Source organism: Pongo abelii, chromosome 10, assembly GCF_028885655.2.
Source record: "Pongo abelii isolate AG06213 chromosome 10, NHGRI_mPonAbe1-v2.0_pri, whole genome shotgun sequence".
Lineage (NCBI taxonomy): Eukaryota > Metazoa > Chordata > Mammalia > Primates > Hominidae > Pongo > Pongo abelii.
This window is the reverse complement of record NC_071995.2, coordinates 7,286,787-7,358,875: the sequence shown is the minus strand read 5'-3', so window position 1 is coordinate 7,358,875 and position 72,089 is coordinate 7,286,787. Positions and strand designations below refer to the sequence as shown.

Genomic DNA, 72,089 nt, shown 5'->3' with positions numbered 1-72,089 from the left:
TAAAGCATCTAGTCAAATGTTTACTCATTTAAAATTTGTTTGCCTTTTTATTATATGTGAGTTATAGAAGTTCTTTGTAGATCTTGGATACCAGTCCTTTTTCAGATAAATGTTTTTCAAATATTTTATCCCAGTGTGCGTCTTGCATATTCATTTTCCTAATGACATGAGGAGCAGATGTTTTTTTTTTTTTTTTTTTTTTTTTATTTTTTTTTTTTTATTTTTTTTTTTGATTTCAATACAGGAAGTCTTTATTCAGTTAATTCAAGCACATAAAATACATGTTAAGGTATTAAATGCCCACAATGGAATTTCTCTTCTCTTCACAAGAGGAGAGTTTTTTGTCTCTTATTTACTGATGTATCCTAAGCACACCAGGAATGTACCTAACATTTAACAGGTGCTAAATAATTAAACAAACGTGTTTGTGTGTATAAGCTGGATTGAGGAGCAGATGTTTTAATTTAGATAAGTTAAATAAATAAACTTTAATTAATTACTTTTTAAATTTTAACTTAGATAAAGTTAATTGACATAAGTTATTTTTTATTTTATAGCTATTGCTTTCTGTGTTCTGTCTAAGAAACACAGGAAGTTTTAAATGCCCAAAGGACATGAAGATACTCTCCTATATTTTAGCTTTAACATTTAGGTATATGATCCATCCTGAATTAGTGGATTTCCAGTTATTCCTGCACCATTTGTCAATAAGACTTTCCTTTCTCCATTGGATCTATTGGGTGCCTTTACAAATATTAAATTATCACATGAGTATGGGTCTTTTTCTGGGCTATTTTTTCCAATGATCAATTTGTCAATCCTCATACCAGTACCACATTGTCTTGATTACTTTAGCTTTATTATAAGTCATTAAGTCAGGCAGTATAGCTCCTCAGACTTTGTCTTTTTAAATATTATTTTTGATATTGTAAGTTCTTTGCAATTTCAAATGTCTTAGAATTAGCTGTTGAATTTATTATGGAAAACACCTTAGTGGAACAATGATTGACACTGCATTTGCTATATACATCAATTTGGACATGCTAACAGCATTGAACATCCATGAACATGGAATATATTCCAATTCATGAACATAGAGAATATCTCCATTTGTTTGAATTTTCTTTTATTTCTGTCAGCAATATTTTATAGGCATTTATGTCTTTTGTTATATTTATTTCTAAATAGTTTGTGATTTTGATGTTATTGTAAATAGAACTGCTTTTGAATTTCATTTTATAATTATTTGATGCTAGTGTATAAAAATACAATTAATTTCTGTGTACTAATCTTGTGCAACCTTGCTAAATTCACTCATTGGTGTTAATACTCATTTTGTGGATCCTTTATGAATTGGCATATAAATAATTATGTCTCCCACAAGTAGATCCAGTTTTATTTCTTTTTGAATTGATACATAACATTTGTATACATGTATGGGGTACAGCTTTACTTCTATTCAGCCCTTTAGGGCTCTTATTTATTTTTCTTCACTTTTATTGTAATAGCTAGGACCTCCAGTTCAATGTTAAATAGAAGCAGTGAATAGGAACATTCTTGCCTTTTTCTTGACCTTATGGAGAAGGCATTATTCGAAATTTGTCTATTATGATGTTAACTGTAAGATTTTATAGATGTTCTTTATCAGATTGAGGAAGTTCCCTCCTAACTCTAGTTTGCTCAGAGATTTTAACATGAGTGAATGTTGAATTTTGTCAAAATCTTTTTCTGCATCTATGAAAATGATCATATGGCTTTTTCTTTTTTTTCTGTAAATAGGGTAAATTATATTACTTTTCTTTTTTTTTTTTTTGAGATGGCATCTCACTCTGTCACCAGGCTGGAGTACTATCTTGGCTCACTGCAACCTCCGCCTACCGGGTTCAAGTGATTCTCCTCCCTCAGCTTCCCAGGTAGCTGGGACTACAGGCATAGACCCACCATGCCCAGCTAATTTTTGTATTTTTAGTAGAGACAGGGTTTCACCATGTTGGCCAGGATGGTCTCGATCTCCTGACCTCATGATCTGCCCACCTCGGCCTCCCAAAGTGCTGGGATTACAGGCATGAGCCACCACACCCGGCCTATGTTACTTTTCAAATGTTAAATCAACCTTCCATTCCTAGGATAAATCTCACTTGGTCATTAGATATAATCCTGTTTATGTATTGATGGATTTGATTTGCTAAAATTTTATTATGGATTTTTACATATGTGTTTATGAGGAATATTAGTTTGTAATTTTTTAGTTTTGATAATCATGTTATACTGACCTTATAAAACAAGCTGGAAAGTGTTGCCTCCTCCCCTCTTTTCTGAAAGAATTTTTGTTGATTTGGTGTTCCTTCTTAAATATATGGTGAGGTTAACCACTGAAACTGCTTGGGCCAGAAGCTTTCTTTGTGGTAAGGTTGTTAAATTATTTCAATTTCTGAAGTATATATTGAATTATTCAGACTTTTTGTTGTATTTTGTGACAGCTTGGGAAAGTTATATTTTTTTATTTTATTTTATTTTGTTTTATTATTATTATACTTTAAGTTTTAGGGTACATGTGTACAATGTGCAGGTTAGTTACATATGTATACATTTGCCATGCTGGTGTACTGCACCCATTAACTCGTCATTTAGCATTAGGTATATCTCCTAATGTGATCCCTCGCCCCTCCCCCCACCCCGCAACAGTCCCCAGAGTGTGATGTTCTCCTTCCTGTGTCCATGTGTTCTCATTGTTCAATTCCCACATATGAGGGAGAACATGTGGTGTTTGGTTTTTTGTCCTTGCGATAGTTTACTGAGAATGATGATTTCCAGTTTCATTCATGTCCCTACAAAGGACATGAACTCATCACTTTTTATGGCTGCATGGTATTCCATGGTGTATATGTGCCACATTTTCTTAATCCAGTCTATCATTGTTGGACATTTGGGTTGGTTCCAAGTCTTTGCTATTGTGAATAGTGCTGCAATAAACATATGTGTGCATGTGTCTTTATAGCAGCATGATTTATAGTTCTTTGGGTATATACCCAGTAATGGGATGGCTGAGTCAAATGGTATTTCTAGTTCTAGATCCCTGAGGAATCTCCACACTGACTTCCACAATGGTTGAACTAGTTTACAGTCCCACCAACAGTGTAAAAGTGTTCCTATTTCTCCACGTCCTGTCCAGCACCTGTTGTTTCCTGACTTTTTAATGATTGCTATTCTAACTGGTGTGAGATGGTATCTCATTGTGGTTTTGATTTGCATTTCTCTGATGGCCAGTGATGGTGAGCATTATCTCATGTGTTTTTTGGCTGCATAAATGTCTTCTTTTGAGAAGTGTCTATTCATGTCCTTCGCCCACTTTTTGATGGGGTTGTTTGTTTTTTTCTTGTAAATTTGTTTGAGTTCATTGTAGATCCAGGATATTAGCCCTTTGTCAGATGAGTAGGTTACGAAACTTTTCTCCCATTTTGTAGGCTGCCTGTTCACTCTGATGGTAGTTTCTTTCACTGTGCAGAAGCTCTTTAGTTTAATTAGATCCCATTTGTCAATTTTGGCTTTTGTTGCCATTGCTTTTGGTGTTTTAGACATGAAGTCCTTGGCCATGCCTATGTCCTGAATGGTAATGCCTAGGTTTTCTTCTAGGGTTTTTATGGTTTTAGGTCTAACGTTTAAGTCTTTAATCCATCTTGAATTAATTTTTGTGTGAGGTGTAAGGAAGGGATCCAGTTTCAGCTTTCTACATATGGCTAGCCAGTTTTCCCAGCACCATTTATTAAATAGGGAATCCTTTCCCCATTGCTTGTTTTTGTCAGGTTTGTCAAAGATCAGATAGTTGTAGATACGTGGAGTTATTTCTGAGGGCTCTGTTCTGTTCCACTGATCTATACCTCTGTTTTGGTAGCAGTACCATGCTGTTTTGGTTACTATAGCCTTGTAGTATAGTTCAAAGTCAGGTAGCTTGATGCTTCCAGCTTTGTTCTTTTGGCTCAGGATTGACTTGGTGATGTGGGCTGTTTTTTGGTTCCATATGAACTTTAAAGTAGTTTTTCCCAAGAAAGTCATTGGTAGCTTGATGGGGATGGCATTGAATCTATAAATTACCTTGGGCAGTATGGCCATTTTCACGATACTGATTCTTCCTACCCATGAGCACGGAATGTTCTTCCATTTGTTTGTATCCTCTTTTATTTCATTGAGCAGTGGTTTGTAGTTCCCCTTGAAGAGGTCCTTCACATCCCTTCTAAGTTGAATTCCTAGGTATTTTATTCTCTTTGAAGCAACTGTGAATGGGAATTCACTCATGATTTGGCTCTCTGCTTGTCTGTTACTGGTGTATAAGAATGCTTGTGATTTTTGTACATTGATTTTGTATCCTGAGATTTTGCTGAAGTCGCTTATCAGCTTAAGGAGATTTTGGGCTGAGACAATGGGGTTTTCTAGATATACAGTCATGTCATCTGCAAACAGGGACAATTTGATTTCCTCTTTTCCTAATTGAATACCCTTTATTTCCTTCTCCTGCCTAATTACCCTGGCCAGAACTTCTAACACTATGTTGAATAGGAGTGGTGAGAGAGGGCATCCCTGTCTTGTGCCAGTTTTCAAAGGGAATGCTTCCAGTTTTTGCCCATTCAGTATGATATTGGCTATGGGTTTGTCATAGATAGCTCTTATTATTTTGAGATACGTCCCATCAATACCTAATTTATTGAGAGTTTTTAGCATGAAGCGTTGTTGAATTTTGTCAAAGGCCTTTTCTGCATCTATTGAGATAATCATGTGGTTTTTGTCTTTGGTTCTGTTTATATGCTGGATTACATTTATTCATTTGCAGATATTGAACCAGCCTTGCATCCCAGGGATGAAGCCCACCTTATCATGGTGGATAAGCTTTTTGATGTGCTGCTGGATTCAGTTTGCTAGTATTTTATTGAGGATTTTTGCATCAATGTTCATCAAGGATATTGGTCTAAAATTCTCTTTTTTTGTTGTGTCTCTGCCAGGCTTTGGTATCATTTTATGATGCTGGCCTCATAACATGAGTTAGGGAGGATTCCCTCTTTTTCTATTGATTGGAATAGAAGGAATGGTACCAGTTCCTCCTTGTACCTCTGGCAGAATTCGGCTGTGAATCCATCTGGTCCTGGACCCTTTTTGGTTGGTAAGCTATTGATTATTGCCACAATTTCAGATCCTGTTATTGGTCTATTCAGAGATTCAACTTCTTCCTGGTTTAGTCTTGGGAGGGTGTATGTGTCGAGGAATTTATCCATTTCTTCTAGATTTTCTAGTTTATTTGCATAGAGGTGTTTGTAATATTCTCTGATGGTAGTTTGTATTTCTGTGGGATCGGTGGTGATATCCCCTTTATCATTTTTTACTGCGTCTATTTGATTCTTCTCTCTTCTTCTTTATTAGTCTTGCTAGCAGTCTATCAATTTTGTTGATCCTTTCAAAAAACCAGCTCCTGGATTCATTAATTTTTTAAAGGGTTTTTGGTGTCTCTATTTCCTTCAGTTCTGCTCTGATTTTAGTTATTTCTTGCCTTCTGCTAGCTTTTGAATGTGTTTGCTCTTGCTTTTCTAGTTCTTTCAATTGTGATGTTAGGGTGTCAATTTTGGATCTTTCCTGCTTTCTCTTGTGGGCATTTAGTGTTATAAATTTCCCTCTACACACTGCTTTGAATGTGTCCCAGAGATTCTGGTATGTCGTGTCTTTGTTTTCATTGGTTTCAAAGAACATCTTTATTTCTGCCTTCATTTCGTTATGTACCCAGTAGTCATTCAGGAGCAGGTTGTTCAGTTTCCATGTAGTTGAGCGGTTTTGAGTGAGTTTCTTAATCCTGAGTTCTAGTTTGATTGCACTGTGGTCTGAGAGACAGTTTGTTATAATGTCTGATCTTTTACATTTGCTGAGGAGAACTTTACTTCCAACTATGTGGTCAATTTTGGAACAGGTGTGGTGTGGTGCTGAAAAAAATGTATATTCTGTTGATTTGGGGTGGAGAGTTCTGTAGATGTCTGTTAGGTCTGCTTGGTGAAGAGCTGAGTTCAATTCCTGGGTATCCTTGTTAACTTTCTGTCTCATTGATCTGTCTAATGTTGACAGTGGGGTGTTAAAGTCTCCCATTATTATTGTGTGGGAGTCTAAGTCTCTTTGTAGGTCACTCAGGACTTGCTTTATGAATCTGGGTGCTCCTGTATTGGGTGCATATATATTTAGGATGTTAGCTCTTCTTGTTGAATTGATCCCTTTACCATTATGTAGTGGCCTTATTTGTCTCTTTTGATCTTTGTTGGTTTAAAGTCTGTTTTATCAGAGACTAGGATTGCAACCCCTGCCTTTTTTTGTTTTCCATTTGCTTGGTAGATCTTCCTCCATCCTTTTATTTTGAGCCTATGTGTGTCTCTGCATGTGAGATGGGTTTCCTGAATACAGCACACTGATGGGTCTTGACTCTTTATCCAATTTGCCAGTCTGTGTCTTTTAATTGGAGCATTTAGTCCATTTACATTTAAAGTTAATATTGTTATGTGTTAATTTGATCCTGTCATTATGATGTTAGCTGGTTATTTTGCTCATTAGTTGATGCAGTTTCTTCCTAGCCTCTATGGTCTTCACATTTTGGCATGATTTTGCAGTGGCTGGTACCAGTTGTTCCTTTCCATGTTTAGTGCTTCCTTCAGGAGCTCTTTTAGGGCAGGCCTGGTGGTGACAAAATCTCTCAGCATTTGCTTGTCTGTAAAGGATTTTATTTCTCCTTCACTTATGAAGCTTAGTTTGGCTGGATATGAAATTCTGGGTTGAAACTTCTTTTCTTTAAGAATGTTGAATATTGGCCCCCACTCTCTTCTGGCTTGTGGAGTTTCTGCCAAGAGATCTGCTGTTAGTCTGATGGGCTTCCCTTTGTGGGTAACCCGACCTTTCTCTCTGGCTGCCCTTAACATTTTTTCCTTCATTTCAACTTTGGTGAATCTGACAATTATGTGTCTTGGAGTTGCTCTTCTCGAGGAATATCTTTGTGGTGTTCTCTGTATTTCCTGAATCTGAATGTTGGCCTGCCTTGCTAGATTGGGGAAGTTCTGGATAATATCCTGCAGAGTGTTTTCCAACTTGGTTCCATTCTCCCCATCACTTTCAGATACACCAATCAGACGTAGATTTGGTCTTTTCACGTAGTCCCATATTTCTTGGAGGCTTTGTTCATTTCTTTTTATTCTTTTTTCTCTAAACTTCCCTTCTCGCTTCATTTCATTCATTTCGTCTTCCATCACTGATACCCTTTCTTCCAGTTGATCTCATCAGCTCCTGAGGCTTCTGCATTCTTCACATAGTTCTTGAGCCTTGGCTTTCAGCTCCATCAGCTCCTTTAAGCCCTTCTCTGTATTGGTTATTCTAGTTATACATTTGTCTAAATTTTTTCAGAGTTTTTAACTTCTTTGCCTTTGGTTTGAATTTCCTCCTGTAGCTCAGAGTAGTTTGATCATCTGAAGCCTTCTTCTCTCAACTCGTCAAAGTCATTCTCCGTCCAGCTTTCTTCCGTTGCTGGTGAGGAACTGTATTACTTTGGAGGAGAGGAGGTGCTCTGCTTTTTAGAGTTTCCAGTTTTTCTGCTCTGTTTTTTCTCCATCTTTGTGGTTTTATCTACTTTTGGTCTTTGATGATGGTGATGTACAGATGGGTTTTTGGTGTGGATGTCCTTTCTGTTTGTTAGTTTTCCTTCTAACAGACAGGACCCTCAGCTGCAGGTCTGTTGGAGTTTGCTAGAGGTCCACTCCAGACCCTGTTTGCCTGGGTATCAGCAGTGGTAGATGCAGAACAGTGGATTTTCGTGAACCACGAATGCTGCTGTCTGATCGTTCCTCTGGAAGTTTTGTCTCAGAGGAGTACCCGGCCATGTGAGGTGTCAGTCTGCCCCTACTGGGGGGTGCCTCCCAGTTAGGCTGCTCGGGGGTCAGGGGTCAGAGACCCACTTGAGGAGGCAGTCTGCCCAGTCTCAGATCTCCAGCTGCGTGCTGGGAGAACCACTGCTCTCTTCAAAGCTGTCAGACAGGGACTTTTAAGTCTGCAGAGGTTACTGCTGTCTTTTTGTTTGTCTGTGCCCTGCCCCCAGAGGTGGAGCCTACAGAGGCAGGCAGGCCTCCTTGAGCTGTGGTGGGCTCCACCCAGTTTGAGCTTCCCAGCTGCTTTGTTTACCTAAGCAAGCTTGGGCAAAGGCAGGCGCCCCTCCCCCAGCCTCGCTGCCGCCTTGCACTTTGATCTCAGACTGCTGTGCTAGCAATCGGCGAGACTCCGTGGGCGTAGGATCCACCGAGCCAGGTGTGGGATGTAATCTCCTGGTGTGCCGTTTTTTAAGCCCATCGGAAAAGCGCAGTATTAGGGTGGGAGTGACCCGATTTTCCAGGTGCCGTCTGTCACCCCTTTCTTTGACTAGGAAAGGGAACTCCCTGACCCCTTGCACTTCCCGAGTGAGGCAATGCCTTGCCCTGCTTTGGCTCGCGCATGGTGCACTGCACCCACTGTCCTGTCCTGCGCCCACTGTCTGGCACTCCCTAGTGAGATGAACCCAGTATCTCAGATGGAAATGCAGAAATCACCCGTCTTCTGTGTCGCTCACGCTGGGAGCTGTAGATCAGAGCTGTTCCTATTCGGCTATCTTGGCTGCCAGACCGGAAAGTTATATTTTTCATCAAATTTTTCTATTTAATCTACTTTGTTGAGTTTATTGATATAAAATTGTTCATAACATTTTTTCTTATCTTTTTAATCTGTGTGAGATCTATAGTGATATTGCCTCGTTCATTCCCAATACTAAGAAAAATGTTTGTGTTAAAAGATGATCATCCAGGTGTTCTCTAAAGTGAAAAATGGGGGGGAAAAAACTCTTGAATGTTCAAAAATAAGGGATTGGTAAAGCAAAATACTTAGGCATCTTGATATAATGAATTACCTTGTGGCCCTTAAAATTATATTAAAACTACAATGAAATACTTCTACACACTTACTAGAATGATTAAAATTTAGGAGGTTCACAATAACAAGTGTTGGTGAGGATGTGAAATGACTGTAACCTTCATTTCATTGGAACATTTCACTCTATTGTGGCAAGAGTATAATTTGGTAATTTTAAAACTGTGTGGCTATGTCTACTAAAACTTAAAATACATATACCTATGACTCAGCATTTCTGTGTGTGTGTATAAACACACTCCTATTTATATATAGTATACACACACATACTATTTATATATACTATAAATCTCTGCATATGTTCACCACAAGACATGCAGAAAAATATCCATAGTGAAGTGACCTCATTGTCTGGGGTGACACTCGAGGTTCATTGTCTCACAGCCATGAAGATCAAGGACACGGAAACACAGAGCGAGGTTAAGAGCTGAAATGTAATAGACGAAGAAAGAGAATAGCTCTCTGCCACAGAGAGGGGTCCTGGAAAAATGGGTTGCCAATCCATGATGAAATGCAGGGGTTTTTATAGATGAGCTAGCAGGGAGGCAGTGTCTGACCTACATAGGGCATGAAAAACTGGTTAGAACCAGGTGCACCATCTGCGTAGGGCACAAATCTCTGGCAGCCCCCACCACAATCTCTTATTATGCAGGTGGGTTCTCTGCCTGAGCTTCTCCATGTTGCCCAGTTCTTTCTTACTATACATGTGCTAATAAGAAAGGGAAGGTAGAACCGCATGGTGGACATGCCTGGCCCCCAGGTTGCCCCTTTCTATCAGTGCAGCTGCAGGCCTCCCCCTGTGCAAGGTTTCAGCTTCCTTATCTATGTTTGCAGCTTGATCTTTCAGACTGCTCTTTGTTAGAAAAAAGTAATTTCTTGGGCTGCTTTTTGTTAGAAGGGAAGTTCTGCCAAGGACTCTTTTGCCCTCACTATCTGCCTAAATAATTTCTATCTACCTCCTATATCAAGAGCAGTGTTATTCATGTAATCTCAAACTGGAAACGCCAGTCACCATTAACAGAAGAATGGATAAATTCTGGGTGTAGGCATACAATGGAATTCTGTATAGCAATAAAAAGGAAGATCCATACAACAACATAAATGAATTGTCCGGACATTATTTTGAGAGAAAGAAGGCAGACACAAAAGAATACAAACCATGATTCCATTTGTATGAAGTTCAAGGACAGGCAAAATTGACCTGCATTTTAGAAGTCAGAATAATGGCTACTTCTGGATGAGGGGCTCAAACTAAAAATTGAGAGCAGTTAGAGGCAGAGACAAGCACTTCATTCACTGCTACTGCAATAGGGAGCGCTCCAGGAAGAGTGACTTTCTGAGCAAAATTTAGTTGGGATTGTTTCATTGGGTCAAGGATCAGAGTGGAAATGTGGTAAGAAAGCAAGTTTGCTGACTCAGGTCTCAGAATCAATGGCGTGTAATAGCAATGAGTCCATAAAGCCTAGGTCTTCATTTCTATTTCTCAACACTCCTGTGATTTTTGTGGTCAACAAGCTCTGAGTCAGGATGTCTCATGGTATCTGCTTGCCACCATCTGCTCCTTGGAATTAATTGCTCCTAAGAATTTAGTGTCAGTCCTTGAAACTGTCTTTAGGCATAGAAATTTAGTCTACCGTTCATGAAAGAAGTACAGCTTTCACAGAGGTATGAGGTCTGAGGTCTGAGGACATGAGAGAGCCTGGGAGGCTAGAAATATCCTATATCTTGATCTAGATGGTTATAGGGGTTTATATATATGTAGATCCATTGAGCTGTTCATGTAAGATCTGTGTATTTATTGGTCATGATAAACTCAAATTTTAAAAATGAATTTATGTATTTAATTACACAGAAAAAAATATTTCTATTACCATGTTGAGTGAAAAAGGCAAGTTATGCTAGAGCATTTCTCCCTGAACTCACTTGTATTTAAAAAAATTTACATATAAGAAGAAAGAAGACTAGAAGAATATACTCCAAAATATGAGACTGTGGATAAGTTTTATTTTTTATTTTTGGTTTTTTGCATTTTCTAAACTTTAGAAATATAATTCTGATGTATCCGAGGTGGTCCAGCATCTTCTCCAAACTCTCTCAGCCCCAAGCTCAATAGCAATAACCACAACATTCACAACCTCTGACCCAACGCATCAGCAACATCATCAGCTCTACCAGACAACCAGAGTAGCCGTCTTTATCCCTGATCCCTCTGTCCCCTGTGAGGTAAAGCATGTGGCCTCTTGCTGAAGCATAATCCTCCCAGCTCACCTGATAAAATGACAAATCCAGAAACCTACATTTACTTACCTTTCACAATCATTTAATGATATGAATTGAGCACTGTGGCTACCCCCAAGGGAGACTGAGAAAAATAAGTCAGGATCCCCATTCTCTGGAGGATTCCACATAGAAAACTCAACACACATGGAGAACTTTTCTTGGTCATTTCTCTTAATCTCAGCTCTTTTTTTTTTTTTTTTTTGTCCCAGCTGGAAACAGGAGTAATAATGGCACTTCACTCACAAGTTTGTCCTGAGGTTTAAATGAGGCAACATGAACACAGCATTTTAGCAAAGGGCCAGGTACAGAATGTGTAAGGGTTGTTGGCTGCTGTTTTCTCAGGCTCATCATTCATCACATGCAATCACTGCTCCCTGGCTTTGAATTGTTCCTTTAATTTTCACACTGCCCATGACAAAAATTTCATCAGAAAAAGGTGCATTTAGACTAACGTTCTTATACCAGAAACACAATGAAAGGGGTTGGTAAAAATGCTCCTTTGCATGAGGCAGGCCCATTTTGCTGGATTGTTCTGTGGAGTGTTCACAGATTCTAACAGCATTTACTCATTGCCATGAGACCATGTGACTAATTTATTCAGATTCTTACATCTAATGGACAACCTGCTTACTGAAGTTCTAATGAACTCCAGTAAAACGCTGTGTAAGCAGCTCACTCCCAAACAACATAATAATCCCAGTAGGTATTTGAGATCTGCATCTTTTCTTTGGAATCTGTGTCTTACGGGTGGGAACAAGATTTTAAAGTCTCAGCATATTAAGTTGTCTTGTCAAAGTCTGGAAATATTAAGCAATATTCTCTTACAGAAATTCATAATATTAAATTATTTAAAATGTTTTACCTGGGCTTTAACTCAAAAACTCCACAAGAAATACTCAAAGAAGCATTTAAAGAGTTAACAAGAATACTCATTGAAGCAGTATTTACAGTATAAAACATTGGAAATAACCAAAATTTTCAACAATGGTAGATATGATAAATAAATCATGATAGTTCTCCTTGATAGGATTCTATAAAATTATTTAAAATGTTGTCATATAAAAGCGGGGTGTGGTGGCTCACACCTGTAATCCCAGCACTTTGGGAGGCTGAGGCAGGAGGATCACTAAACGAGATCAGGAGTTCCAGACCAGGCTGGCCAACATGGTGAAACCCTGTTGCTACTAAAAATACAAAAATTAGCCAGGTGTGGTCATGAGCACCTGTAATCCCAGCTACTCAGGAGGCCAAGGCAGGAGAATCTCTTGAACCTGGGAGGCAGAGGTTGCAGTGAGCCAAGATTGTGCCACTGCACTCAGCCTGGGTGACAGAGCAAGACTCTGTCTCAAATAAATACATAAATAGTCATATAAGATTTACTTGTATCTGAAAATCATAAGTAAAAAAACAGGCTTCACAAAAGCTGATAGAATATAATCCCACTTTGAGAAACAATAGAAATAAATAGAGAAATAAATAAATTTGAGAAATAAATAGAAAAAGAATAAAGGATATATACACACCAAAGGTTCATGGTGAGTGATAATGGTGGCATTATGAGTGGACAGGCTTTTCTTCTTTGGTCTTTTCTATATTTTTCAAAGTTTTTTATATTGAACATAAATGAGTTTTATTATCAGGAAAGGCTAAATAAATACAAGTATTTTTAAAGTAATTAAAAGAAAGCTTCCCTTTATAGAAAATATGGACTGTGATCTGCTCATCTTTATGGAATAATGCCACCTAATTAATGTATAAGAAATAGCACTTTCTTATACATTCTGCACCTCCCATTTTATTTTATTAATTTTTTTTTTCATCAGCGTCTTGCTCTGTTGCCCAGGCTAGAGCACAGTGGTGTGATCACAGCTGATTACAGCCTTGACCTCCTGAGCTCAGTCTATCCTCCCACCTAAGCCTCCTGAGTAGCTGGGACTACAGGTGCACATCACCATGCCTGGCTAATTTCATTTTATTTATTTTTTTTTGGTAGAGATGAGGTTTGTCATGTTGCCCAGGCTAGTCTTGATGCCCTGGGCTCAAGTGATCTGCCCACCTTAGGTTCCCAAAGTGCTGAGATTGCAGACATGAGTCACTGTGCCCAGCCACTCTCTATTTTAATAATTGATTCTGAAAAGAAAAGAATCATCTATGGATACTAAAATAGTTGGGCAAAAGTTAACTGGAGAATAGGATACTTACATAGTCTCAAATTATTACACAACAGATTACATACTAATTACAAAGAGGAAAATGTACCTTTACAATGGAGAGAAATGGCAGTCACCTCCTTAATCAAAAGATCAAAATTGTCAGTATCCAAAACGAGACAACACAATGTTTCCTCAATATAAGCAAATAAGAAATACACATTTCCTACATAACATTCTTGAGAAAGATGTTTATCTCGGATCTCATTATAAGGAAATTAGAAAGTGAGGCATTTTCTAACACAATAGTCCTCTACTCTTCAAAATGTCCATGTCATGAAAAACAAAAAATGGTGATGGGACAGTTTTAGATAAAAATAACTAAGGAGATATCAGAACTAAATAAATGCATGAACCTTGATTGAATTCTGGATTTACCAAAACTATAAAACACATTTGAGTACAATTGAGAAAATATAAATATTGGCTGGATATTAGATAGAATTAAAGAATTATTTTTAATTTTCATAGATGTAATAATGCTGATGATTAAGAAGAAAATCTTTGTTCTTCAGAGAATGCTGCTGAAATATTTAAGAACAAAGTATCATAATGTCTGCACTTACTCCCAAATGTCTCATTAAAAATATACAAATAGGCTGGGTGCAGTGGCTCGTGCCTGTAATCCCAGCATTTTGGGAAGCCAAGGTGGGCAGATCACTTGAGGTCAGGAGTTTGAGACCAGGCTGGCCAACATGGTGAAACCCCATCTCTACTAATAATACAAAAATTAGCCAGGCATGGTGGTATAATTCCAGCTACTCAGGAGGCTGAGGCAGGAGAATCACTTGAACCCAGGAGGCGGAGGATGCAGTGAGTGGAGATTGCACCACTGCACTCCAGTCTGGGTGACAGAGTGAGACTCTGTCTCAAAAAAAGAAAAAGAAAAGCAAATATAAAGTAAATGAGGCAAAATTTTAATAATAAGTGAATATAGGTGAAAGATGTACAAGTAGGTGTTCATTATGCTACTATTTTGACACTTTTGTAGACTCAAAAATTTGCAAAATTAAAAGTCGGGACAAAAGTACTCGGCAAATCATAAAGTACTCAACAACAATGGCACTATGATTAGTAGCAACAATGAAAGTATTTAGAGAAAAAGAAACTTCTTACCACGTGTGGACAGTACAGAGAAACAGGTTGGTTTAGTTTTATATGAATTGCAGTATTTCCTTCTTCCCCTAGAGGCAGGATATTTGAGTTTTCATCCATAATCTGAAATTAGGTAACCATTAAAGGGATTTTCCTTACAAACCATTTGTGCTCTTCCTACCAGAGCTAAACACAGGATCTAAACTTAAGCCTTACTACCCCCATTCAATATTCCAGGAAAGTGCTTGGTTGGTGTACCTAGAAACTGGGCAACCTAAGAGGGGTGTGGTTGGGTGGTCAGTGTGAGGGTGCCAGAGCTGGAAACATTTGGGTTTGCATGTCCACTCTGACACCTTCTGACTTTGAGAACCTTGGATGCTTCTCTGAACCTCAGTGTCCTCATCTAGAAAAGCAGAGATTTAAAAATGCACCTACTGTATAGCTTTATTGTGAGGATGAAATAAAATGATACAGGTAAGGGCTCCAGTGCCTGGTTACTACAAAGTTTTAAGAAACCAGCATCTCAGGAAGGCCTTTCAAACCAGGATGCTTAATTAGTCATCTAATGTTTAAGAAAATAAATATAAAAAACACAAAATTTTAAAAACAGATTTGGCAGTTTTATAACAGTATAGGAGGTGGTGTTATTTTTTCCTTTCAAGGATTGGAGGGCAGATTGGGAGTAAATAAAATACAATTTGAAAATAATGAGTTATTTCAGCCAAGTGGCTTCTTTATTGACCTAAAATAGAGGATGTGACCATGAAGTAATGTGACATGAGTTAAAAAGTGGACTGAGATGCTACCTCAATTTTGAGGGCCACAACCTTCCAGGTTATCACCTTGGAAAGCAATCTTCATACTCATCTTGAATTTATTATCCTTGCTGAATACTTTGAAACTTTTATATAGGAAGCACCAGCTCTAAGGAGCAGAAGGTGCTCAGGGATAGTAGATCTTCACACTTTGATGGCAAACTTTGGGGAAAAAAAGTGGCATTTAGTACTAAGTCTAATAAATTAGATGAATTATCTGGAGAATGCAATTTTAAATGAGATTTTTAAAAACTGATTCTATTTTCAATGAAATTGTTCTATGAACTTTATTTTTGGATTGTTCATTGATATTATATAGACATACAGTTGATATAATTTTTATATATTGATCTTATATCCTGCAACTTTGATGAACTCAATTATTAGCTCTAATAGTGTGTGTATGTGTTTGTATGTGTGTATTCCTCAGGATTTTCTATATACATTGTGATGTCATCTGTTGAATAGAGATAGTTTTACTTTTTCCTTTCCAATTTGGATGCTATTTCTTTTTCTTGCCTAAATGCCCTGGATAGAACACCTCTATGTTGAATAGAAGTGGCAAGAGTGAATATTCTTGTAAGTCCTGATCTCAATGGGAGCACTTTCAGTCTTTAACTGTTGAGTATGACGTGAGCTGTGGGGTTTCTGTATATGTCCTTTAGCAGGTTGGGAAAGTTCTCTTTCATTGCTAGTTTGTTGAGGGTTGTTACCATAAATAGGTGTTAAATTTTGTCAATGATTTTTCTGCGTCTACTCAGATGATCATGTGATTTATGTCCTTTGTTTTACTAATATGGTATATTAATTGGTTTTCATAGTTTGAACCAATTTTGTATTTCTAGGATAATCCCACGTGGTTGTGAAATATATTCCATTTATATGTTCCTTGTTAGGTTGGCTAGTATGTTGATTTTTTTTGCACCTATAGTCATAAGGAATATTAATTTGTGGTTTTCTTTTCTTGTGATGTCTTTGGTTTTGGTATCAAGATAATCGTGGCTCATACTATGACCCCATTTTGAGGCCCAGCCTCCAAAATCCTGGTCTTACATATTTTTTGAGAGAATTTGTGAAGGAGTAATGTTAATGCTTCCTTAAATGTTGGATAGAATTCACCATGAAGCCATCTGGGCCTGGCCTTTTCTCTGTGGGAAGTGTGTGTGTGTGTGCACGCATGTGTGTTGGATGGGGAGTGTAAGAAATTAAGTTATAATGCTTCATTTTGACAAACTGAAAAATTCCAAAAAGTTTCCTTCCACCCTCTGACTTTATTATTATTATTATTTTGGTAATAAGAACACTTAAAATATCTCCTTAGCAAGATTTTCAGAATATAATACAGTATTGTTAACTATTGGCATTATGCTGTACGGTAGATCTCTAGCACTTACTCTCTGTGTAGCTGAAATTTTGTACCCTTTGATGAATACCTTCCCGTTTTCTCCTCCCCACCAGCTCCTGGCAACCACCAATTCACTTTCTGGATCTATGAGTAAAACTTTTTTTGTTTTTAAGACAGAATCTTGCTCTGTCACCCAAGCTGGAGTGCAGTGGCACGATCTCGACTCACTGCAACCTCCGCCTCCCGGGTTCAAGCGATTCTCCTGCCTCAGCCCCCCAAGTAGCTGGAATTACAGTCGTGTGCCACCACACCTGGCTACTTTTAGTATTTTTAGAGATCTGGGGTTTTGCCGTGTTGGTCAGGCTGGTCCCAAACACCTGGCCTCGAGTGATCCAAACGTTGGCCTGCAAAACTGCTGGGATTACAGGTGTGAGCCACTGCACCTGGCCAAAATTGTTTTCTTAATTTCCTTTTTGGACAACTTATTGTAGTGTATAGAAACACAACTGATTTTGGTACATTGATATTGTATCCTGAAACTTTGTTAAATTTGTATATCCCAAGTTTTTTTGATAAATCTTTAGAATTTTCTATATATCATATATAGAAATATAATTTTCTGCACATCTATAAGATCTTGTAATCTGCAAACAGAGATAATTTTACTTCTTCCTTTCTGATTTGAATACTTTTTATTTTCTTTTCTTGTCTACGTACTCTGGCTAGGACTTTTAATACTATGTTGGATAGAAGTGGTGAGAATGTTCATCATTTCCTTGTTCCAGATCTGAGAGAAAACGCTCTCTTTTGTGACCATTGAGTATGATGTTAGCTGTGTGCTTTTTATATATGTCCTTTATTTTGTCAAGGTAAATTCCTTCTATACCTAATTTGTTGAGAGTTGTTATCATCAAAGGGTGTTGAATTTTGTGGAATGCTTTTGCTGTATCTTTTGAGATTATCAAGTCATCTTTGTCCCTCATTCTGGTAGAAAGCATGTGTGAAGCCATTTGGGGCTGGGCTTTTCTTTGTTGGAAGGCTTTTTGGTTTTTGTTTTTTGGGGTTTTGTTTGTTTCTTTGTTTTTTGAGATGGAGTCTTGCTCTGTCACCCAGGCTGCAGTGCAGTGGCACAATCTCACTCACTGCAACCTCCACCTCCCGGGTTCAAGCGATCCTCCTGCCTCAGCCACCTGAGTAGCTGGGATTACAGGTGCGTTCCATCACACCCAACTAATTTTTGTTTTTTTAGTAGACACAGGGATTCACCATGTTGGCCAGGCTGGTCTCGAACTCCTGACCTCAAACGATCCACCCGCCTTGGCCTGCCAAATGCTGGGATTACAAGCGTGAGCCACCACACCCGCTGGAAGGTTTTTGATTACTAATTTAATCTCCTTATTTGTTATTGGTCTGTTCAGACTTTTTAATTCTTCATAATTCAGTCTTGGTAGGTTGTGTGTTTTCAGGACTTTATTTTTTCTAAGTTGTCCATTTTGTTGACATGTAATTATTCTAGGGATTCTTCACATTTCTGTGGCATGAGTTGCAGTGTCTCCTCTTTCACTCCTGATTTTCTTTCTTTGAGTATTTTTCTCTTTTACTTTTCATAGTTATAGGGTTTGTTGATTTTGTGGAAAGAGTTTTTTCTAAGAAAATCCTAAAGAACATTTTATTTTTCATTTTTTGTTCATACTTTAGTATGCAATGAACATTTTAATTTTTTCTTATTTTTTGAGAGGAAAATTACATGCTCATTTTATTCATGACTCTAAATGCAAAGGTTCAAACAAACAAAAATTAAGAAATTTAACCCAAGAAAATAAAATCAGGAAAGAAATGCAATGCAAATTTAACATGTGAAAATATTTTTAAATTAACTCTAACAGGTTAGTCGAGAAAAACTATTTTATCTTTTCAACAGAATCGGAAAACACATTTAATATCATGTAATACCTATTCATGATTATTGGAAAAAACAAACATATAAACCTCAATGAATTAGGCTAACTTCCACACTCTGTTAAATAATATGTGGTGAAAATGGATATGCAAACAAAAAACAAACCATAGAACTCTACAATAAACATCTTTAAAAAATTGGGTCAATTTCGGAATAATACAATAGTTAAAGTAAATACTAATGTTTGTCTCATTCAGGTTGAGAACTTACTATTTCCTTTTGACCAATGTATAAAAAAAGGCAAGATACACATGAAGGCAAAGGACTATCTTAAAATGAATAACGGTAATTTTATAACTGCTGCTAATTTGAGCCTGCTTTTATGTAATAAAATGCTAGACACTAACGTTTGCCTTACCATCTTAGTATTGCTACCTATGCCTGTACTGTGAATTCAGCAACACCATTCCCAAATACACTACAGTATTTATAATCAACACCTGAGCAGCTGACTAGTGGCTAAGACTTCCCACTTTAGTGTATTTTTAGTTCAAGTACAGAACCCTTATTATGGTGCATTCAAAATAGTTGTCTTTATTTTGCACATATCTTTCTAATAGCAAATATGTTTTTCTTTACTTTCTCCATGTTTGAAACTTGAACTACATTAAAGGGATATTCTGCAAAATTGTCAGCATCTCTTTCCCTCATTCCTGTGTCTAGGCTCTTTATTCTAAAAGGACATTGAGGGGGAAATAAAAGCAATAATGTGAGATTACGCTCGGGGTGCATTTAGAGAATGTTGGACTGTCCTTGTTGCCTATCTTTATGTTAGAAATTTAGATAAACAACCATAAGAGCTCACTTAATAATAGCTGTCATAATCATTACTATGATCTGCTACCTGGACAATGTAAGGTGACAGCATGGCTTCAATTTTATTATTTTGGGAGTGGCACAGAGTAGACCCTGTTTAAAGAAATGGAGACAAGTTTTTATCTTGAAAAAGCAATAAATTAATGGATCTAGTCATAATCATCAATGGCTACTATCATCATGAAAAAAATAACCTAACCAGACATTATGTGCCTCCTAAGAGAACAACATTTTACAGCCTAAGAAGTAGTCTAGTTAAAAAATCAAGCAAGAGTCTGACTAAACCTCTAAGTCAATTTACAGGAAATGTAGGGGAACAGAAGAACATGTAAACCACACCATTCGGATGCAATTAGCAAACTTCAAGCTGTGAAATATTCAAAAGAACCAACAACTCAGTTCTTGAAAATAACAAATTGCAAGGGAAAAAGAAGGTTATGAGGAAATTCATAGATTAAAAGATACACAAAACACTTATCAACTAACCACAATGTGTGAGCTTAATTGGAACAAATGGTAGCTAGAAAAGATGCATGACTTAGATAATCAATGAAAATGTGAATGGTGGATATTTGATGATAAGAAGCAATTATTGTTAACTTTTAGGTATAATTGGAGAATATGTTTGTTTTTAGAGTCCTTGTTTTTTAGATATATATACTAAAGCTATTTATGAATAAAATGTAATTTTGGAGATTGGTTAGGAGTAATGAAAAAACAGGATTAGCCATAAGGTAATAATTGTTGAAATGGGGCAGTAGATACATGAGAATTCAATATACAATTTTGTCTATTTTTGTATGTCTTTTGAGATTTTCAATAATAAATGCTTCAAAATTAAGTAATTGTTTTAGGCTGCTGAGAAATACTTCAACACAGCATATAGGGCACTCCAGAGAGGGCACAGATGTCTGCCTTGGAAGACATGAGAAATGGATCTTGTATGAGTCAATCATGGGTGTAATGGGATGGGGAAATTTTTATTTATTAGAATTTCACAAAAACCAGGTAAGATGGTCCATCCTGGAGAGCCTGCTTCCTATGAGGGAAGTCATCTGAGTAAGGGACTTGACATTTCCCAAGGGGCTGAGTACTATGGAAAAATTTAGAGGTCAGACTCCTAGATGGCAAGACAGAATAATCAGTGAGATGGCAGGGGACAGAGCAGCGCATGACAGGTTTCCTCTCCATAGTGCCCCAATCAATATGAAAGTTACTCTTTTTGTGAATTCACAATTGTGATTTCCTCTGCTGTGGAAAACAGCAAGGGACAAACATCTTCGTACCAATTGGCATGTGGCCAAATGGAGTCAGCACACACAGATGCAGAAAAACAGAGGGAAACTGATCCCATTCACTTTATTTTACAACTCCAGTGACATAGCTTTTGCATTTGCTGGTTTCTGTACCTTCAGTGCTCCCTCTACTCACTTCTCTTTTCTACCTTGGCTTAGATGTCACTTCTTCTAGGGTGCTCTCTCTGATTCCCCAGGCCAAGTTAGATGTCCCTTCCATGCATTTCCAGTGCAACCTGTGTTTCTGCTTCATCATGCTTTTTCCACTATACTACAATTGCCTATATTATTTGTGCTTTTGATGAGGACAGGAATTTTCATTATTTTTAAAATAGAGACGGGGCTCACTATGTTGCCCAGGCTGGTCTCAAACTCCTGGGCTCAAGTGATCCTCCTGCCTCAGCCTCCTAAAATGCTGGGATTATAGGTAAGAGCTACCACACCAGGCCTACAAAAGGAATTATTTCTGTCTTTTACATAGTTATTTCTCTGGTACTTATTGCTGTGTCTTATAAAAGAGACTTAATACTTTCTTGTGTTTCTTGTGTTTACATGCTAACAAATTGGGGCCCCTAGATTCTGAATGTTTTTGAGAATGGCCATAGTGATCTCATTGTAGTGTACTATGGTAACTAGTTTTGTGGTTCCTTTAAGAACTCCTCTTTTCCTCCATGTAATTCTGGTGGGACTATTGATCATGGTCCTATAGATCCACTCCTGGGGATGAGCAAATGTCCCAGGTTAGGCCCCTTAAGCTACCGTCCCAGGAAAAGGCAGATGACAGAAACCTAGCCAATCAGCATATGTTCCAAGAATTTCCAAAGTAGAGGTGGGGGAGAAGTAGGACTATTTTGACCTTGATCTAAGGAGAGGTGACTCCAGAGTTGCTGGTGTTTATTTTGTCTGCTTTGTGGAAGAAATTCATCAGACAACAACTCACAGAAAAAAGTAAATGGAGTGATTGAGAGGGAGAGAAAGGGAGGGATCTGATGTTTTACGAGTTAATATGTTTTAATCCTGGTGTTTTGGCACCCCAGTCTTGATTCCATAAGCTGCCTTGATGGTGCTCCCAGCAAAATGGATTTATAATTAACACTTTTGCTCAGGCTTGTTTGAAATAAATTTCTGTCACTTGCATCCGCAATAATGCTGGCTAACACAAGGGTCTTTAGCTATTGCCAGTATATTACAATTAAATGGAAGATGTAAATTTTCTCGTGTAGGCTGTGTGACTAACTAAAAATGCCAATTTATTAAGTGTTGCTGGAATCATATCAACTTAGTGTGGTAACCTTGCTGATTTCAGATGTTCTGAGTGTCAGCCATATTTGTATTTCATAAAAAGAAAGATAAAGCCAAAATCAATATTTCCTAAGATGTGCTATTTTCTTGTTAGACAGAATTTTCACAAGCTGAGATCAGTGGGAAAACACAATGCAATGAGTCTCGGGTATTGAAAATGTCAACTCTTTTGTAATTAAATAGATCTGTGAGTGTGGTATAGACAGAATTTGAGACAGAATTTGATTATTTCTCAAATTCCCTCTTTTATGCTTTTGAATTATAATCTGCCTACGAAGTGTGAGCTTGACTATGATGTCGTCTTGAAGATTTGAACCTTGTGTTCTGAATTTTCTTTTATCTTTCTAAGTAAGCCAATGGAACCACATGGCACCACCAGAGTCCTCAAACTATAGTCCTCTCCCCAGAGTCTGGGCTATCAATTTGACTGTTTTGTCTTCTCCCAGGCAGGCTGAGGTGTTTCTAGTCACCAGAGAATGTTTTTGGAAGTATAAAGATAGAACTAAGTCCTATAGAAAGGCTTTGGTGTTACCAAGATTATGGAATTCCCTTCTTAGTATAATTCATAAAAACAGTAGTAACATATAAAACAAATGTAAGAAATCCCCCCTCCCAAAGTCTTATTTTTCCCATGCTGGCTATTTGAATGTTTTTAAAATAGTGGGTATTAAATTCTTTCAAAAATATTTTGGGTTTCTGCTTCTCAGGTACCCTATTTTATGGACCATCTAGCAGTGAATGCAGTTAATCCAGGCAGCACCTCCCTATGTTCTATTGTTCCTCTCCACCTGGAAAACACTGAGATCAATTCTTGTAAGACTTTGGCCACCAGCTTAAGGTACCAGCTCTAACATTTCTATCTGTGGTGTTCCCATCATATAAACTCCTCTGCTTATTTCTCTTTTCCTGCATTCTCATTTTCATGTTGCAGGAACAGGACTGTTTGTTCCCTGACTCTTCCTCTCCCTCCAGAAACGTTTCACAGTGCCCTCTAGATAGAATATCAATTGAGTGGTTAAGGAACTATTCTATATCCACATCTTCTATATCTTCTTCACTGGATGTTCTCTTTATCATTTACCTTTCCAGAGACCTGGCTTTTCCATGGAAAGATGTTACTACTTTTCCTTTTCAAGAGGGGGATGTTGATTCTTCTACACTCCTTAGGTTTGGCATCCTCTGAGCTCCCAATACCACCTCCTGACCATTACTTCTCTGACCCTGTGGGCAATCCCCTTGTCTTTTTGAGACTCACACCATTTACTTTTACCACCCTATGCCACTCTTGGTTGTTATAATTTACCAATCTCTCAGTCATTCCTTACTCATTAAAGCCTTCAGCATGAGGTTCATGATCCTTCCTTTGACTCCATGTCCCACCATTATCCTGAGTGTCTCCTACATTTATATGGATAATCAGTCCTACCCCTATTCTCTTCCTTCCTTGATCCTGATCTCCAGAGAGTATCATGACACTTAATCCACCTGTGACCATGTCCTTGTATTGGCATCACCTGTAAATGTTCTAGCTCTGAAATCGTAAGTCTATGCATCTCACTTCTGACTACTACTTCTATGGGCTCAATTGTGTCTCCCCAAAACTCATGCGCTAAAACCCTACTCCTCTCTGTGATGGTATTTGGAGATGGGGCCTTCAGGAGGTCCCTGGGTTTAGATGAGGTTATGAGGGTGGCACCCTCATGATGGGATTCATGTCCCTGTAAGAAAAGATGCTGGGCATGGTAGCTTGTGTCTGTCTTCCTAGGTACTCTGGGAGGCTGAGGTGGTAGGATCACTGAGGAGAGGAGTTTGAAACCAGTCTAGGCAACATAGCAAGACTGTGTCTCTGCTAAAAAATTTACAAAAAAACTAGTCAAGCATGGTGGTGTACACCTGTAGTCCCAGCTGTTTGAGAGGCTGAGGTTAGAGGATCTCCTGAGCCCAGGGATCTGAGGCTGCCAGGAGCTATGATCACACCACTGCATTCTAGTTTGGGCAAAAGAGCAAGACCCTGCCTCTCACAAAAAAAAAAAAAAAAGAAAGAAAGAAAGAAAGACACTAAAGAGCTTGATCTCTCTCTCCCGGTCAGGTGAGAACACCATGAGAAGTTGGCAGTCTGTAACTCAGAAGAGGGCCCTAACCAGGACCTGACCTTGCTGGCACTCTGATTTTAGACTTCCAGCCTCTAGATATTTTATTATAGCAGCCTGAGCAGACTAAGACAACTACCTTCAGTCCTTCCATCCCCATGGACATCTCCAGTGCCTTGTCTTCTCACTACTGATCTGCCTTTTCTTGAATTCTCCTTCTCTGATCCACTTAGTTTCTTAGTCTTTCATCTTAATGCCAATATCCCTAGATCCCTTACCCACTGCCCTTTTATTGCACCTTCTTGGCAAAATGTTAATCCTGCTTCAATCTAACTGTCCACTTTTACCATGCTTTTCATCTATATTTTAGAGTGATATTGGAGAAAATCACACAATTAGTAACTTAAAAAAATGAAGACTAATGCTCTCCAACCTCAAATGTGCTCTTATCATTACCCATTTCTCCTTCATTTTTACAATTTGCTCTTTCTTCTATTTTCAGCAATGATAATTTTAAACAATTCTTCACTAAGACTCTTACCCCACCATTTTCTCATTCTCATCACATGACATTGCCTTACACTCCACAAAGAACTACAAACCACTGCTCAATGAAATAAAAGAGGACACAAACAAATGGAAGAACATTCCATGCTCATGGATAGGAAGAATGAATATTATGAAAATGGCCATACTGCCTAAAGTAATTTAGAGATTCAATGCCATCCCCATCAAACTACCAATGACTTTCTTCACAGAATTAGAAAAAACTACTTTAAAGTTCATATGGAGCTAAAAAGGAGCCCACATTGCCAAGACAATCCTAAGCAAAAAGAACAAAGCTGGAGGGATCACGCTACCTGACTTCAAACTATACTACAAGGCTACAGTAATCAAAACAGCATGGTACTGGTATCAAAACAGAGATATGGACCAATGGAACAGAATAGAGCCCTTGGAAATAATACCACACATCTACAACCATCTGATCTTTGATAAACCTGACAAAAACAAGAAATGGGGAAAGGATTCCCTATTTAATAAATGGTGCTGGGAAAACTGGCTAGCCATATGTAGAAAGCTGAAACTGGATCCCTTCCTTACACCTTATACAAAAATTAATTCAAGATGGATTAAAGACTTACATGTTAGACCTAAAACCATAAAAACCCTAGAAGAAAACCTAGGCAATACCATTCAGGACATAGGCATGGGCAAGGACTTCATGATTAAAACACCAAAAGCAATGGCAACAAAAGCCAAAATTGACAAATGGGATCTAATTAAACTAAAGGGCTTCTGCACAGCAAAAGAAACTACCATCAGAGTGAACAGGCAACCTACAGAATGGGAGAAAATTTTTACAATCTACCCATCTGACAAAGGGCTAATATCCAGAATCTACAAAGAATTTAAACAAATTTACAAGAAAACAATCAAACAACCCCAACAAAAAGAAGGCAAAGGATATGAACAGACACTTCTCAAAAGAAGACATTTATGCAGCCAACAGATACATAAAAAAATGCTCATCATCACTGGCCATCAGAGAATGCAAATCAAAACCACAATGAGATACCATCTCACACCAGTTAGAATGGCAATCATTAAAAAGTCAGGAAACAACAGGTGCTGGACAGGATGTGGAGAAATAGGAACACTTTTACACTGCTGGTGGGACTGTAAACTAGTTCAATCATTGTGGAAGACAGTGTGGCGATTCCTCAAGGATCTAGAACTAGAAATACCATTTGACCTAGCCATCCCATTACTGGGCATATACCCAAAGGCTTATAAATCATGCTGCTATAAAGATATATGCACATGTATGTTTATAGCGGCAGTATTCACAATAGCAAAGACTTGGAACCAACCCAAATGTCCATCAATAATAGACTGGATTAAGAAAATGTAGCACATATGCACCATGGAATACTATGCAGCCATAAAAAAGGATGAGTTCATGTCCTTTGTAGAGACATGGATGAAGCTAGAAACCATCATTCTGAGCAATTGCAAGGACAGAAAACTAAACACCGCATGTTCTCACTCATAGGTGGGAAGTGAACAATGAGAACACTTGGACACAGGGTGGGGAACATCACACACCGGGGCCTGTTGTGGGGTGGGGGGAGCGGGGAGGGATAGCATTAGGATATATACCTAATATAAATGATGAGTTAACGGGTGCAGCACACCAACATGGCACATGTATACATATGTAACAAACCTGCACGTTGTGCACATGTACCCTAGAACTTAAAGTATAATAATGATAATAATAAAACAAAAAAAAAAACTTCTAGAAACTAAGATCCATAGGTTGGAAACTACTTTAGAATAACTAAACTCATAAAAATAATAAGTAATTAAATCATCTGACCATTTTGAATGTGTGCCAAATTAATGGCAGGAATCTGAAAACAGACCAAATTAAGTGTTCCCCTACTTTTTTAAGATCAAGTATATTTTGAATACAAATAGTATAAAGAAACTGAAAACTAAATACTTGACTGGCATTGAGACAAAAGAGACTTCACATTTAACACAGGAAAGGATGTCATTAAAAATTAATCCTTGCCTGAAAAAAATGGGTTTTTTCCCCCTTTTTCTCTTTTATTCTGGAAAAAAAGGAAAAGATAGGAACATATAGATGATTAGGTAGCAGAATCATGTGGTGGCTAAGAGCCCAGTTTTCAGAGCCAGACAAAGTTGGGCTGGGTTTAAAACCAGGCCTCAACTAAACCAATATATAGGAAGGATCTTGACAAGTTTCTTCACACCTCTGAGTCTTTTTCAAATGTAAAATAAAAATATCTATATACAAAAAAAAAAGAAAGAAAAGAAAAAAAGTAGAGCACACTACATTTATGCGTATCTGAGTTCTTGTGTATACATTTTTAAGCCTCCTACAGATGATAAATTCCTAAATCTCCCCAAGTTTATGAATACACTGAGCTGTCACCTACATGGAGTCCTTCCCGATCCTTCCAGCTAGAAATTGCTGGCATGTCTATGTGATCTGTATTAACTTGCTTACTTTCTCCAAAGTGGGAGCTTCTTGAGAATAAGAACTGTGTCTTAGTCTTCATTGAATCTGCAGGGCCAAGTAAAGCCATAACACACAGTAAGAGCTTAATAAATGTTGGATAAATAAAGAAATGAATGCATGAACATAGAATGAAAATACTCCTAAAGTTAATGACCCTCAGGGGACATTGGAGGTAGGGAAGGGGGGAGACACAAAATTTGAGTAATCACCCTCAGCACCGACTAAACTGGAGACCCTATCGGTCAAAGCAATCAAATACAAAATGTATTCAAATCTCACTCTGGGGAGGCTCAGACTGCATCCAATTTCTGCACGAAACTACACCTCAAAAAAAAACTGACAGCATCACTATCAAGATTCAGATAGGAGGCAGCATACACAGGAATACTCATTAAATATTAATTTTCCAAATCCCCAATGACTAGTTCTGGCCAATAAAATGTGAATGGATGTCATGTGTGTCACTTCCAAGCAGAGGCAGTGAAAAGTCCAAGTAAGACGCTCCAGTCTCTCTCTTCCGCTGCCCTAGCAACTACATGTTCCAGATGGTGCATCTACAAGATGGTGGAGCCTAGGTCAACCTGGGTCCTTGAGTTACTATGTGGAGCCAAGCCCTCCACCAACCACAGCAGGTTTGTAGCATGGTGATAAATAAATGGTGTGTGTGTGAGCTGTGGAGATTTGGGGGTTAACTTGTTCCCACAGCATAACCTAGCCTATTCTGATGAATATAATATAGAAAGAATACTTGAAAAGAAGATGGAATCTTTTGCATTAAGGTGCTTCTCAGTAGTTTCCTGGATCCAGGCTTCCTTCTTCATATTCACTCCAAGCAGCTCTCTTAGATCTCGCCTTGCTTCTTCAGTTGGACTTTGTTGGCTTCCAGTCACAATTTATTTCTGATTTACTGGCATCTAGATTTAAAACTCTTCTTGAAAGCAGCTGGACCTAGGTGCATTCATCTCCTTTTTCTTTTTATATCTGTCTCTACTGACAGTCATCTTCCCATTTCTTCCCTTCTGTCCCTGATCCATGACCCTTAATCTTAATCATCTCTCCTTTCCTCCAGCTGAATCAATCCATCATCTTTGATTTTATTTTTATTCTTCCACCATTCCTATACTAATGAAAAAGCAATATATGCGATTTAAACCTCTTCAGTTTCTTCTTGATTTTTCTGGCAAATCTGATCCCCAGATTTAGTGCTCAATGCATAGGCTCCTTTAGTTGCCTTCTTTGGGTAAGAAATAATTTCACTGGGCCTGGCGCAGTGGCTCAAGCCTGTAATCCCAGCATTCTGGGAGGCCGAGGCAGGTGGATCACCTGAGGTCAGGAGTTCAAGACCAGCCTAGCCAAGATGGCAAACCCCATCTCTACCACAAATACAAAAACCGGCCAGGCATGGTGGCATGTGCCTGTAGTCCCAGCTACTTGGGGGTCTGAAGCAGGAGAATCGCTTGAGCCTGGCAGGGCAGAGGTTGCAGTGAGTCGAGATTGCACCACTGCACTCCTCCTGGGTGACAGTGAGACTCTGTCTCAAAAATAATAACAATAATAATAATAATTTCACTGAACTGCTTCTTTTCTTAAAAAAGACAATACATTCTTTTAATAATAAGGACTGTTTTATCTCAATTTAATATTAATACAATCTAAATGTTGACTTGGGGGAAAGCGTAGTCATGATCAGAACCAGGGATGGATCCAGGGAGGAGACTGAAGCTTGTACAGTTGGAGGAACCCTCTGTAAGTAAAAGAATACAAATTACCAGTATGAAATTCCATGGTCCTACTTCAGCCCTCTTCAGTGCAAGGAGAAGTATGGCAGAGAGGGGGTTGGAGTGGAAAGAAACAGTCATCTTAACTAACTGCATTGAAAATAGTTTATTTTTGCAAAGTTTACAGAAGCATGTGCCCTTGCAAACACAGTGTCAGGGCCCCTTCCAGAACCTTGGAAGTAGCTGGTGCAGTGAAATTTAGGTCATGAAGCTTAAACTTCATTAGCTTCACGATTAATCCACCTCTATTCAGAGGCTGGTGTAATTAAAAACTCCAAAGCAATTTGAGCTCTTGTGAGTGGAGATTCTTAAGGTAATTGAACCCAAGGTTAATGACACCACAGTTCTATCTTTAAGCCGGAAGACAGAAGAGGAACAGAATTTGGGCAGCTGATCCAAGATTGTCCATCTCTGGCTGGTACTCAGAGTTCAAAGCCACATGCTCCCACACAGGTGATCTGTCCTACACATGCAGCTTCTGTGCAGTTTAAAGTCCTGCCTGTGGTTGGGCATGGTAGCTCATGCCTATAGTCTCAGCACTTTGGGAAGCCAAGGCGGGCAGATCACTTGAGGTCAGGAGTTGGAGACCAGCCTGGCCAACATGGTGAAACCACATCTCTACTAAAAATACAAAAATTAGCCAGGCGTGGTAGTGTGCGCCTGCAATCCCAGGTACTCGGGAAGCTGAGGCAGGAGAATTGCTTGAACCTGGGAGGCAGAGATTGCAGCAAGCTGAGATTGAGCTTTTTGAGATTGCAGCAAGCTGAGATTGAGCTGAGATTGAGATTTTTGCCCAGGCTGCACTCCAGCCTGTGCAAAAAGAGTGAGACTCCAAGTCTGCAAACAGATTCTTTCTTTCCTTATCATTGAATCCTTCCTCATCTGGGCATGCTAAGGCCTCTGCAGGCCACAGGCATCTGCTGGGGCTCTGATAGGGCCCAAGATTGGGGGAAAGCCTATATCTACTTACCTCCCTTATGCCCCCATTTTACCTCTTAGCTACTGCTACTCTAGTGCCTGAAATTCTTAACTTATTTATTTATGGCAACTTACTCTTCTAGGCTAGATTTTGAGGGGAGTGACTCTGTATTTCCAATGTCTATAACCTAAACGATACTCAACTAATGTTTATTGAATGCTCGAATGGCACTGTGCTAGACATTTAAGAGAAATTATCTTATGTAAGAATTGGTTTTGAAAACATTACTTAGGCAATTTATATTTTCATTTCAAAGGTGTAAGTTTTCAGCAATAAATAAAGCAAATTCCAATTTTCAAAAACAGAAGCAGTTTATTTCCAACAAACATATACAAGCCATAGATCTCTCCTGTCTCCAAAGATACACAAGACAAACCACAACATACTAACAGGTGGAGACCCTGAGGCCTCTTACTAAGTCTTAATCAGACACAACAGAGGAGGCAGGATGTTTATATATTTATCATTTGGCTGCTTTTCAATTAAAACCACATAGAAGTAAAACAGGAAGAAAAATTTGCTATGAGAAAAAGAACTGCAGCACTGCCTACATGACATAAGGATAGAGATGAGGTGTAAAAAGAGTTGTTTGCTTGAGAAAACAGCTTAATTAGCCTTTCACCACTGTGAAAGGAGAGTCCTCCTGAGCTGATCTGGAAGGATGCTGTAGAGACAACAGAATAAACAAGAAGCCCAAAATAATCAGGTGATGTCTCAACTTCCAGTTCAATGGAATCATAATTATGTACCCTGGTAGATGTATTCATCCCCTGAGAACTAAGAATCTAAATCAAAGTTTCCAAAGTTGCAGGAACAAAAAGCACAAATTTTGTATGTGGATAATAGATAATTATGAAGAAAGCCACTTCTCCTTCCATCCCTCTGTTCCTAGACCTATATTTTCTGACTATGGGAAAGAAACTACCGTATATTGGTCACTGATTCTGATCAGACACTACATCTTATAGGACAGAACCCTAACCCCTCATGGCATTGTCACTCAGCTGATGCTATAATTGAGTTGTCAACAAACTATTTTATAATCCTATCAGGCCAGTTACTTCTGAGTGATGAAATGATACAGGTAAGATTGGTGAATATTATGGGTATGAACATTTTGCCTGGGTTTTTTGCTGTACAATGAATTCGTAGTACAGAAGCAGTATTACATAGGATACCATCATGGTGGATAAGAATTCAATACATCCAAGAATCATAGTGCCGGCAGAAATATCATGCACAAGAAAGACAAATCCATATCAAGTAAGTATCTATTCCAGTGAGGAAAATAATCATGTGCTTATCCATAATGGAAGAGATCTAATATAATCACCCTGTTCATTGGTCCAATGAGCAGCACTGAAGTGGCTTGGGAAAGCAGTTGGTTGTGATTCACAAAAGGTCATCTTGTCAAGATGACTTTTGAGCACCACCCCTATAACAGATGACATTTAGTGAGCATTCACATGGAACACGAATATCTCCACACCTGTGCCCTTACAAAAGATTGATCTACATGCCTCTTCTCTAATTCATTGTCAGTCCTCCCTAAGTCCCTGAACATAGAGCCAAACCATCCGCCACTACCCGTGAATCAGCTTAGATCCATAACTTCTGGCCTTTCTCCTTCCAGGTAAAATGGACAGCTAAGTGCACTGCTCAGAGTTCTGACCATTAAGAAGATATTTCTTCCTAACTGCCTTTCAGGATCACCCTTGGGGAATTCTATAATGCTGTGGTCATCCACTTTTAGGAGGTACCAGCATATCCTCAGAACCATCTGTAAATCAGACCTGAATTTTTTTCCTAGTCAATTTGTCATAGGAAGTTCCCCACGGAGCTTAGGTGGGGATTAAAGGAGAGGTGGCAATGCATCAAGATTAGATGCCACTGAAGATGTTAAAATATAGAAAGGAATGCATTTCAGCGAGTAATAGCTAACATTTTTTAAACTTATGTGACAGGAACTATTCCTTATGATGATATGTAATAATTACTCTAATCTTACCAATAACCCTGGGAGGTAGGGTTTTTCTTAACATTCCTATTCTGCAAAGAGGAAAACCAAGTTAAGTCGGTCATCAAAGGTCACCCAAGTAGCAAATGTGGTACTGTGAAGCTGGGCAGTCAGACTCCTGAACCTATGCTCTTAACTCCAGACCCTGAGGCCTAGGAATCTTGGGTAGATGGAGGAGAAAGCAGAAAGTAAGAGATGGCCGCAAATCTGTTGGTTGCTACTAAGGTCCTTTGGCGCCATCTGCTGTTTAGTGCCAGAGTTGGCAATTCCAAATAGTTTGGACTCCTATGATTGTTGTTTCTTTTTTTTTAATGCTATTTTTTTTTAATTTTATTATTATACTTTAAGTTTTAGGGTACATGTGCACAATGTGCAGGATAGTTACATATGTATACATGTGCCATGCTGGTGTGCTGCACCCATTAACTCGTCATTTAGCATTAGGTATATCTCCTAAAGCTATCCCTCCCCCTTCCCCCCCACTCCACAACAGTCCCCAGAGTGTGATGTTCCCCTTCCTGTGTCCATGTGTTCTCATTGTTCAGTTCCCACCTATGAGTGAGAATATGCAGTGTTTGGTTTTTTGTTCTTGTGATAGTTTACTGAGAATGATGATTTCCAATTTCATCCATGTCCCTACAAAGGACATGAACTCATCATTTTTTATGGCTGCATAGTATTCCATGGTGTATATGTGCCACATTTTCTTAATCCAGTCTATCATTGTTGGACATTTGGGTTGGTTCCAAGTCTTTGCTATTGTGAATAGTGCTGCAATAAACATACGTGTGCATGTGTTTTTTAGCAGCATGATTTATCGTCCTTTGGGTATATACCCAGTAATGCGATGGCTGGGTCAAATGATATTTCTAGTTCTAGATCCCTGAGGAATCGCCACACTGACTTCCACAATTGTTGAACTAGTTTACAGTCCCACCAACAGTGTCAAAGTGTTCCTATTTCTCCACATCCTGTCCAGCACCTGTTGTTTCCTTTTTAATGATTGCCGTTCTAAATGGTGTGAGATGGTATCTCACTGTGGTTTTGATTTGCATTTCTCTGATAGCCAGTGATGGTGAGCATTTTTTCATGTGTGTTTTGGGTGAGCATTTTTCATGTGTGTTTTGGCTGCATAAATGTCTTCTTTTGAGAAGTATCTGTTCATGTCCTTCGCCCATTTTTTGGTGGGGTTGTTTGTTTTTTTCTTGTAAATTTGTTTGAGTTCATTATAGATTCTGGATATTAGCCCTTTGTCAGATGAGTAGGTTGCAAAAATTTTCTCGCATTTTGTAGGTTGCCTGTTCACTCTGATGGTAGTTTCTTTTGCTGTGCAGAAACTCTTTAGTTTAATTACATCCCATTTGTCAATTTTGGCTTTTGTTGCCATTGCTTTTGGTGTTTTAGACATGAAGTCCTTGCCCATGCCTATGTCCTGAATGGTAATGCCTAGGTTTTCTTCTAGGGTTTTTATGGTTTTAGGTCTAACATGTAAGTCTTTAATCCATCTTGAATTAATTTTTGTATAAGGTGTAAGGAAGGGATCCAGTTTCAGCTTTCTACATATGGCTAGCCAGTTTTCCCAGCACCATTTATTAAATAGGGAATCCTTTCCCCGTTGCTTGTTTTTGTCAGGTTTGTCAAAGATCAGATAGTTGTAGATATGTGGTGTTATTTCTGAGGGCTCTGTTCTGTTCCATTGATCTATATCTCTGTTTTGGTACCAGTACCATGCTGTTTTGATTACTGTAGCCTTGTAGTATAGTTTGAGGTCAGGTAGCGTGATGCCTCCAGCTTTGTTCTTTTGGCTTAGGATTGACTTGGCGATGCGGGCTCTTTTTTGGTTCCATATGAACTTTAAAGTAGTTTTTTCCAATTCTGTGAAGAAACTCATTGGTAGCTTGATGGGGATGGCATTGAATCCATAAATTACCTTCAGCAGTATGGCCATTTTCATGATATTGATTCTTCCTACCCATGAGCATGGAATGTTCTTCCATTTGTATCCTCTTTTATTTCCTGGAGCAGTGGTTTGTAGTTCTCCTTGAAGAGGTCCTTCACGTCCCTTGTAAGTTGGATTCCTAGGTATTTTATTCTCTTTGAAGCAATTGTGAGTGGGAGTTCACTCATGATTTGGCTCTCTGTTTGTCTGTTACTGCTGCATAAGAATGCTTGTGATTTTTGTACATTGATTTTGTATCCTGAGACTTTGCTGAAGTCACTTACCAGCTTAAGGAGATTTTGGGTTGAGACAATGGGGTTTTCTAGATATACAATCATGTCATCTGCAAACAGGGACAATCTGACTTCCTCTTTTCCTAATTGAATACCCTTTATTTTCTTCTCCTGCCTAATTGCCCTGGCCAGAACTTCCAACACTATATTGAATAGGAGTGGTGAGAGGGCATCCCTGCCTTGTGCCAGTTTTCAAAGGGAATGCTTCCAGTTTTTGTCCATTCAGTATGATATTGGCTGTGGGTTTGTCATAGATAGCTCTTATTATTTTGAGATATGTCCCATCAATACCTAATTTCTTGAGAGTTTTTAGCATGAAGGGTTGTTGAATTTTGTCAAAGGCCTTTTCTGCATCTATTGAGATAATCATGTGGTTTTTGTCTTCGGTTCTGTTTATATGATGGATTGTATTTATTGATTTCCATATGTTGAACCAGCCTTGCATCCCAGGGATGAAGCCAACTTGATCATGGTAGATAAGCTTTTCGATGTGCTGCTGGATTCGGTTTGCCAGTATTTTATTGAGGATTTTTGCATCAATGTTCATCAAGGATATTGGTCTAAAATTCTCTTTTTTGGTTGTGTCTCTGCCAGGCTTTGGTATCAGGATAATGCCTCATAAAATGAGTTAGGGAGGATTCCCTCTTTTTCTATTGATTGGAATAGTTTCAGAAGGAATGGTACCAGTTCCTCCTTGTACCTCTGGTAGAATTCGCCTGTGAATCCATCTGGCTGGACTCTTTTTGGTTGGTAACCTATTGATTATTGCCACAATTTCAGAGCCCGTTATTGGTCTATTCAGAGATTCAACTTCTTCCTGGTTTAGTCTTGGGGGGTGTATGTGTCGAGGAATTTATCCATTTCTTCTAGATTTTCTGGTTTATTTGCATAGAGGTGTTTATAGTATTCTCTGATGGTAGTTTGTATTTCTGTGGGATTGGTGGTAATATCCCTTTTATCATTTTTTATTGCATCTATTTGATTCTTCTCTCTTTTCTACTTTATTAGTCTTGCTAGCGGTCTATCAATTTTGTTGATCCTTTCAAAAAACCAGCTTCTGGATTCATTAATTTTTTGAAGGGTTTTTTTGTGTCTCTATTTCCTTCAGTTCTGCTCTGATTTTAGTTATTTCTTGCATTCTGCAAGCTTTTGCATGTGTTTGCTCTTGCTTTTCTAGTTCTTTCAATTGTGATGTTAGGGTGTCAATTTTGGATCTTTCCAGCTTTCTCTTGTGGGCATTTAGTGCTATAAATTTCCCTCTACACACTGCTTTGAATGTGTCCCAGAGATTCTGATATGTTGTGTCTTTGTTCTCATTGGTTTCAAAGAACATCTTTATTTCTGCCTTCATTTCGTTATGTACCCAGTAGTCATTCAGGAGCAGGTTGTTCAGTTTCCATGTAGTTGAGCGGTTTTGAGTGAGTTTCTTAATCCTGAGTTCTAGTTTGATTGCACTGTGGTCTGAGAGACAGTTTGTTATAATGTCTGATCTTTTACATTTGCTGAGGAGAGCTTTACTTCCAACTATGTGGTCAATTTTGGAATAGGTGTGGTGTGGTGCTGAAAAAAAATGTATATTCTGTTGATTTGGGGTGGAGAGTTCTGTAGATGTCTATTAGGTCCACTTGGAGCAGAGCTGAGTTCAATTCCTGGGTATCCTTGTTAACTTTCTGTCCCGTTGATCTGTCTAATGTGGACAGTGGGGTGTTAAAGTCTCCCATTATTATTGTGTGGGAGTCTAAGTCTCTTCGTAGGTCACTCAGGACTTGCTTTATGAATCTGGGTGCTCCTGTATTGGGTGCATATATATTTAGGATAGTTAGCTCTTCTTGTTGAATTGATCCCTTTACCATTATGTAATGGCCTTCTTTGTCTCTTTTGATCTTTGTTGGCTTAAAGTCTGTTTTATCAGAGAATAGGATTGCAACCCCTGCCTTTTTTTGTTTTCCATTTGCTTGGTAGATCTTCCTCCATCCTTTTATTTTGAGCCTATGTGTGTCTCTGCACGTGAGATGGGTTTCCTGAATACAGCACACTGATGGGTCTTGACTCTTTATCCAATTTGCCAGTCTGTGTCTTTTAATTGGAGCATTTAGTCCATTTACATTTAAAGTTAATATTGTTATGTGTGTGAATTTGATCCTGTCATTTTGATGTTAGCTGGTTATTTTGCTCGTTAGTTGATGCAGTTTCTTCCTAGTCTCAATGGTCTTTACATTTTGGCATGATTTTGCAGCGGCTGTTACCGGTTGTTCCTTTCCATGTTTAGTGCTTCCTTCAGGAGCTCTTTTAGGGCAGGCCTGGTGGTGACAAAATCTCTCAGCGTTTGCTTGTCTGTAAAGGATTTTATTTCTCCTTCACTTATGAAGCTTAGTTTGGCTGGATATGAAATTCTGGGTTGAAAATTCTTTTCTTTAAGAATGTTGAATATTGGCCCCCACTCTCTTCTGGCTTGTAGAGTTTCTGCTGAGAGATCTGCTGTTAGTCTGATGGGCTTCCCTTTGTGGGTAACCTGACCTTTCTCTCTGGCTGCCCTTAACATTTTTTCCTTCATTTCAACTTTGATGAATCTGACAATTATGTGTCTTGGAGTTGCTCTTCTCGAGGAGTATCTTTGTGGCATTCTCTGTATTTCCCGAATCTGAATGTTGGCCTGCCTTGCTAGATTGGGGAAGTTCTCGTGGATAATACCCTGCAGAGTGTTTTCCAACTTGGTTCCATTCTCCCCGTCACTTTCAGGTACACCAATCAGACGTAGATTTGGTCTTTTCCCATAGTCCCATATTTCTTGGAGGCTTTGTTCGTTTCTTTTTATTCTTTTTTCTCTAAACTTCCCTTCTTGCTTCATTTCATTCATTTCATCTTCCATCACTGATACCCTTTCTTCCAGTTGATCACATCAGCTCCTGAGGCTTCTGCATTCTTCACGTAGTTCTCGAGTCTTGGCTTTCAGCTCCATCAGCTCCTTTAAGCCCTTCTCTGTATTGGTTATTCTAGTTATACATTCGTCTAAATTTTTTTCAGTTTTTAACTTCTTTGCCTTTGGTTTGAATTCCCTCCTGTAGCTCGGAGTAGTTTGATCGTCTGAAGACTTCTTCTCTCAACTCGTCAAAGTCATTCTCCGTCCAGCTTTGTTCCGTTGCTGGTGAGGAACTGCATTCCTTTGGAGGAGGAGAGGCGCTCTGCTTTTTAGAGTTTCCAGTTTTTCTGCTCTGTTTTTTCCCCATCTTTGTGGTTTTATCTACTTTTGGTCTTTGATGATGGTGATGTACAAATGGGTTTTTGGTGTGGATGTCCTTTCTGTTTGTTAGTTTTCCTTCTAACAGACAGGACCCTCAGCTGCAGGTCTGTTGGAGTTTGCTAGAGGTCCACTCCAGACTCTGTTTGCCTGGGTATCAGCAGCGGTGGCTGCAGAACAGTGGATTTTCATGAACCGCGAATGCTGCTGTCTGATTGTTCCTCTGGAAGTTTTGTCTCAGAGGAGTACCCAGCCGTGTGAGGTGTCAGTTTGTCCCTACTGGGGGGTGCCTCCCAGTTAGGCTGCTCGGGGGTCAGGGGTCAGGGACCCACTTGAGGAGGCAGTCTGCCTGTTCTCAGATCTCCAGCTGCATGCTGGGAGAACCACTGCTCTCTTCAAAGCTGTCAGACAGGGACATTTAAGTCTGTTTCTTTCTGTTACTGGAACACATATGCCTATGATGTTTTCTTCTTCCACTGTTAGGTCATCTATTCAAATAAAAACATTGAGATTATAGATCTCATTTTAACTTCCTAAGTGAGCCCAAATATGGGCCAGAAGAGTGTTGGTGTCCATTTCTGTTTGAATGTTGAAGGCTGTCTGACTTTGTGCCTGCTTCTAGTATGGTCCAAAGAATTGAAGATATTTTGGCTTTGAGAACACCATAAAGAAGAATGAGATCCTGTCATTTGCAAGAACATGACTGGAACTGGAGGTCATTATGTTAAGTGAAATATACCAGGCAAAGAAAGATAAACGTCACATGTTCTCACTTATTTGTGGGAGCTAAAAATTAAAACAATTGAACTCATGGGATAGAGTAGAAGGATGGTTACCAGAGGCTGGGAAGGGTAGTGGGGTGGGTGGGGGGGAGTGAGGATGGTTAATGGGTACAAAAGAATAATCAGAAAGAATGAATTAGACCTAGTATTCTCTAACACAACATGGTGACTATAGTCAAAAATAATTAATTATACATTTTAAATAACTAAAAGAATATCATTGGAGTGTCTGTAACACAAAGGATAAATGCCTGAGGTAATGGATACCCCATTTACCCTGTGTTTATTACATATTGCATTCCTGTATCAAAATATCTCATGTAGCCCATAAATATATAGATCTACTATGTACCTACAAAAATTAAACATTTGTTTTTCAAAAAAACACCAAAAAGTAAGAGAACTGCAAATATATAATAGTAGTAGTCATGGTAGGTTTTGCTGCCTAATAGCAGCTGCCAGATATTGCTAATGGAGTCAGCACAATAATCTTTTTAAACTGATGAAGCCTTTGAAAATTGTGTCGTTAGAAAGATTTTTTAACCCAAGTTAAGACAAGAAGTTTCCTTCTTTATGACATGTTAGATTAAGCCATTCTGCAGGGATTGGGGGATAAGAGTACCCAGACTGTTAGAAAACTTCAACTAGAGTAGAGTTTAGAGGAGAACAAAAGATATGACCGTGAGTGGCAGTCCTATCTCAAGACAAGGTCCCCATTGCCTTAGCAGATTAAATATGCAGTTTGCTAGAAGACAAGCTGTGTAAGTGTCTTAGCCTAAGGTTGTGAGTGGGTTGTTTTACCCTGATTCAACTATCTCTTTCCTTTTCTTTGAAACACAAGGCTGCCATTTAAGATGTGTCCAAACTTTAATAATTTTCATCTATTGTTTGAACAAATGAGGATTTGTTTTCCTACATGAATTGTCCAAGATGGTAGGTAGAGAATCCAGTATGAGTTCAGGATCCCAAGGAAACTCCAGCCCATTCATTCAGAAGCAGTGTCTGCAGAGGCTGTATATTTCTAAAGAAAAACAAATGGGTAAATTGAATAAAACCCAGTTGTACAGTTTCCACTTGAGGAAACTTTGACCTAGAATAGTTTGCCCGTCTCTAGAATATTCTTATATTTAAAGACCAGAAAGTGTCTCAATTGCAATGAATTCCTACTTTAGTTGACATAAGAAAGACCATTAAGCATCTATATGAATCCTGGAAGGACTCTTAAAGGCTACTGTGATAGGTCACTATCATAATAGTCATCAATAAATCATACTTCCCTGTTTCCACATCTCTTTGCAGTGTGTCACTTCTTCTCTCCCCATCTCCCCATCAAGAGATGGAGTCTATATCTTCACACCCTTGATTCAGGGTTGAACTTATAAGTTTGTAAAATAACATCTAACTGATATTAGTTAGACTAACTAACTCCCCTCCCTGAAGTTGCCATCCCACTCCGCATGGAACTGAAACTGCACATCTCTTGCTGACCACCACAAAGGGACAACAGCCAGGGACTGACCGTGAAGGGACTTAGGGTAAAGGCACAGTGCACCCCATACAACTCGGGGAGGGGAGGAATGTACGGGTGCATACGCAGGGCACTCGCTCTGCAGCGGGGCCTATCGTGTCCCTGTTGGCCCCCTAAGTCATTTCCAGCTTGAGTGTATGGGTGGAGGCTGCAAAGCCCCTGCAGCCAGCCTGGGCCACCAAGGGTCATTCTCCACAGGGACAGGCGACCCCAGTTATGCCTGCCCTGACGCAGCAGTCTGACCTCCTGCCTGTGGGACCAAAGGCAGAGCCTTGTAAAATAAATAATTTGCTTTGACCAATGAAAGGTGGCAGGAGTGAGATTGTGTGAGATCCAGAGACTTGGTCTTGAGAGGCCTTGCAGTTCCTGCTCTGTCATTTTGACACCCTGAGACCACCATGCTGTGACAAGGCCGTCTAGCCTACTGAGGAATTCTCCTCCACCTTGGAACGTCCCAGCCCTAGTTGAGGCATCAGATGACGGCAGGTGGCCCCATGAATGTTCCCCGGTGAGTACAGCGAAGAAACACCCAGATTGCCAATCCACAGAATAGTCAGAGATAATTAATTATTGTTGTTTTAAGCCACTAAATTGTGGAGTGGTTTTTATGCAGCAAGATATAACTAATATACTTCCCAAGAAAAGGTAAATCCCAAACCAAACTCTGAATGCTTTAAGTGCACTTGCTCTTTACGAAAAACTTTCCTACTTGGAAAATGAGAACACATTCTTAATTGTCACCACCTTAATTTGACCAAATCTACTAAATATGTTAATATTCCCCATGGGCTGATAGTTCATAGAATTAAATCTTAAAATGAAGATTTTCTACTTCATTTTCAAATGAAACACTGGATTACTTTGAATTATAAATTCATGGTTAAAAGTAAATACTACACTGATGTGAAGAAAGAAAAAATAAATACATATGAATTAGTGTGTATAAAGTAATAATTTATTAACAAAAGATTAAACATTCCTATTCTCTAACGCAAACACTTTATCTCCTTTAAAAAGTTGTTGGATGGAAATAAAGGAAATCTTACTTTGGTTTAATGACTTCAGAGTCCCTGCTGTGTTACAAGAAAAAATACAAAAGAAATACGAATGGGCAATAGGCTAATGATTAATAGTCACGTAAAGACTAAAGAGAAAATAAAAATAATACAAAAATTTCTGGGTCTAAGTTTCTAAAATTTGTTTTGTTTTTGACTTTTATTCCAGGTTCTGGGTCTAAATTTCATTCAAATATATTGTTACAGATTGAAAGATATTTTATTTACAAACCTTTTTGTCCTAAGATCTTAAAACCAAAAAATAGAAGTTATGATGGTAAAATAAGTATGATAATTCAATTTTACTCCAAAGTAAGTCAATTTGTGAATTTTGGACATACAATATTTCTATATAAATATTCTCTCCCATTTTTCCCACAGAGTAAAATAAAAATGCAAACATGGTATTACAGCTTATGCAAGAGTTTGGATTTTCCTTTCTAAAATACTAGATTAAATGAAATTTAAATCACTTACACTTGCCCTGGAGATAAAGTAAGTTGTTATTACCTTTGTCATTATTTAAGAGTAGGTAATATATATATGGGTGTGAGTGTTTAAGGAATTTGGGCCGGGCACAGTGGCTCACGCCTGTAATCCCAGCACTTTGGGAAGCTGAGGCGGGTGGATCACCTGACATCAGGAGTTCAAGACCAGCCTGGCCAACGTGGTGAAACCTTGTCTCTACTAAAAATACAAAAATTAGCCTGGCGTGGTGGCAGGCGCCTGTAATCGCAGCTACTCGGGAGGCTGAGGCAAGAGAATCGCTTGAACCCAGGAGGCAGAGGTTGCAGTGAGCAGAGATCGTGCCATTGCACTCCAGCCTGGGCAACAAGAGTGAAACTCCATCTCAAAAAAAAAAAAATCATTTAATTAATATATTTAAATTGATTACAAATAATTTAAATAGTGTCTTTGTAAAATGGCTTGTTTTGTTTTGTTTTTGACTTTTATTCCAGGTTCTGGAAGTACACATGCAGGTTTGTTACACGGATAAACTGCATGTCGCTGAGGTTTGGTGTACAAATGATCCCATCACCCAGAAAAGTGAGCATAGTACCCAATAGGTTTTCAACTTTCATCCCCCTCCACCTCTCTGGTAGTCTGCAGTGTCTGCTGTTCCTATCTTTATGTTCATGTGTACTAAATGTTTAGCTCTCACTTATAAGTGAGAATCTGTGGTATTTGGTTTTCTGTTCCTGTGTTAATTTGCTTAGGATAATGGCCTCCAGCAGCAACCATGTTGCTGCAAAGGACGTGATTTTGTTCTTTTTCATGGATGCATAGTATTCTATATGGTATATGTATCACATTTTCTTTATCCAGTCCACCATTGATGGGCATCCAGGTTGATTCCACGTCATTGCTATCATGAATACTGCTGCAATGAACATATGAGTGCATGTGTCTTTTGGGTAGAGTGATTTATTTTCCTTTGGGTATATACTCTGTAATGGGACTACTTGGTCAAATGGTAGTTCTAAGTTCTTTGAGAAATTTCCAAACTGCTTCCCACAGTGGCTGAACTAATTTATACTCCCACCAACAGAGTATAAGTCCCCTTCACTCTGCAACCTCACTAACATGTTACTTTTTTGACTTTTTAATAATAGCCATTCTGACTGGCGTGAGATGGTATCTCATTGTGGTTTTGATTTGCATTTCATTAGTAATGTTGAGCATTTTTTCATATATTTGTTGACCAAATGAATGTCTTATTTTGAAAAGTGTCTGTTCATGTCCTTTGTCCATTTATAAAATGGTTTTCTTAACCTTAGCCTTAGTGACTGCAAATTTTGCAGACTACAAAGTCACCCAAATGCATAATCTGAGTAAAATTTTAAGATGCCACATGTCTCTGATAAATTTGGGTTATCAACAATAATTGTATTGCTCATTGATGCTAGCTTCAATATAATTTCTAAAATCCCAAGATGAATTTAGAACTTTTCACTAATACTGATATCATTATCAGTATTATATTAATAGATAATAGTCTATATCTGATGATTTCTAAAGAAATTAATTTCAACATCTATTCATATTTTTAATGTAAAAACATGAATAATGTAACATTCACAATTTTTTAAGAGAACAATTTTTTAAGAGAACAATTCTTACCAAATAAGGAAAATAGAAGTTTCTGTAAACTAATGAATTGTTTTACCATTAGTGCTCCTTGATATACAGCCAAAAATCTCTTGCACATGTGCACTAGGAAATAACTACAAGAATATTCATAGCAACAATCTGTTCGTTACAGTCAAAAGTGAAAACAACCTAAATATTAATTGACAGAAGAATGGGCAAATTATTTATGATGTATTTGCAAACTGCAGCTATACACTAAAATATGAATGAGTCTTTGAAATATAATGAATGAAAACAAATCCCAGGAAACTATAATAGAATGATACCATTTTTAGAAGACTCAAAAGTCATTCTTATTGGTGAAAAATTAGAAGCATTGCGTACATAAGAATAAACTCTTCTATTCAGTTTTGTGTTGGAGAGTCTAGATAGTGCAGTATAATTTTTTTAAAGATACAATAGTTATAACAATTGGAGAAAAATAAATAAAAAGGTCATCATTCCTATATGGTATAATTGTGTATGATTACAGAAAATCCAAAAGAATCTATTGTCAGATTGATTAAACCTACTGATTCTGTAAGAGAATTTGGCAATTGGATGTATCATTACACAAAAAGAGTTGCATTTTCATATTCAAAAAGAACTGCCAGAAATAAACTATTTTTAACACATAATTTAATAAAGACATAATTTATAATATTAAGTAAGTACCTACAAATAAATGTAATAATTATAAAACATTGCACTAAGTGCTTGCTTTGGCAGCATATATACTAAACTTTACATTTAAAAAAAATAGCAAAGATCTAAGTATATTAAAAGATAATTTAGGCCAGGCACAGTGGCTCATGCCTGTAATCCCAGCACTTTGGGAGGCAAATCACCTGAGGTCAGGAGTTCAAGACCAGCCTGACCAACATGGTGAAACCCCGTCTCTACTAAAAATACAAAATTCTACAAGAAAATATAAAAATACAAGAATTCTACCCATTGGTATATACCAAACAACAGCCGGGCGTGGTGGCGCACACCTGTAGTCCTAGCTACTCGGGTGGCTGAGGCAGGAGAATTGCTTGAACCCTGGAGGCGGAGGTTGCAAGGAGCAGAGACTGTGCCACTGCACTCCAACCTGGGCAACAAGAGCAAGACTCTGTCTAAAAATAAAAAATAAAATAAATTTTAAAAAATTTTTAAAAAGATATTTATACAAATTTCATGGAAAAGAAAAATCATTGTAAAGATATCAGCTCTTTCCAAATTGATCTACAGAGTAAATGCAATCCCAACTAAAATCCCAATAGGCTTTTTTGTAGAAATTTATAAACTCCTTATATAATATATATGAAAAAGCAAAGACTCCAGAATATTTTTCAAAAAAAACCAAAAGTGAATAAACTGAGGAAAGATACTTTTTCTGTTTAGCACGTGTGCTAACAAGCTAACATAGCTAAAGGCTATGACAAAAATTAGATCACCAAGACAGAGTGGTATCAGCACAGGAATAGACAAAAAAAAGAAATGAAACCAAATAGAAATGAAAGAGATGGCACTGTAGATCACTGGAGAAAGGAGAAGTCATTCAGTGAATGTTTCTGGAGTAATTAACTATCCATATGGAAAACAGTATTAAATTGGATTCTTACTTCATACCATATATAAAAATCAATTTTGGATGGATTAAAGTCTTAAATGTGAAAGTCAATGCTTTAAAATTTATAGAGCAATATATAGGATAATATTTTTATGATTTTGAGGTAGGCAAGGACTTTTTGAACTACACACAAAAAGCAATAATCATATTTTTAAAGTGAGAAATGTAACTACAACAAACTTTTGTTAGTCAAAAAAAAATGTCAGTACATGAAAAGACAAGCCACAAACTGAGAGAACTTATTTGTAATACATTATGGATTAGCATCCAAAATACATAAGGATCTTCTAAAAATCAGTAAAATAAAAACAACTCAATAGAAAAATGGACAATAGACATAAATTGGGCAATTCACAGGAGGGGAACTATGAATAGCCAATACATACGAAAGGATGCTCAATGTTTTTATTAATCAGAAATGTAGGCCGGGCGCAGTGGCTCATGCCTGTAATCCCAGCACTTTGGGAGGCTGAGGCAGGTGGATCACCTGAGGTCAGTTCAAGACCAGCATGGCCAACATGGTGAAACCCCGTCTCTACTAAAAATACAAAAATTAGCTGGGCATGATGGCAGGCTCCTGTAATCCCAGCTACTCAGGAGGCTGAGGCAGGAGAATCACTTGAACCTGGGAGGCAGAGGTTGCAGTGAGCTGAGATCACGCCACTGCACTCCAGCCTGGGCGACAGAGCAAGACTCCATCTCAAAAAAAAAAAAAAAGAAAGAAAGAAAAAGAAAAAAAGAAATGCAAAGAAAAGTCACAATGAAATACCATTTTAAGTCACTAGAATGGAAAAATTAATGTCTAACAATTCCAAATTATAGAATAAGTTAGAGTTCAACAGTACTAAGTGCAGGAAAGATACAGAGCAGTGGGAATTTTTATACAGTTATGATGCGAATGGAAACTGGCACTCACTTTAAAAATAGTTCAACATTACCATATATTAAATAGAGTACCTACCCTAAATTATTCACAAGAATTCTACCCATTGGCATATACCTAACAATGGGTATGCACCCGACTCAACAATTCTACTCCTTGGTATATACCCCAAAATTCTTGCATATGTGCACTAGGAGACTATTACATGAATATTCCCAATTTGTTCTTTACAGCAAGCAGTGGAAACAACCTAAATGTTAACAGAAGAATGAACAAATTATTTGTGATATCTTAGTGAACAGCAGCTGTACACTAAAATATGTATGAGTCTTTGAAATGTAATGCTAAATGAATAAAAGCAAGTCCCAAGAATGTAAAACAAAATGATACCATTTTGAGAAAACTCAAAAACAAATACATTACTGTTATAGGGAAGCATACGTTGAAAGAACCTCATTTTTGTGCTTTATAAATTACATGTTAAGTGTATTCTCAGCATTATTAAATGTTACATAGTTTTAAACAATGAATAAAAAGGCTTAGTTATAATTTAGTGACTGATGGGATATGGGAGTAAAGAAAGATTTGAGAACTAGAGTTTCCAGGCTGGGTAATGGAAATAGGGTGCTGCGTTTAGTAATAATAACTAATTGTATTAGGAAAGGCTAAATATTGAGAGAAAAGACCACATTAGACCTACTATGAGAAACCCCTGGGCCTGGACTCCATTCATTCCACACTATGTCAAGCTAGGTCATAGTTATGACCCAGGGTCATTAGATGCCTTGAAGATCTAGGTACTCTCCCTTCCCTAGTACATGGTAATTCTAGTATTTGGCGGTAGGTCCTTTGACAGATTTGGAGAATATGTATTGAGTATACTTGTATGTGGTATCACAGGGTTCTTTTTCAAAGAGACTCGCCCTTCTCTTCAATTAATAACTAATTCAGATCTGGAACCTGGGCAAAAGTGATTCCATTGCAGTGGCTGACATTAGCCTTTTGCCGTGCCTTCATTGGCTGTCCATCTCTCTTGCTCTGAGGAAGAACAGTGTTGATTAGCCATGACAAATACTTTCACGTGGGTCAAGGCCCCCTCGTTCCCATTCCAACCTTACCATCTACTATGGTAATTATGCCCATCTTGCTCTGAGGGTTAACTGCCTCCACACAGCCTCTACAATTCCAGAACGCTATCATCCCAATTGACACGAGGGAGCCCTGTTTTTCTAATTAGTCTATATGGGATTCGGAATAGGTTTTCAATCAAGGCTTGAGCTCAAGAGCATTTTCTGGGTTTTTGTTTTGTTTTTTTGAGACAGAATCTTGCCCTGACCCCCAGGCTGGAGTGCAATGGCACGATCTTGGATCACTGCAACCTCTGCCTCCTGGGTTCAAGCAATTCTCCTGCCTCAGCCGCCCCAGTAGCTGGGATTACAGACATGCGCTAACACGTCCAGCTAATTTTTGTATTTTTAGTACAGATGGGGTTTTACCATGTTGGTCAGGCTGGTCTCGAACTCCTGACCTCAGGTAATCCACCCACCTCGGTCTCCCAAAGTGCTGGGATTACAGGCAGGAGCCACTGCTCCTGGCCTCATTAATTTGGTTCTCAAGAGTGATCATTCTCTTTTTTAGTTACTTATTGCATTTTTAATTAGAAAATCATGTTTATTCATTCTAAGAAGTCCTTTGTGCTCTACTGCCATTTTCTTGAGAATTCCTCTGTGTGTGTGTGTGTGTGTATGTGTGGTGTTGTTGTTCCTGTTGTTGTTTGCTGAAGTTCTCTTCTGATTCTCTTAATTGGCCATGGGCCATAGTTGAGTTCTGCAGGACCAACAAAGGTGCAGCACCTCAGACACCAGAGAGCAGCTCATCCAGATGTCTGTGGCCTCTGCAATGCCGGTGTGGTCAAGGCAATCACTAATCAGTCATACTCAAGGTGGTCCCTCCCACCATCACTGTCTCATCATGCTGCTCTCTCCTAACACCAGGCATCAGGGTCTTCTCGGTAAGGACTCATAAGCTCTGCTGCCAAGCTGCATAGCCTTAGTCTCCAAAGCCACAGCTTCCTTGCAAAGAGCTCCTTCCCACTCCACATTAACTGCTGAACCCCAGGCCTTGGGCACTGAGGAGCCTCTGGGCAGGACACACACCCTGACCCCTGCAGAAGTCCCTCTCCAGGAGCCGTGTTCTCCCTTCCATACCAAGAGCAGTTGAATGGGGTTTCTGGCTCATTCTATGGCTTTGTTCTGAAGGAGAGCACCCCCTTAACTGTGCCCTCTCTAGGCGGAGCCCTCCAGAAAAGTATCCGCCTGTACCTTTGTCTCAGGGCACTTTCCCTTGGGGAAGGCACCGTGACCAAGAATTTCAATTCATCTTCTCCAACTAGGAGAGAATCAAAACATCTCCACATATGGATCAGCTCCCTTGGCATTCCCTGATTCTTCAACCCACAGTTCTAGTATGCATTCGGTTCACTCAACAGCATTGATTAAACTTTCACCTGTCATGCACGATAGTGAGAAGTCGGAGGTAAGAGACAGCACGTCATGTCTAAGAAGAACATTATTTATAGTGATGAGGAGTTGATGGCAAATGAAATGAGAAAAAAAGAAGCTATCACAGCAATCCAAGAAAGAAGATGAACCCCTGAACAAAAGTACTAACAAAGGCAAAGAGATGGGAGAATCTCTGTGACCTGTATCAAGGAGGTAGACCCTGCAGGGCTGGGGACTAAGGGAGTATTACGGGAGAACGAGGAGGAGTCCAGATCCACTCACTGCTTTTTCCTCATGTGTCTCCAAGTCTACAAAACAAGGAGCAGATTTTTGGAAGGAAATTCCTGTTTTGAATTTGTTGAATTTAAGGTACCTAGGGAACATCCAAGTGGAGAAGACAGAACATAGTAACTGTACCACGTATCTAAGGCCTCTGGGGTGAGATCTAGGTTAGACTGTCATCAACATTTACATGGTAGTTACGCTACAGGTGTAGATGAAGGCACCCCAGGATCCTGCAAAGCAAGGAAAGCAAGGCAAGAACAGCCCAGAGGAAGATCAACATTAAGCAGCAGATAGAGACACATGGGGGAGACTGAGACGTAGTAGAACCATGAGAAGAGAAATAACAGAAGCAGGGGAGAAGACTTCAAGAAGGGTGGTCATCGAGCGGAGCCAGAGTACAGCCATATAGATCATGAACTGGACAACACTGCAGATCATCATATGGATATTAATGGCATAGTAATATGCAGTGCACAACCTGCCTAACCAGGTGTGGCAGAGCTCACAGTATAGTCAAGATCATAAATAAATGTGTCCATTTGCTTTGGCAATCTGTGAAGTCAGGTGACCGTGGCAAAGCAGTTGCATTGGTGAGTGCAGGGAACAGTACTGTAGGAGAAGACGTGAATGAAATGGCCTTGAGTGGAGGCAGTGTGCACAGCCCACTCGCTGAAGCAGCTTGGCTGTGAGCGAGAGGTAGAGTGGGGTGGGTGAGTGTTCAGGTCTCCTCCAGCTCCTGCCCTTTCTGTTGGAATGTACGGCTCTTCTAGCCTCAGATCAGAGCCTTTGCTCCCAGGACCTGGACTGCTCTTCCACCGAAACTCTCCAGGGCTGGCCCCTACCAATCACGCAGATAACCTCAAGTGAAAGGCCTTTCCTCACCACCCTAATGTTACCACTAACCCTCCCCTTCACTCTCTAGTACATAGTGACATTTTTATTTCTTCAGAGCACTTATAACTGAAATTGTCTTACTTACTTGTATACTGTCTCTTCTCCAACAAGTATGTTAGCCCCAAGAGGAGGGATCTCATCTGCTTTGTGAATTGTAGCCCTGGTGCCTAGAACTGGTGCTTGGCACATGGTAGGGGGTCGGCAAATGTGGCTGAATTTTATTTAGGTTCAAAAGATGTACCTGGCACAAGCCATGCAAGAAATGCATCCTCTTGGACACATTAATGCTACCAAAATCAGGTGAAGCAAACCTGGAGACTCAGCTTAAACCAAGTGTTAGCTTAATTCTTAAGTCATTTACACAGCCAGACTTTGTCATGTCCTGCACCTATGTAGTGTGGAAACTGCTCCTCCACCTGCCCAGCCCACTTCCCGCCTGGGTCTTTGCACCACCACCCTGCAGAGCCCAAGACACCAGCTGCCTCATGATCACCCAGGTGGCGACAGGTGCCACCACAGCTTCCTGTTTCCCTCCCCCAGGTGTTTAATTTTCTCCTCTAGAAAAGTACCACACATGCACCAAGAAAATTTGAGAATTACAGAGAAGCATGATCTCCCCACTTTTAGCACATTGGGATAGTTCCCTATTGTCTTTTCAATGCATTTTTTTCTTGAGACAATCTGTAAATAATTGACTAACCATTTTTCTCACTATATTGTTAGCATCTATTGTCACTGGAAATTATTCCGTAAATGATTAACTAGCAATAGCTATATTTCACTGTCTGGACAATTTACTTACCCAGTTGTCTTTTAGACCTGTGTTTTTGTTTTTTGGGTTTTTTTTTTTTTTGGTAGCTTTTGAGCCCACCGGAAAAAAAAAATAGACTTTGGCCAGGTATGGTGCTCCTCCCTGTGATCCCAGAACTTTGGGAGGCTGAGGCAGGAGGATTCCTTGAGGCCAGGAGTTCAACACCAACCTGGTCAACACAGTGAGATCTAGTCTGTATTTGAAAAACTTTTTAAATAATTTTAAAAGTTAGACTTTTTTTGGCCAGGCACAATGGTTCACGTCCGTAATCCCAGCATTTTGGGAGGCCGAGGTGGGCAGATTGCCTGAGGTCGGGCATTCGAGACCAGCCTGACCAACATGATGAAACCCTGTCTCCATTAAAAATACAAAATTAGCTGGGTGTGGTGGCACATGCCTGTAATACCATCTACTTAGGAGCTGAGGCAGGAGAATTGCTTGAACCCTGGAGGTGGAGGCTGCAGTGAGCCAAGATCGCGCCACTGCACTCCAGCCTGGGCAAAGAGTTAAACTCTGCCTCAAAAAAAAAAAAAAAAAACACTTTTTTCCACATCTAATGTGGCCACAAAAATTTATCTCCAAGTATAAATATTTGTGTATATTTTAAAATTTTTCCTCAGGATAAATACCCATCTTGATATGGCACTTGATACAGTTCCCGATAAAGGCAGGCAGAGCCAGATGAAAAGCTTTAGAAACCCTAAGCACTGAAAAACTATCAAAATCCTTCCATGAAATTCATAATACAAAACAACCTAACAATTATATGGCACTGCACACTTTCCTCTGCGGTAGTAACAGGAGTGAAAATTCATGCAGGAGAATCTTTTTCTCCTGCTAGCCCAGAGGCCCAGAGAACAGGGACCCTGTCCCCTGTGCTCTATCATTTTTAGAGGGATAAGCGGGTAACCAATATACCAGTGAGAATTTGAAAGACAAAAACTGTTGAATCCCGGTCCTCCAAACGCCAACTCACATCCTGCCACCCCAACTTCATGACCAGCAGAACTCATACCCACATCAGTTCCATTTATTCTTCGTACAAATATTTTACAGTTTTATTTTTAAATCATTTACACATATTCATACAAAGAAAAATAAATTTCAGGATGGAATCTTGGGACCATGGCAGTTTAAAAAAAAAAATCTCTCTGATCATTAGCTACTGAAGACAAGGCAAGAGGCTTAGCAGTCATTTCTGGGGGTTAGTGTATCTCCCCATGCAGGGGACAACTGAGAAGAATCCAAGCTGCTCCCTCATCTTCCTTCGATCTTCACCTTCTGGAGAGAAGATGGGGGAAGGGGATTTTCCAATGCTCTCCCCTAGAAACATTTCAAGAAGTGCAGCAAAGGCTTATGGTAACACTGAACCTATTTGCTAGAAATCTGGCAAGACTGCAGTTTCTGAACCAATTTTCTAGAACAGTTAGCTCAATTCCCATTCACAGGTGCTTCTAAGAGGAGGAGAGATTGCCGCACTCACCATACCCCCTTCCCACTTGCTCTGTCCTCCCACCAACGTTCCTGAATAGAGCCCTTGATCTCTTCTGATCTAGTCCCTCCCCGCTCCCACCCAGCTTCATTTCACAAGCGAACCTTCCTCCTATGCCACACACCCAGACACTCTGTAGCAATTGGCCCTGGCAGCTCCTGAGGACCGCTGCAGTGATGACACAGGACTATTGCATCAGCATCGTGCTCACAGGGAATCAGAGTTCAGCCAGGAGAGGTCCAAGAATGACAGAACCATGAGCACTCCTACCAAAACTCAGCTCTGCTCAGCCAAATCAACAATTCAACCAAACAGGCCAACTCCTAACACATCCCATCCAGACAGACATTAGAGGCGCACAGCAGATGAACCTCCTACTTACACTGCCCAAGGTAGCTGGACTATCAATTCCCAGTAAAAGTGGGGGAAAAGGACAGACATTACAGATGTGGTAGACCCTATCAGAAATGGCAGCTGATGATAACAGTTACCCTAAATCGTTGGGTCCTACCCAAAAAGCAGCACCAAGAAAGGGCATGATGAGCAGAGAGATCTGCAGCTGGATGTACAGCCCTTGAATTACCAAGGGACTCAGAGATAACACAGCTCATTTTCCTACAATTATGTAGGAACTAGAACACAGACTACCCACCCCTACGTTGAGGCAGCTCCTGAAAGGCTGTACCGCTTATGGTCATCAGCCCACCCCCTTGGTAGGCCCATTTGGGGAGAGGGAATCACATCCAAAGCGGGGATCCCTCCAGGTGGACACTCACAGGGCAGCCCGTCCCACTGTCACTGGGGCAGGCCAAACATAGTTAGGAGGGTGGACAGATCCCGCGCGTCGGCTGCCCCATAGGCATCACTCTGGCCTAACATAGACAACGCCAAACGCAGGGTGCTCCAGATGTTCTCCGACATGGCACCTCCTTCACCCCGGGGGCCCCGGCTTTTCCTCTGCATGTTCAGGGCCTCCAGAAAGTGCTCCACAGCCTCCCTGTAAGGAAGAAGAGGAATGAGAGCTCTTAAGCTGAACAACAATGGAAGGAAGCAGGTCAGCTAGCAGCGGGAGGGAGAAAGCTAGGGCTGGTTAGTCAAACAGGATCTGAGAATAAGGAGCTAGCGCCAAAGGCAGGGAGAAAAAGCTCATTCATTCATTTCTCAATAGATACTCTCACCGGTGAGCCCCGAGGTTGATGCAGCTGATGCCCAGGTTATAGCGGGACCGGATATAGCCAGGCTGGAGCTCGAGGGCCCGGCGGTACGCAGCTACTGCTTCTTCACTCTGGTTTCCATTGGCCAGGGTGGCCCCTAGCTTATTCCACAGCAAATAGTCCTGGGATAGGGATGCAGAAGGGATGGGAACAGCTTGACTCAGATCAAATTCTGCACATTACTCCACCTGTTTCACTACTCTGTTTAGCTAACATGTTTCGTCCCATTCCATTCTTAACAGTTCAGTGTGTGGCTACAATGTAGCCCCTCTCACCCTACGCAGACTCTCTTATGTCCATATGACCCTACACTCCCATCCTTCTTTTCCCAATCCTCCCAAGGCAGTCAGTACATGGAACACTGGAATGAAATACCCCAAGACTCCAAAAGCCTGAACAAATTATTCTTTTTTGTGGAGGTGGGCAGGGTCTTGCTATGTTGCCCAGGCTGGATTTGAACTCCCAGGCTCAAGTGATCCTCCCACTTCGGCCTCCCAAGTAGCTGGGACTACAGGCATGCACCATCAAACCCAGCTTCCCAACAAATGGCTCTTCAATAAGGTACACAGTCATGTCCCATTTCCATTCCTCCCCTGGGCTCACATTGGGACGAACGCTGAGGGCAGCTGTGAAGCAGTCCACGGCCTTGTCATACTCCCCACTCAGGTTGAAAAGGACTCCCAAGCCACACTGCACGTCAGGGTCAATGGAGGTAGGGTCCAGCCGCACAGCTGCCAGGAAGAGCTCTTTTACTTCAAGAAACAGGGAGCTGGATGAAAAGGAAAAAAACACAAAAAAAGTAGGTAGATGAATGTCTCTATTCCCATCCCCCCCAAATTAATTCCTTCGTTGATCAATCTATCCCCAACATTCATCAATCTATCAGTCATCTCTTCTACTCTCAAAGTCCAATATAGAAGCTTGTTTTTCTATTTCATCCTAGCACTGAATTGTAGAATGCAGACCTCCTTCAACTTGATCCTAGGTTTCCCATCCCACTCTCAGGACCCTTCAGTCTCAATCCATCCAAACTTCCAAAATCAAGGTCACCCTCCTACTGGGACTTAGGTAACTGTAATTCCTCATCCTAGGAACCCCTCATACTCACTCAGACAAGAGAGATCCCAGGATACGCTTGCTGGGGCCCAGTCCTGCCCCACCAGCCCCTTCTTCAGCAGGTGTCACCAAATGGGCATAGGCTGGTGTGTACCGCAGCCAGTCTCGTAGGGTTTCACAGGCCTGTCGCTGCAGGGACTCATTGGTGAAGCTCACAGCCAGAGCCATCAGTGCTGTCTGGTTATCTGGCTTTAGCTCCAGACACCTGTTTGATCAGGGATGGGCAGACTTGATAACGGCAATGATACTGGCACACGTGAGCACCCTGGGATCCAAGCCAAGCTTTGAAATGCAGAGTCACAACGGCCTCACCTGTGACTCCTCTGACATGAGTTAATAATAAAGTTACAGATCTAAGGGGAAAGTTTTAGCGGGCAAGGAGCCAACCAAAGCCCCACAAATAAAATCAAAACCCAATGAAGGAATGGAATTCACTCCAACCCTCAGAGTTTCAGCATGAGAAAACACTCTTGTTAGCACCCAGAAAGAAGACAACGATCCAGGTCTGGGCTTCTGTCATTCAAAAGGTTATATGCAGAGCCTTGGAAGCACCTCACCCACACCTTTCGGTGTACTCACCTCCGCAATGCACTGATGGCTAATAGTTCTTGTTCATTCTCTGCCTGGGTGGTACCCAGATACTGCCAAGCCTAGAGGGAAGTTGACAGATTCCATCACCCCATATTCACCTCTCCATTCGCCCTTCCCCTGGCTTCTCCCACTCACCATCTCACTCTCAAGCCCCTATCCTAGGCCATCACCCAGGCCCTAACCCATCTGCACTACTCTCCTTGGGGCCTTTCTCAAGATGGAGGAAGCAGTCTCTAGTCAGAAATGAGAATATGGAGTCACTCACTTCCATGTGCTTAGGATCCTGCTGCACAGCTGCCTCAAAAAGCAGCACAGCATTTGGCAGGTCCCCCTCCTGAAGGCGCCGCAGCCCTTCTTCAAAAGGCTGAGGGTGATCACGCAAGGGGTTCTCCTCCTCAAACTGGTACCCCTACAAGAAAAGTACGTGAGAGATGGATTGAGAGGTGGCACAGTCAGAACAGCAGGGATGTGAGGATGACAACCAACAGGCAGAGAAGCTGAGGGCCTCCAAACAGGTTCCTGAATTAATTGCTGGCAAATTCTCCATATTATAAAGATCATGTATGACACAAGTAAAATCATTTGGTATCAGGTTCGTGCTCCCATCTCCTGTTCATGATACCTGGGAAGCTAGGCAAGTCTACAAACTCATCCACGCTGCAAATAAGCTTATTTTAGGAAGTCATCACAGGCTTGCATTCCCACACCTTGACTTCTCACCACGGGGCAGAATGTCTCAACAGGATCTGCTTATAGTAATGAGACAAAGTGTCCCTAGCTATTCAAAGTGCATTTCTTATTATCCTTCAATAATGTGATGATGTATAGAGGAAATGTTGTTTGGAGTCCTGCTATTCAAATATAACTCTTACTTAGCTCACAGAGTCATTCCACATGTCAACTAGATAAACCACGTTCAAGAATTTTGAAAATGTTAATTTATTCCCCAATTTCATTCTTAATAATTATGAATATTAATCTGTATCTGACAGTAAGCAAAAGCTGGATCCCAAATCCAGATGGCAGAGAATACTTCAGAAAGACACCATTCTCTTCCAGCTGAGGATTTCTCACTTTAGAGAAGAGTTACAATACTATCTGCAAAGCTTTGTCAACTGGCATTTTACACTAGGCAGAGAAGAAATAAGGTAAAGGGGAAGTCACTAGTAAGCTGCAAAATTTGGGACATGCAAATAAAAAGTCCCTTTTTGGAGAGTAGTTACCATCACAAAATAATACACCAGAATGAAAACAAGATGCAAAACACCAGGTGGAGGTCTTTCTAAATGCAGTTAAGAATAAATTCAGATAAAACTGTACAAAATAAAGACATGAGGCCCTTTTTCATTATTATTGTGAAAATGATAAAGAATCAAAAATGCTTAAATCTTACCAGCAAAATTCTAAGTCATGATCAGATGCAAATTATTTGTCACAAATGAAAATTAAATAATTACAATGGGGGTTTAAGAAGAGAGACATATTATAGTAGATTTGAGATAAATGTATACAAAGTATATTTATATTGAAAACAAGTGTGTTTTTGGACATCTCTGCATAATATAAAAACTCAGAAGGCAGAAAATGACGCTAGTCCAGTGATCAGCAAACTTTTTCTGTGAAGGGCCAGATAATAAATATTTCAGGCTTCGTGGATCTGCTGCAACTACTCAACTCTACTGTTGTAGTGCGAAAGCAGCCAGACATAAGTAAACAAATGAGCACGGCTGTCTTCCAATAACATTTTATTTACGGACACTAAAATTTGAATTTTATATAATTTTCACTTGTCACAAAGTATTACTCTTTTGATTTCCTCCAACCATTTAAAAATGTTAAAACCATCCTCAGCTAGTGGATCACTAAAAACATAGAGATTTATTCCACAAGCCAGTTTGCTGGCCCTTGCCCTAGACTATTACAGTTCAATAAAATAAATCCTTCTGCATTCAACCTCAACTATTGTTCATCATTAATACGTGTTTTAAGCCACTCTACAGAAAACAGAGATTACTGTCATCTATAATGCAATTTCCTAATAAAAGTAATTCCTGCCTCTCAGAGCCATTGAGAACATCACATGGGAATCTTCACCAACGCCTTACCAAAAAGCTTAAGATACTCTCTGTAAATAGCTATTATCCTCATTGCTCTGGATACTTCCTTAAGATATGATGGCCTGTATATGACAGCCAGGAGTGATGTGAATGCTCTTCAGGTGTCTTCATTAGATAACACAACAACTCAATGCCACCATCTTGCAACCACAGGATTCTTTAAGTTTCCTCTCATCCATATTATCTACCCTCCTTGAAGTCTCATCAATTGCTGATCAAAGAGGAATTTTCCAAAATTAGAATATTTGCATAGATGATGGAAATACAGTACTCTGGAGGATCCCTCAACAACCCACAGAACACAGGATAAGCTTGGCTTCACTGTTACATCCTGAAAAGCCAAACCCAAGTCATTAATTTTATCTGATACATGGTCTGGTCTGGTCTGCTCCAAAATCTCATAGGATCAAACTGCAGAAATGATCACTACAAAGAGTTTGCCCCGTCACATACTTCTCTTTTATCGTAATAGTATATTAACATCTGCCTGAGCTGCAATGTAAATTGTCTCTGAAAATACAAGGGCTATCAATAAACAAACAGTGCATTCAAAGAGATCCACGAATTTATGTAACAATCAAGAGTCAAATCCTTTGTTTTTAAAAAGTGCTATTGACATGGAATTCAATATTAGCTTAAAGCCAGATACTGTCTGAATTGCTTACTACATCACTTTTTGAGGAACATTAATGCAAGTATTTCTAGTCCTAATTTTGCAATATCCCAAAGTATCAATGACATCAAGTAGGGCTCAAGAATCTACAAACATACTTTTAAAGTTTTTAATTAAAAAATGTATTCTGGCCAGCATGTCATAAATACGAAAGTAATAAATGATAAAAGAAAATGCTGCTCATACAAAACTAGTATTATGTCTATATGTATGAAAAGCATGGACATTTTTACATAAATGTGTAACTTTCCATTTATAAGTTGATGGGGCGTATGTGACTTATCAAATTGTTAATACAAAATAATAACAAAAGTGTTATCTATATTTCCTTCAGTTCTTCCTTATCAAAATTATATACAATGAACTAATAGTCTGGTGAAATACATGGCAAGGTCCCAGCTGTCTTTTCCCTTTTATCACACAGAATACTTAGAAAAATCCAGATCAGACTGGAATAATAAGCAAAATCATATTTTTCCTAATACTGTTCTTCACTGGCTCTCAAACCCTAGCCTTTTTCTGAACTGCATCTTCCCATCTTTGCACAGCTCCCTTATTACATCAAGATCCATCTCCAGCACCCTGGTTTGCATCTCAGGCCCTGGTTCCAGCCCCAGAATACTTTCCCAACCAGATCTGAACTGAGAAAAAGACATCACTATTCACCTCCCCAGTTCCTGTTTTGCCTTTTTTCAAAACCAAGTGATTCTTTCCCCTCTTCATGTTTCAACTCAGGAGCTCAGTTATTAAACACATCCCCAAATATCCTACAACCCACAGGTAGATTTGTTTTTTAGTAAGACCCCAGAAGTAACATATGCTTCTAAGTCAACAGCACATGCCATATGCAAAATGCAATCATCTTTCATACTAAGAAATTTCCCTAATATTTAAGTTATTTAATATAAATTATTTGAAAACCCTAAATTAGGGCAAGTGGCTAGTACCTATAAAAGATAAGAACTTAAAATGAACATGTGAGTTTAAAAAGTAAACAGATATTAAGATGTGGAGGCAAAGGGATAGTCTGTCCACTAACACTCCCCACCAAAGGAGTTAGCAGTCTTCTCAAAAAGCTCCCAATCTGACCTCCAAGCAGAGCTACTTCCTCTGTGCTTTTAATGCAGCAAGCATGTGCAAACCTCCTTCATAGGTGTTACATACTGGACTGTCATTATTGACAAAGATAGTCTCATTAACATCTATATCCCAAGAATAAAGTTTATACTCAATCACTGAAGAGGAAGGGCAAGGGAATGATTCAGACTTCTTTTCATGGAAAAGGACTCAAGAAAATACTTAAAAGCACCCTTCAAATTCAGGATTAAAGGAAAGACGTTAAAAAGAAGGAGGTTCTGGAACCTGTAAAACTAAGAGTTTTTAACTTACCTTATCATAGGTAGCTGACGTAAGGTCATCATAGTCAGAAAGCCAGGGGTGAGCCTCAGCATCCCGTTTTGCCATCTCCTCCAACTCTGCCTGCAACTTGTCCCAGAAATCGACATCAGACTGTAAGGAAGAGAAAGCAGATAGAAAAAGGAGATCCATCATGAGCACCCCACCCCACTCTCAGCTCTGCTGGGATTCCCCAAGGCAGCAGTTCTTGAATTTCAACATGTTTAAGAATCATCTGAATAACTTTTTAAAAATGCAGATGGCCAGATCCTATCCCCAGATACTGATTTAGTAGTCTGGGGTGATGGCCAGAAATCTGTAGTTTAGTTTAGTTTAGTTTACTTTTTTGTCTGAGACAGAGTTTCACTCTTGTTGCCCAGGCTAGAGTGCAATGGCGTGATCTCATCTCGTTGCAACCTCCACTTCCCAGTTTCAAACATTTCTCCTGCCTCAGCCTCCCAAGTAGCTGGGATTACAGGCATGCGCCACCACACCATGCTAATTTTGTATTTTTATAGAGACATGGGGTTTCTCCATGTTGTTCAGACTGGTCTCGCGCCACCACACCATGCTAATTTTGTATTTTTAGTAGAGACATAGGGTTTCTCCATGTTGTTCAGACTGGTCTCAAACTCCTAACCTCAGGTGATCCACCCACCTCGGGCTCCCAAAGTGCTGAGATTACAGGCATGAGCCACCATGCCTGGCCCAGAAATCTGCATTTTTGAACAGCACCCACCCCATCCCCAAGCAACTCTGACACAGATGATCCAGGTCCACTATGAAATACAATTTGCATCATCTTTGATGTTCATACACCCACTCACTCCAAGGAGTGTTTTCTTTTGGGGTGTCTGCTCCTGCACTATCTGCTCTCACCTCTATAGCTGACTTGGCTCGTTCAAACTCCATATCGAGGGCAGATGCGTTTACTGGTCGTGTGAACTGGTCAACCCAAGCATCTGATGTACCCTGCGACAAAAAAGGATGGTCAGTACCACTACCACCAACTTTCTATCCATCAGATGCACACTAAATACCCACTAAACACCACCAACCTGGGTACTTCTGAGAAAATCATTCTCAGAATCTCTTTCCCACCCACTTGGGACCTGGATCCTATCAAGACAAGCTGGCCTTATCCTTCCCCATCTGGGACCACTGACCACTGAACCCATGGCCTGGGGCATCAGCTGGCTCTGAAGTGGGACTGGAAAGTGACAATGTCCTACCTGCTGCTGTATAAACTCTGCTGCCCACTGTTCTGCCTGAGCTCGGCCCGACCCTGCACCGGACTCCAGGGACACCTGCCCTTCGCCAATCTGCCGCACGAATTTCAGGAACTGGGGCACAGAGACACACATAGGCCACTTGGGAAAGGACTTCCAGGTGTGCACTCTCAACCATGCCCAAGAGGACCCTATACTCACCCCTCCCCTGACCATCTCTAGCTGCAGACAAGATATGCTAAAGACCCTAAAAGAAGTAGAGAGCAAAAAGAAAGGGATTTCTGGCTCTAAAGACTTGAAAAGGCATCAGAAAAAAGAGTTAGTAGGCAAGGAGATGAGGGAATGAACACTAGAAGGAAGAGGCAGGATCTTAAGTCTCTGTTCTATAGACAGGAAGGAAGAGACCTAGGATCTCTTCTCCTTCTCTTTAAACTAAACCGGGGTAAGAGAAGCAAGATTCTTGCCTTCCAAAACCAGCTCTGCTGGTCAAAGCAGCAGAGGGATGTGGCTCACCTCAGAATTAGCCAATTTGGGGTCATCCACTTTGGCCACAAAGTCACTGGCCGTGTGCTGCAGATCCTCCTCAGGATGATATTCATCATACCTGGAACGGGTAAGAACTAATTTTACACATTAGTCTGCCATCAGCCTCCCCATGCTACTCCCCACTTCTAGCCCATGACAATGACAGTTCCTGTGGGGGAACTCCATTCTCCTGTTGAGAACCTACAAACTCCAATTTGCATTATAGAAGGACATTTGAGCAGGAGTGTGAAAGTACTAGCTACATCCTTTTAGCTCTTCCTTTCCCAAACATATCTTTGCATACAGATGGGATAGTAGCAGGCTCAAAATTAAGAAGGGAACAAGGCATCCTGGCTAACACGGTGAAACCCTGTCTCTACTAAAAATACAAAAAATTAGCTGGGCAAGGTGGCAGGTGCCTGTAGTCCCAGCTACGCGGGAGGCTGAGGCAGGAGAATGGTGTGAACCCCGGGCGGCGGAGCCTGCAGTGAGCCGAGATCGCGCCACTGCACTCCAGCCTGGGCGACAGCGAGACTCTGTCTCAAAAAAAAAAAGAAGGGAACAAGGTAAAATTATGAACTTTAAGATGAAGTTACGAACTTCATATAGGATAGTTAGGATTCTTGAAAAATACATATATATTTACCTATATACATATATTTTAAAACAGTCTGAAAACTCCCTTCCTGCCAAATATAGCTATGTATGTATATATACGTGTGTATACATTTGTATGTATGTATATACATGTGTATGTGTATGTGTGTATACATGTATATGTCTATGTATGTGTATACATGTGCATGCATGTATCTACATGTGTACATATGTATGTGTATACGTGTGTGCACATGTATGTATGTGTATATATGTATGCGTGTATGTACATATGCGTACGTGTGTATATGTGTGTGTGTGCGCGCACGCGCACATGCATGCGCTTTTGTTTTTTTAAAGACAAGGTCTTACTGTGTTCCTCGGGCTAGATTTGACCTCCTGGGCCCAAGCAATCCTCCCATCTCAGCTTCCTGAGTACAGGCACACAACCACCATGTCCTTGACTACATTTGAACCATAAATTCACAGGAGTAATAATCCAAGGGGAAATCTTAAAGAATAAAGTAAGTTGGTTTGAGAACGTGGATGGAGGCAGTTAGAGGAGGCTGGGAAAACTGTCCATACTCCTTTCACGGGATTCGGAAAGAGGCATCTGAACTCACCAGCGATCAGTGGCTGTTCCCTCGGGTTCTCCCAGCCACAGCTTCTCCTCTGATTGCTCCAAATATTCCTCAGCCCAGCGGGCGGGGGACACAGACAAGGGGTCTGCAAGGAGCAGAGAGGTGGGGAAATCACACAGGTTCATTCAGTGTGGGATCAAGGAAAGGGAAAGAGATGCCCATATTCAACTGACCCTCTTAGCCACACCAAAGCAGACAAAACTCTGCTGACTCCCTCAGAAACCCCTGGTCAAAAGAATATAGTACTAAATTTTCAACATCCTCAATATCCAACCCATTCTCAAGGAGCCTGGGGCAGAAATTTACCGAGATTTGGGAACGGGAGATCAAATAAGGAATCTCAGGAAAGGATTAAGAACAAAACTCTCTTTCTTGAAGTACAAGATATTTCAATAAGAAATAGGAAGTGGAAGGGCTTTCACTTTCCTCAGAAGTACAGCAGGGAGCCAGTAAGGAGCGAAGGGAGCACAGAAGGGCTCCTGCTCCTTAACCAAGGCACTGGTCTGTTCTCCCTCTACCCAGAGTTCACACAATCCCGGCCAAAGGAGCCTTATTTCATTGTAATTTGCCTACCAAGAGAATCAGAGAAGTGGAATGCTAGGCTAGAATTAAAGATACATAGGTCTGCTCTTCCCTATGGATGTTTGGTGGGTTTTTTCATTTTTTAATTGAAATGTAATATACAAATATGAAACCATATAATGTCTACCAAACTTAAGTGTACAGCTAAATTAACTTCCACATATGATACACTCACATAACCACCACCCAGATCAAGATACAGAATGTTTACAGTTCCCTCACAGGCTCCCTCAGTCTCCCAGCCCCCAGAAGTAAACACTATTCTGACTCTTCTCACTTTTGATTATCTTTGAGTAGCTACGTTTTTTCAGTCTAATTCTAGAAACTGTCTCAGAAGCTCTAGTGACAAAGGGGACTGCTGCAACATCAGAATAAATCTATCAAGGCAACAAACTCAATGAGGGTGTTGAACTGTTTTTCATCCTCCAGGACTTTGCCCTTTACTATCCTGAGGCCAGAAAAAAAAACAAGGAGACTGACTGCGAGCACTAAAGAACAAGGAAACAAACAGAAGGCACAAGCCTACTGTGTTCTTTCCTTCTGCCCTGTGTCCAGAACTAATCTTACTAGTTAGTCTGCCACCACCTTCCCCTGCTATTCCCCACTCCTGGCCCATGACAAGGACAGTTCCCAAGGGGGAACTCCACTCTCTTGTTGAGAACCTACTAACTCCAATTTGCATTAAAGAGGGACATTTGGGCAGGTGTGTGAAAATATTAGCTGATACTAGCAGTCTTTGTCCCCAGTTTCAAGATCTGACCGCCCTTGCTTTTACTACCCCTTCGGTATTAAAGTACAAAAACTTCTACTCCATTTTAACTGAGACTTTGCCTGAATAATGTCAACAAAGTAGTCTCAAAATCTGAGCATGAAATGTCAAAATGTGAAAAACAAAGGATCAAGACTCTCAGAATACACCTAATTATAAATAATAAGTAATTACTACTTATTACATTATATATATAATTATTATATTATATATAACAGATATTACATTATATAACATATAATGTAATAAGAAATACATTATATATTATATAATGTATTATATATATAATATATATATTATATAATGTATTATATATATAATATATATAATATTATATAATATATAATGTATAATGTAATAAGAAATATGGTTGGCAATTGTTTTTTGACCATAGATCCATCTGTTAATTTCAAGGACTCTCAAAAATTAAATGCAGATTCTGCTCACTAGCTCTTACAGGAAGCATTTCTCTTCCATTTGCCCCAATTAGACTGTTGCCTCAAGTGTGGAGACAGAAAGGAGATGCTTAATACTCAAAGAGACTTTAAGATCTCCTAGTTCCTTAGTTCCATTCTTAGTTGAAATTCTTAGTTCCATTCTGTTGAAAAATAACTACTACCTCCTCAACTCTCTAATCACGTCTAACTCTCAACTAGAGTATTTTGCAAAAGCATATTCTGGCCATAAGTGCTCCTCAATTCACAGAAAACATTTCAAATTTCTATGAAATGGTCCTCTCAAGGAAAAAAAAAAAAAAAACCGAAAAAATACAAAGCACCTTTGAATTTTTACAACAGACATGAGGACTTAACAATAGATATGAGGCAGTTTAAGAAAAAAAATCCCAGAGCTGAGAAAAATTATCCTCAAATATCCATAATTTGGTATTTGGCCAGATTAGCCACAAGACCCAGAATTTCTTGGCATTGGGAACCTACTCCAACAAAAGAGTCAAATAACCAAAAGAATCAAAAGAGTAACACACTGCCTTCACAATCTTTGAGAAATTCCTACAGAAAATCAGATCCATGTGGATACATCTGAGATCAAGGCAACTAAGGTCTACAGAGGGGATGCACTGCCTGAGGTCATATAGATTAGTAGAGTGAGAATAACCTAGACACCAAATATCCCACTCAAAATGTGCACCTCATATAATTTCTCGTTGTTTACTCATTCCTTCTAGGCACATCTTCTCCAAGCTCAAAAGTCAAAAACTCAGAACTTGCTACTCTTACTTATGAAAGTTTCTGTGTCTGAACTTGCTACTCTTACTCATGAAAGTTTCTGTGTCTGCTAAATAGCAGCACTGTGGAGAAGAATACAGGTTGTAGGGTCAGTCTAGCCACATTTAAATCCTAACTCCATCACTTATTCACTGTGCATCTTCAGACTAGTTACTCAACCTTCTTAAGTTTCCACGTCCTTATCTTTAAAGCAGAGATAACAGTAGGGGCTGCTGTGAAAACCAACGCATACAGTAACAAATGTTAGCATTAGTCTGCTCACAGCAAACCTATAACAAAAGCAGAAAACATCACAATGAGACTGTTATTCCAAAGCCTCTCCTCCACCATCCAGAAAAGATCTGTTGCCAGTTATCTTCTGCTACTGCTATCCATGGCTTTTCCCATAAAAGTGCAGGTTTATCTCTCACGATTATCATATGAACCTCACATACCATGTCAACCGAAGCTGTCTAAATTTAAGAACCCTGAAGATGTGTTTTATCTCTAGATCTGAGCAAACACAAGATGGAGAATTATTTGACCCAGAAGATTTAAGACGGGGGGGATTCCATCACAAAATAAGGTCAGCTAAAAAAATGAACTTCATGTAGTGAGAGAATAGTTCTGTATCTTGATCGTGATGGTGCTTACACAAATCTACACATTTAATAAAATTGCATAAAACACACACACACAAATAAGGGCATGTAAAACTGGTGAAAGGTAATAAACTCTGAGGACTGAAACAAAGGCAATTTCTTGATTTTTGATCTCTGCATAACTGTTATGTAAAATGTTACCACTGGAGGAGATTGGGTGAAGGGTACACAGAACCTTCCTATACATTTTTTTTTCAACTTCCAGTGAAACTAAGTACTTCCAAATAAAAAAATTAAATTTAAATAATTGAGCTGCAAAGTTCTTTTTAAACTTGATTTTGACTCTTAACAATGGAGATTTTAAAATAAGAACTTAAATAGTATAGCCTTCCTTCATCTCAAAATCTACTTATCTATAAAGCCACAGCTAACCTATACAATTGTATCAGCCACAAATGCTATAATTAGAAATGAAGGATAATAAAAAAAGCCAGTTACACAAAATGAACTCCTTTCCTTCAGCTTTTTCTCCCAGATCTCAATTCATTCATTCAATACCAGAGGCCTACTACATGCAAAGCAATATACTGCTGCAATAAGACATTTTTATGAAGGAAGACTTCAACAGCTCAACTCCCCTTCTAAGGTTTGCATGTCTCCACCTCTGTGAAACAGGCATGATTCCAAAAGAATCTATAAAATACTAGAAGAGCTCTACTAAGAGCATTTAACTGGTGAGACACATCCAACATGTTTTTCTAAAGTTGTTTTTCATTTCAAGTTAAGGAAGATTTCACTGGCTGCATGCAATTCAGGTAATTATAGCAAAAATTTCATCCATCTCAACGCTCACAGTAGCAATGATTTTTTTGAGTTATCAAAAATGACTAATGCCCACATTACAACAAAAGCCTCTCTGTGATAAAAGAAGCACTTAAGTCTAAGGTTTATGTAGAAAACTCAGTTTCTGTCTAGGAGAGGGTCTTTGCTATGGTTCAGATTTTAACTTGCGGCAATTTCACAAAGAATCTCAACTTGAGGGCGGGTGCGGTGGCTCACACCTGTAATCCCAGCACTTTGGGAGGCTGTGATGGATTACTTAAGGTCAGGAGTTCAAAACCAGCCTGGCCAACATGGTGAAACCCTGTCTCTACTAAAAATACCAAAATTAGCCGGGCATGGTGGCACACGCCTGTAGTCCCAGCTACTCAGGAGGCTGAAATGGAAGAATCCCTTGAACCCAGGAGGCAGAGGTTGCAGTGAGTAGAGATCGCACCACTGCACTCCACCCTGGGTGAGAGCAAGACCCTGTCTCAAAAAAAAAAAAGAATCTCAAGAGCCACACAGACATGAGTTTGAATATCATCTCTATTGTTCAATTATTTTGCACAAAGTATTTAACTTTTCCAAATCTCAGTCTCCTCATCTATAAAATGGTGGGGGGCGGGGGGACTATCCACCTTGTAGGTGTTACTGTGACGTTCTAATGAGCTTAAGAAGATAAAGTGATTAGCAGTCTTAACAAAGCCAAGAGCACCTACTGTTCTACCTTAACTCCAACTTATGGGTGGGAAAGAGACACGTGATAAAAGAGACCCACAGATCTTATTAAAGGTGAGTTTTAGTTTTTAGATTTGGGATTTTTCTCTTGTGTGCGGAGAAGCCCATCCTAAACATGGGCCTCCTTCACACACATTTGTCCCTGATCAGATAGGCTTCGGGTAAGAATCAATCCTAAAGGATGCAAGGAGCAATGGATGCTCTCAAGGAAAATTAGACTGAGACCTTGAAATCTGTAACAAAGCAAGAAAGAACATAAATTAAAATGGTGGGGGTAGAAACTAATTCGGTCCCTTTAATCATCTCAGAAAAATTCAGGAACCATGATGATGTGACTCCCCGAGATCCTGGAACTTGGTAACTTTCTCTATGTGTATCTCTTGTTATTCTTGATTTCCTAAACTGGAAAAAGGCTAACTTTTGAGAGCAATCAGGAAAAGGAAAGCTGAAGAGACTTCCCTTCCCACCATGTACCTGATCAGATAGGCTTAGGGCAAGAAGAATCAATCATAAAAGATGCAGGGAGCAATGGATGCTTTCAAAGAGGAAAAATTAGGCTGAGACCTTGAAGTCTGTAGCAAAGCAAGAAAGAGCATAAATTGCAGGCCTGACAGTATAGCATCACAGTTAAGGCCACAGGGTCAGGAATCATTCAAATCCAGGGTCAAATCCCAACTCTACCACTGACAAAGCTGTGTAACCTTGGGCACACTTCACCTCTAAGCCTCAATTTTCTTATCTTTAAACTAGGTCTAAAAACAGTAACTACCTCTAGGGTTCTCATGGAGAGTAAGTAGATAATGCATTCAAAGCATGTAACACAAGCCCTAGAACGTAACTATCGTTATTAATTTTTATTATCATCATCATGGTATGGTCTTTACCTTCTAAAGCCATATACTTCAGGCACTTGAACTTCACGATAACACTCTGAAGGCCCCAATTCTGTTCCAAATAACTTAATGCCAGAATCCCAGGTGCTGTAGTGAATACTGTCTTCCTCGGCAACACTGCCATCCATCCAATCTGCAGATCCTCTCCACCAAACCACAGTGATAAAGTAAAAAGGCCAACCAAACTCTTCGTTCTCTCTATCCAAAATCTCTTACCCAGTACAAACCCAGTCCTCTGTTTAATATACATTACATTCTGTTATCACCTAAGGGAAATTGAGTTCAGTACCCTACCCCTCTAGAAATGAGTCATGAGACCAGAAAAATCGTAATCACACTATACTGTGAACAGGGGAAGGGTATAGAATTCTGCCCCATAGAAGCCAATATAGATTTTCCCATAACAAGTTTCACCTGTAACTTCAGAGATGAATTCTTGGGACCAGTCAGTCTCATTATAATCCTGAGTTACATCCACAGCATCTCCAGCTGCAAGAAACTCCTGGGCCCAGTTCTCAGACAAGGCCAAGTCTGCCACACCAGGGGCTTAAAAGAGAGAGACAGAAAACTAAGAATACATACATACCATTCCATCATGCCTAAAGAACCGTGAGTCCACGTGAAAACACTCTGTTACTTTTGTCTCCTTCTGCATCTCAGGTCCCCAATGCCAGCAGCATCCAATGGAACCCCCTTCCTTGGTCCTGGCTACATGGAAAACGATCTCCCCTCCCACTAGACTCTGGACTCACCTCTCTGGGGAGCCTGGCGGAAGTTCGACTGCTCAATCTGCTGCATCTCAGCCAGGAGGTCATCCATCTTGAAGGTCTGAGGGGCACGGGACACAAGGGGTGCATTCTGGTCCTGCAGGAATTCAGCCACCAACTGCCAGAAGGGAAATGATGAAATGAACCCATAGGCTTGGGAGGCCCCAGCAAGAGGCCAGGACCCACTGGAGGGGGATCCCAATGTCAGATACAAGGAAAGGAAAACACAGAAACTGGAGACACATAAAGAGAAATTGTCTTTCCATAGATTTAGAAGCACAAAAAAATACATTTAAAAACAAGCAGGCATTCTCATTTAGTCAGGAAAGCCCAAAAATTGAAATACGGGTGAACTAAGTTTAAAGGTAAAAACACAATGGGCAAGAGAAAAATGGGACAGAAAAGAGACTGGTCTATTTACCTCATCTTCAGAAGCTACTCCCAAAGGCTTGGAGGCCTAAGAGAGAAAGACAGAGAGGTAAAATGATGCAATTTCTCTAAAATTAGGGGTTGATGAAGACCATAGGCATCTGAGCCTCGGTTTCTTCATCTATAAAATGGTTGCATTTATTTAAAGGTGCACAGGGTTTTCTAGTGTTTAGTAAACGCTCAGTAAGTGGTAACTACTATGATTGCAACACAATAGAGAAAGCAGTTATACCAAGATGTGCAAACAGCCCCTCCACCTCAGACCACCACCCGGGCTTTCCACCTCAAGAACACTCACTGCCTCAGAGGCTGGGGCTCCGGGGGGCCAGGGGCCAGGCCTCAATCCCTCCTGCCGAAGGGCCTTGTCCTGGGTGAAGTGCCCGGCTAGCTTCATGAGCGGGTTGGCACCCCCGCATTCGGCCTCCACCAGCTCCCGCATTGCCATGGTGACCGCCAGCTCTCTGATGGACACAGGAGGTTTGGAACTGAGGTACCCAAGCCAGACCCTTCCCAGACCCACAACTCTGCCCGTATCTGAGGAAGGCACACAGACGTCTGCCCCACACTGGCCGCCCTCCACCCCAGTGCTTTTGCTGTGACCCCCACCCTGCCAGGAGTTCGAAGGAGGTCGGCACTCTCTCCTGCCGCCCCCCTCAAAGGCCACCGCTTCCAGCCTGCGCCTCTGCAGAGGCCTCCACGACTACGGTCCCATGGGCTGGGGGGGCCAGTAGCTGCCTCCACAAAGGGGCCTGGACCCCGGGGAACCACGGGGACGCTTCAACAACCGGGCTGGACGGCGACACTGGCCGAGCAAGGGAGAGTGGGAAAACAGCCCGACCATACCTAGCCCCCCGCAGCCCCAGCACGCGGTGAGCACGGCAGAGGAGCATTCCCTCCCCTTAAGTCACCGCAGCCCTTTCCCCGGCTCGGCCCGGTCCCTCCCGCGCTCCCCACCGCCCATCTCCCCGGCCCTGCTGCCTCTCCAGCCCCGCCCCTGGGACCCGCGAGGCCACCACAAGGGTGGGGAGGGCCCAGGGACGCGGCCCCGAGCCCCCTCGGGGTCAGGCGCTCACCGCCGAGCGCCGCGCCGCACGACCCGCCGGGCCACCAGGTGCTAGCTTGGGGGAGGGGAGAAGAGGGGGCGGGGAGCCAGGGGGCGGGGCTCAGGCTTAAAGGGGCCGTGACCGCACCGCAGCGGCCCAGGCCCAGCGGAAGCTCTCTGAAGGGGCGGGGCCTTAAGACCGCGACGCAGCCTGACGGGAAGAGCAGTGAGTCTTAAAGGGGAAGAGCACCTTAGAGAGCAGGTCTTGGAGAGTCGCCTTTAGGAGCGCTCAAAAAGGCCACGGGCCCTAGGATTTGTTTGACGGAAAGCTCAAAGAAAAGTGGAGCTAAGAAGGGCTTCCCAGGCTCTGGGGGAAAGCCGAAGACGCGAGATCCTAGGCTCAGTTGATCCTGCCTCTTCCCTTGGGCGCATTGTGACCTAAGGGGATTCACTGCCCCTTCTGAGCCTCCGTTTTCCTCTCTAAAATGGGCTGGCTAATGTTCCCAAGCCCAAGAAAGAGAAAAGCCCTAACACCAGGGGCTGGGGAGTCCAGTCCGAAGCCTTCTTCAGCCTCCTAGCCCTGTCCCCCTTCCAAATAACCCCTGGCGGGGTAGCGTCACTGTCTCCATGGAGACAGGGGCCCGCCCCCGCCTTAATCCCTCTCCACCTCTGCATAATGGGGAAAATAGCACTGCATGATGACAAATTCCGAAGACCAAAATAGGGTCCAACGCATCCTGAGACCTCGAGCTGGTAACGTACAGGGAAGGTGAACAGTGAGTCAGCTCTTCCTTCCGCTAAGTCAACATAGTGGCCTTATTCCCACCACTCCAGGCTGGGAAAGCACAAACATACAAGAAATGCCTTTAATCACGGAATAAGACTAAGCCTCAAGCCCCCTCATCTGCCAGAGTGTGCTCTGCTGTCAAACCTCAAAGTCATTGAGAAACAAACCCTGATAATCTCACCCGGCTTCAAGACCAAGGGAGTCCTAGTATCATGGAGAAGAGCAAGGAGGGGCCCAGGGCTGCCGGTAAATGACCAAGGGCAATAATGCCAGACGAACAGAAGTACCATCCCAGCCCAGGGTGCAGGAGCGGAGGCAGGCAGGCAGCAGGTGGCGCCATGGACCGGGCTTGTTTCCTGGCTGTTCTGCAGATTTCAGAGGTGGAGGCCTCAGGGGGCCACAGGGAATGTCTATGTAAACTCATCCCTGGGAAGATAGAGAAGCTGCTCTGACACCTCAGGGGAACAGAATGGCAGGGGACAGACCATAAGACTGTGCAACACTTCTCCTTTTCCTTGCCTTTTCGTCCTCTTTCAGAGGCCCCAATCCTACGCCCAGTTTTCTTCCGGAGCACACAAATCCCAGCCCTTGGGTGTCCCCTGTTCTCAGGCTGCCATCGTGAGAAAAATACCTAGTACCTGATAAACTAAACCACACAAGGATGAAGAGATGCCCTCCAGAAGGTGCATACTTTTAAAAAGAGGACCCCCTAGAGAGAGCAATGTTTAAAGGAACCCATCTGATAACAGTAAAATTTCAGAACCTCAAGGCAACCAGAGTTTCCCAGTACCACTTAAACATCACGACACACATAACCTTCTGCTCTGCTAGGAGTTTATCGACTGATTAGCCGTAACTCACTTTGTGTGCAGATCTTGGAAGAATGCTAATAATAATTTCTGATGTTTACTAAAATCCAGGTGTTGTGTAAAACATTTTATGTATCTCAATGCTTTTAATCTTCTTAATACCCCTATTAAACAGATATTAGTAGACCCACTTTACAGATAAGACTTGTGCAAAATCAGACGGCTAGGAAGTCAAAATTTAATCCAGGCATAACTCTAGGCACCTACTTCCCAGTCTTAGAGAAGATTTACTGATAAACCGTGGAGATCTTTGATCTCCTAGGCCATTGAATCATTCACAGAACTTGGTCCACAGTCCCAGCCAGAGGTGCTGGTAAAGGGCGAATAGAGTGACTTTGGTGTTTAATATTTAATTTACTGAAGCTCTAGATTTGAAACCCTAGATTTTGTTAATCCAGGTTCAACTTTAAATTCTTATTCTATTCATAAAAGTAGTAATTTTTATAAAATAAAAATAATTTTTACTTATTCTTTAATGTTTGACTAATTCAAGTTCCATAGGTTAAATTCTTCCCATGTTTAGACACATATTGCATTGACTGTGTGCCAGGCATTGTTTCAAGCACTTTTCAACTATTGATTTGTTTAATCCTCCTAATAGTTATTAATAATAACTATTATCCCCCATTTTACAAAAGAGGAAACTGAGGCACAGAGAAGTTGGGTGACTTGCACAAGGTCATACTAATAAATAGCAGAGCTGGGATTTGAACCCAGACCAGGGTCACCAAACTGTAAAAGGCTCAGTGGTCAATATTTTTGGCTTTGTAGTCCATACAGTCTCTGTCACAGTGACTCAACCCCGCTGTTGGAGCACAAAAGCAGACATAGGCCACACCTAAACAAATGAGCATGGCTGTATTCCAGTAATGCCTTTTATGGGGACTGAAATGTGAGTTTTATATAATTTTCATGTTACAAAATATTATTCTTCTTTTGATGTTTTTCCAACCATTTAAAAATGTCAAATACTTATTTGTTTTGAGACAGAGTCTTGTTCTGTCACCCAGGCCAGCAGGCAGTG

At 40.3% G+C, this 72,089-nt stretch overlaps 1 protein-coding gene across 15 annotated transcripts; it reads right to left on the bottom strand.

The window, feature by feature from the left end:
- Positions 1 to 28,831: 28,831 nt before the first annotated feature.
- PEX5 (peroxisomal biogenesis factor 5) lies at positions 28,832 to 69,585 on the bottom strand. Of its 15 annotated transcripts, none has more exons than XR_008511796.2 (18): positions 69,211 to 69,352; positions 68,666 to 68,828; positions 68,360 to 68,395; positions 67,924 to 68,056; positions 67,586 to 67,717; positions 61,522 to 61,624; positions 60,290 to 60,380; positions 59,780 to 59,890; positions 59,427 to 59,519; positions 58,542 to 58,661; positions 54,628 to 54,771; positions 54,351 to 54,421; positions 53,764 to 53,976; positions 53,259 to 53,424; positions 52,620 to 52,777; positions 52,218 to 52,438; positions 39,164 to 39,268; positions 28,832 to 28,965 (listed from the first exon to the last, which is right to left on the bottom strand). XR_008511796.2 is itself a non-coding variant. In XM_054526742.2 (17 exons), the coding sequence occupies exons 1-16, from the start codon at positions 69,255 to 69,257 to the stop codon at positions 52,237 to 52,239; spliced, it is 1,983 nt and encodes a 660-aa protein (XP_054382717.1). In that variant the 5' UTR covers positions 69,258 to 69,352; the 3' UTR covers positions 28,836 to 28,965; positions 52,218 to 52,236. The 15 variants fall into 15 exon arrangements, 13 of the variants coding, with proteins under 13 accessions (XP_054382717.1, XP_054382720.1, XP_054382716.1 ...); XR_008511795.2 differs by lacking the exon at positions 28,832 to 28,965 and adding an exon at positions 43,956 to 44,078 and having other exon boundaries at positions 39,093 to 39,268; XM_054526742.2 differs by lacking the exon at positions 39,164 to 39,268 and having other exon boundaries at positions 28,836 to 28,965.
- Between the last annotated feature and the right edge of the window lie 2,504 nt (positions 69,586 to 72,089).

Bases quoted from the DNA above. Each gene is read 5' to 3' on its own strand.
- PEX5 (XM_054526742.2), bottom strand. From the start codon at position 69,257: ATGCTCCTCTGCCGTGCTCACCGCGTGCTGGGGCTGCGGGGGGCTAG. The intron at 54,772-58,541 runs GTAAGTTAAAAA...CTTTTCTTGTAG, and splicing joins CGTCAGCTACCTATGATAAG to GGGTACCAGTTTGAGGAGGA. The intron at 52,439-52,619 runs GTGAGAGTATCT...TCTTCCTTACAG, and splicing joins ATCAACCTCGGGGCTCACCG to GGAGGCTGTGGAGCACTTTC.